At 47.7% G+C, this 69,551-nt stretch overlaps 5 protein-coding genes and 1 long non-coding RNA gene across 6 annotated transcripts; 4 read left to right on the top strand and 2 right to left on the bottom strand.

Annotated features, from left to right (window-relative positions):
• Window positions 1-11,737: 11,737 nt before the first annotated feature.
• On the bottom strand, window positions 11,738-39,311 carry CDC42 (cell division cycle 42). Its single transcript, XM_009099375.4, has 6 exons — window positions 39,153-39,311; window positions 26,383-26,524; window positions 22,030-22,102; window positions 19,039-19,148; window positions 18,746-18,943; window positions 11,738-13,140 (listed from the first exon to the last, which is right to left on the bottom strand). The coding sequence occupies exons 2-6, from the start codon at window positions 26,485-26,487 to the stop codon at window positions 13,051-13,053; spliced, it is 576 nt and encodes a 191-aa protein (XP_009097623.1). The 5' UTR covers window positions 26,488-26,524; window positions 39,153-39,311; the 3' UTR covers window positions 11,738-13,050.
• LOC108963542 (uncharacterized) lies at window positions 35,073-40,535 on the top strand. Its single transcript, XR_001992249.3, has 2 exons — window positions 35,073-39,021; window positions 40,132-40,535. It is a non-coding gene; the product is annotated as an uncharacterized LOC108963542 (long non-coding RNA).
• A 1,408-nt stretch (window positions 40,536-41,943) lies between these two features.
• C21H1orf50 (chromosome 21 C1orf50 homolog) lies at window positions 41,944-47,109 on the bottom strand. Its single transcript, XM_030231674.2, has 4 exons — window positions 46,867-47,109; window positions 45,895-45,981; window positions 43,554-43,685; window positions 41,944-42,849 (listed from the first exon to the last, which is right to left on the bottom strand). The coding sequence occupies exons 1-4, from the start codon at window positions 47,092-47,094 to the stop codon at window positions 42,658-42,660; spliced, it is 639 nt and encodes a 212-aa protein (XP_030087534.2). The 5' UTR covers window positions 47,095-47,109; the 3' UTR covers window positions 41,944-42,657.
• A 44-nt stretch (window positions 47,110-47,153) lies between these two features.
• On the top strand, window positions 47,154-55,410 carry P3H1 (prolyl 3-hydroxylase 1). The gene is made up of 15 exons (XM_030232268.2): window positions 47,154-47,699; window positions 48,083-48,235; window positions 48,403-48,592; window positions 49,051-49,182; window positions 51,009-51,148; window positions 51,850-51,939; window positions 52,050-52,102; window positions 52,465-52,586; window positions 52,753-52,880; window positions 52,986-53,081; window positions 53,196-53,346; window positions 53,807-53,924; window positions 54,113-54,188; window positions 54,354-54,494; window positions 54,572-55,410. Exons 1-15 carry the CDS (start codon window positions 47,205-47,207, stop codon window positions 54,689-54,691), a joined length of 2,205 nt encoding a protein of 734 aa, XP_030088128.2. The 5' UTR covers window positions 47,154-47,204; the 3' UTR covers window positions 54,692-55,410.
• A 960-nt stretch (window positions 55,411-56,370) lies between these two features.
• CLDN19 (claudin 19) lies at window positions 56,371-59,456 on the top strand. Its single transcript, XM_009099393.4, has 5 exons — window positions 56,371-56,593; window positions 57,520-57,684; window positions 57,917-58,004; window positions 58,429-58,575; window positions 58,712-59,456. The coding sequence occupies exons 1-5, from the start codon at window positions 56,371-56,373 to the stop codon at window positions 58,746-58,748; spliced, it is 660 nt and encodes a 219-aa protein (XP_009097641.2). The 3' UTR covers window positions 58,749-59,456.
• A 6,091-nt stretch (window positions 59,457-65,547) lies between these two features.
• On the top strand, window positions 65,548-68,013 carry LOC103824170 (claudin-16-like). Its single transcript, XM_050982563.1, has 5 exons — window positions 65,548-65,712; window positions 65,995-66,097; window positions 66,778-66,942; window positions 67,092-67,283; window positions 67,852-68,013. Exons 1-5 carry the CDS (start codon window positions 65,548-65,550, stop codon window positions 67,953-67,955), a joined length of 729 nt encoding a protein of 242 aa, XP_050838520.1. The 3' UTR covers window positions 67,956-68,013.
• The last annotated feature ends 1,538 nt before the right edge of the window (window positions 68,014-69,551 follow it).

The raw sequence follows: 69,551 nt of genomic DNA, 5'->3' as shown, positions 1-69,551 counted from the left end.
AGGGATGGACAGGACCTGAGAGGAGGGGAAAATGTAACGAAAGGGGCAGTTGGGGATCGGGGGGTAGAGACAAGGGCTTGGCAGCGTACCCAGACAGGGAGGACACCATTTGAGGGAAAGGGGGAACCAGGACTGAACCATCAACATAAGTATGGGGTTGTAACTGGGGGAAACATTACAAAAGGGGAGAACAATACAAAACAGGGGAGATAACTCAATTGGGAACCGAACACGCACCACAACAGGCAGGGACCCCAGAAAGGACTAGGACAAAATGGCTTTAAATGGAAAGACAGTAGGTTTAGATAAGGCATTAGCAAGAAATTCTTCCCCATGAGGATGGTGAGGCCCTGGCACAGGTTGCCCAGAGAAGCTGTGGCTGTCCCATCCCTGAAAATGCTCAAGGCCAGGTTGGACGGGGATTGGAGCAACCTGGTCTAGTGGAAGGTGGCCCTGCCTACGGCAGGGGAATGAAACAAGATGAGGTTTAAGGCTCCTTCCAGTCCAAATTAGTCTGGATTACTGTAAAAAAGCAGATGCCCATAGCATTATGTGAAGGCTTTTCTGCATCCACTGTCAAGTTCATCACTGAAGGGTGGCATGAGTACTATATGCACTCCACAGGTCCCACTAGCACTGTGGACACACCACATGGCCCAGACCCTTCCTCTTTCCTACCAGGGTTACAAATGTATCTGAACATACACCTCAGACAGACCAGGTCATCCCAGGCAAATTATGCCCTATTCTGTCTCCATACAGGACTGAGAAACAGGTAAGGCTTGATCAGGGCATGAGGTCAAAGCTCACACTTCTAAAGGCCTGTCATGCAACATAATCCCATCTTCAAAGTAATACTGCTCTCTAATCATGGCAGCTGAGCTCCAGCCAGACACCACAGCCAGGTTTTCAAAGGTATTTCAGTTCCTCATCATACAGATTAAAGTCAGGAGGGATTTTCAGCAGCACCTTAGTACATGTATCCATCAAGCTCCTGAATTATTCAGGCATCTCAAAAGTCTCCTGCTCTGCTGCAGCAACAGCCATGTCTCCATGTTCCCTGGCCAGTATCTGTAACTGGCAGCAGCTCTTCCATATCCCATAAAGCCTTGGCAGACTCCAGCTTCATCACTCTCAGCAGACAGAAGATGCTCCCGCTCTTTTGCTGAACCGCAAAGGAAAAGCCCCAGCCTGGAAACTCAAGTGGCACCTTCTCTTCATGCAAGAAAGGCAAAAGGCCCAGGAGCCGAAGCTGGGGAGAGCAACTGGTCTGCTGGCAGTGTACTCCCTCAGACAGGTTTGTCCTATCTAACTTATAGCAGTTTCTTTGACCAAAGTGACCCAGGTTCACCAGTGCTAATGACAACAGGGGACAGCACTGAAGGGACGTCTAAAGAGATAGGGTGTTTGGGAAGCGTTCTACCCACCCTGGACCATGGAACTCCCTAAGAAGGAAGGCATCCACAAGGATCATTGAGTTCAGCCCCTGAGACTGCACAGGACATCCGCAACAATCCTACCCCATGCCTGAAGGCATTGTTCAAACACTTCTGGACCTCTGGCAGCCTTGGGGCCATGACCATTCCCTGGCAAGCCTGTTCAGTGCGTCACCACCCTCTGGGGGAAGAATCTTTTTCTAACATCCATCCTTAACCTCCCCTGACAGAGCTTCATGCCATTCCCTCAGGACCTGTCACTGGTCACCAGAGAGCAGAAATCAGCCCTTGCCCCCCCACTGCCCCTTGTGAGGAAGCTGTGGACTGCAGTAAGATCTCGGATCAGGGTACTTGAGGGGGATGGTGCCCGTAAAGCACTCAACGGGGACAGTGTCAGGGCAGTCACCGAGGATATGCTTGCTTAGCAGCCAGGGACACTCAGGGAAACCCAAACTGCTCAGGATAGTCAGTGGAAAAACCTATCCCACTAAACCCTCAAGCCTTTGTCCTCTTCCTCCAGGTCCTCTGTTAACCAGGGCTGGGTTCATCCAGAGGAAGCCAAAACCAACACCAGCAGCAATGGGAGCACAGCTGGATGTGGCTTCCTCAGCCAATGCTGCAGCTCTGGCACAGCTGTAAACAGCTCAGCAGTCAGTGCACGCCCCAGTATTGATGTTACACAAAGGAGCTGGAAATGTAAATGACTGCACTGGACTCACAGCCGGTGGCTGCTGGTGCAGACAGCACCAGCAAAAAGAAATTCAACTCCTCTTGGCACTGGAGCCAAGGACCAGGCTGGCCAGAACGAGCAAAGCCTTTACATGTTTGCCATCTAGTGGGCTGGGAACAATCTGACATGGGCTGTCCTGAGAGAGCTGGAACTCACCTCTGCCTGAGGAACGGCGGTGGCCCAGTTCAGGCCCCTGATGCTCTGTGGTGCAGGCAAGACAGTGAGGTGGACCAGCACCTTGCAAAGCATCCTGCCGATGAGAGCCCAGCTCTGGGAGAACATGGCTGAAGACAACATCCATCAGGGAAGGGGTCTGTGCTAATGTGGTGAGAGCCAAAAATTCACCCCAGGCAGCCAGGGTGGTGGTGTCAAGCCAACACCACAAGCTGGGTGGGAGTGGGATCTGCTGAAGGGCAGGAAGGCTCTGCAGAGGTATCAGGACAGGCTGGATTGGCCAAGGCCAACTGCATGAGGCCAAGCGCCAGGTCCTGAACTCGGGTCACACCAAACCCAGGCAGTGCTCCAGGCATGCAGAAATGTCTGGAAAGCTGCTGGGCAGAAAAGGACCTGGGGGTGCCGAACATGAGCCAGTGTGTGCCCAGGTGGGCAAGAGGCCAATGGCAAAGCAGGGCCAGGACAGTGATTGTTTCTCTGTGCTGGCCACTGGTGAGCACCCACCTCAAATCTTAGGGTCAGTTCTGGGCTCCTCATGACAGGAAAGACCCTGAGGGGCTGGAGTGTGTCCAAGGAAGGGAATGGAGCTGGGAAAGGGTCTGGGACACCAGGAGCAGCTGAGGGAGCTGGGGGGGTCTCAGCCTGTAGAAAAGGAGCTCAGGGGTGGCGCAGTCATCCTGCATGTGTCAGGAAATGGAAAACTACCAACCCAAATGCTGGATTTGATCCCAGGTAAAGCCCCATGACCAGAGGAGTGGACCCCATGATGAGGTTGTCAGCACAGGCCCCAGCGATGCACGTGCTGAGTAGCAGTGAGAAATTCCAGATTATTTCCTGCAGCCAACTCCATCTCCACCTGTTCGCCCGCTGTACTAAAGTGACAAATTCCCATGTTATCCAAACACATCCCAAATCAGTGATCAGTAAATCAAACAAGGAAAGAAGATGCAGTGCAAAACATTTTCAGGTTTATTTTAAACAGGCTTTAGCTATCAGCAAGTACCTTTTTGTTTGCCCTTGTTTGCCACAGGAGACTTATTTTTCTTTAGTTTTCCCTTTTTCTTGTCATTATTTCAAAGGAAGTAAAAAAAGGCCTGCAGCCTCACAGCATCCCTGGAGTTTGGGTACCACCACCAGAATATGGGCAAGAAGCCCAGATTTATCTGCCTGAGGCAAAACATACAGCCAGCCAGCCTCACTAGGGCTTGGTGGGCTCATTTCTTTGTCCTGAAATCCAAAAAAACACCCAGCCCTACAAATACTATGCCTGTACCAATACCTACCTGGTTTACTGCTGGAGCTCTGCTCCTGGTGCAGAAGAGCTGGGAAATGCAGCTTCATGAAAAAGGCTTTTTCCTTGTGCTTCAGAGGCAGATCCCTGGAAAGCAGCAAATTACTGGTGCACACTTCTGTGAGCTGAGCTGAACAGAGGCAACACAGGACAAGACTGTCCCACCCACAGTAAACCCTGACAGCAAGTAAAAGGTCCCATGTCACACCAGTTGTGCTCTCAAATCTCTGCTTTGCTCTATAGGAGCCACTGAGCTCCAGTTCCTGTCCCATAGCAATCCTGGAAAACTGAGCCAACCTTATCTTCCACCAGGATCCAACCCCAGTCATGGCTGAATCAATATTCATTACCTCACCTTTTGCTGGCTCAAGAGACTCCAGCTCTGAAGTAGGGCTAAATGCCTCCAGGGATCTGGAGAAGCTGTGGCTGCCCCATTCCTGGAAGTGTTGAAGGCCAGGTTGGACAGGAGAAACTTAGTCTAGTGGAAGGTATTCCTGTCCCTGGCAGAGAATTGGAACTAAATTATCTTTAAGGTTTCTTCAAATCCAAGCAATTTTAGGGTTCTATGACCTGCCATAACAACCCCCCCAGTTCCTGAGTATCCCCTGCCAGTGGACAGTGGCTTCACCAGGCACCTACATATTGCAGCACTGTCACCACCAGCAATGAGCCAAGGATGCTGTGCTCCAGAGTGGGCTGCCAATGTCTCTTAAAGCCACATGCTGGATAAAAACAGAGAAAACCACACAGCCCTATCACAGACCCCCTCACCAGCCCATCACCCTGCTCTCCTGCCTCTGCCTGCTCTGCTTTCCAGAAATTGAAATGGCTTCTCCTCTGCAGCAGAACCACTCAGACATGGCCAGTTCTCAGAGCTCACCAGGTTCACAGGAACAGGATGATGCCTCAACAGTTTCTGAAAGTGATGCCTCAGTTCCAACTCTCCACAAGAGAAGGGAATAAGCTAGAGCAGGTTTCCAGGACAAGCCTTTTTCATGCTCTAAGTTCCCACATATATCCAGGCATCTCCCATGGACTCAGCACAGTCCTGCATGCTCGCAGCACACACAGGCTGGAAGGAAGAAGTTGGTTGCATTGCCAGGCCATGGTACACTCCTTGAGGTCCAAAGCAGTCACTTACCTTGCCTGGAAGACATCAGGTCTCAACTCTTGCAAGCTTCCAAGCCTTTGAGTTTTGCACCCACTAACCTCAGCTGCATTTAAAAGGAACTGCTTCTCACCATACGCTGACCCTGGGATATAAGAAAGGTCCACAGCCCAGAATGGCACAAGCAGGTGACAGACAATAACGCAGAAACTATAAAAAAGGAGCCCACCCCACTACAAGCTCTGGGAAGTGTGCAGCATAGTGCTAGCATCTCCAGTTCCCCTTGGATAGCCAACAGTGAAAAGTAGGAGGGAGGAGATTTGGGAAACACGTGATCCAAGCCAGGACTAGGTACAGATCAGGAGCATGGGGCTTTTTGATGGTTCCCACATGATGGGAAGAAGAACATCACCAAACCAGCAGGGGCAAGATACCCATGGGCTTCACCACTGCCACAGCATCTGGCAAGGGAACCTCTGCTCCAATCTTATCCTCCCAAAATATTCTGTAAGGGCCAAGAGGTGTGTTTCTCCTGGGGTAAGCTCCCTCCAGTTGTAACTGTCACTGGGAGCACAAGGAGGTTGTCACAGCTATGCATGGGACAGCAGCCTAGACCTAGGTGTATACTAAATTCAAGGAAGACGTATGCAGCACGCTGCTTCCGACACCCCCATCCTTCCAGAGCTGGGTGTTGGATTAAGTAACCAACCTTTCCCCTCTGTGGAAAGAAATCTCTCTCCTCCCCATGCAATTACAGGTAGACTTTAGTGAGCACCATCACCCCAAAATAAGCGACGCTAATCCTACACAGTACATGTCCAACTCTGGATAGATTTCCAGGGACTGCACAGACAGGACTAGTATGTCCCTTGTATTATAGGGCTTAGGCTTCTCCCTCACACACTGAAAACACCATTTACACAGCCACTTCAGGTCGAGAGTTGCAGCACAAAGAGGCACATGGGTGTCGCCACATTTCTCTTCACAGAGAAAAGCAAGGCACAATTCTTCCCAAGAATATTTCTGGGTAACACATTCTCTGAACATCAGAGAAAGGAAAAACAATTCTTATCTCATCTGCTGTGCCTGTGTTTGTGCAAAAGTAGAATGCAATATGGAAACTGTTTCCCAAAGTGATAGTGTTTTGTTTCTTGGCTTATCAGGGCCAAGCCTGTGTGTGTGTCAGGACTGTTGGCTGACAGTCACAAGATGCTGTGTAGCTGGAGTGCAGTGGAGTGCTTGGCAGATTCAGTTTAAATGTAATATAATATAGTGTAATATTGTATAGAATAATATAGTATAATAAAGTAATTAATTAGCCTTCTGATAAGATGGAGTCCTCCTCATCATTCTTCCTTCATCAGGGGCAAAAATATCCACTATATGGGTGGGTGAGCAGATGCACATACACTTCCAATATGTGCAGGCAGCCACCCCAGGCTGCCGTACACAACCCTCAGCAGGGTCCTGATTTCTTCAAAACCAAGGAAGAACTGGAAATTCAAAACTAATGAAAGTATTTTCACACATACATCAAGACTAAAGGTCAGGAACTCAGTATATATCTAGTTTAATTTTATGTAGTTTATTCCAGCACTTATACTGATGGCAAGAGATTAAAGGTGACAGCAAATCCGTGTGTCAGAGCTCACGCCTGTTTCTCACCAGAAGCCATGGAGACGCCTCCCGTAGAGATTTTAGTCTTCATTTTCCTGCTCCAGAACTCCACCCCCAAAACCTTGGAACATGAGGCCAACTCTCCCGCAGGAACCAACCTGTATGACCCTTACAGTCGATTCGTTTAGCACCTCATCAGGCTTTATTAGCAGCTGTGATCCAGGCATCACTGCAGGTCACCCAGGAGGCCTGGACAGCTGCTTGAGTTGAGCCTACCATGTCCCACCCTGCAGGCTCCCGCTCCAAGGGTCGATCAGCTCCAGAAGGTCCCATTGGCCACGGAGGCTCTCACCAGCATGTGACACCAGGAACATGGGCCAAATTCCAATCTCAGCCCTTCTGTGGCAAACCACCAGAGGGCAGCTGGAAACGCACCACAAGGTGAAATGTTCCACTGCTGAGCATTCCCCTTGCCCAGCTACTGCACCTCAGGAACTGAAAAGAGCCCAGCACACACACTGCCCTCCAGGGGCCAGGAACTACCCACCCATTCATGCCTCAAGGAAGCACTCTGCCAAGTGCCAGGGACCTGACAGAACACATTGCACAGGGCACATATTCAGCTGGGCCTTAGCTCACAGGGCTCACATTGACAATTCCAGCCAAAAACCTCCCTAGCATAAGTTAGAACATTTACTAACTTCCAGGGACCACTGCATTAGGAGGTGATAAGATAAATATACCCCCTTGCTTACTCTGACCCTCTTCAAAAGCTGAGCAGTAAGCAGAGGGTAGCAGCATCAGGATGGGTCTAAAAAAATACACAGACAGAAGTCCAGATGCAGATCAGATTTCCCCTGTCCCTCATCCAAGCTCCTCTATCTCTTCTACAGTCAATTTATTTTGCATTCAGGCTTTTTACCTAAGCCCATAAGCTGTATTTTCATCTCACCTCACTGTAGTGAGGAATTGGTCAGTCAGCACCAGCTTCCGAAGGAAAAAGAGGGAGGAGCCCTGGACTTGCCGGTGTGTTTGTGGCAAGGCAGCAGGATCTCTATCTAAGATAACCTTGTTGTTGAGCTCCAGCCTGAACAAATGCTGCCAGGTTCTTTTGCAATCCTGGACAAGTCATTTAGGGCAGAAGTTCACAGAGAGCTACAGCCAACTCCCAGATCATTGTTGCTTTATTCCCAGGCTCAATTTCAGGAATTTATTCAGCCCATGAAAGGGACAGATCACCACTAGGACCAAGGTGACAAAACTAGCAGAAATTCACGAGTGCATTTCAGTAGCTAAAACTTCTTTATTTATAGTTTAATCAATTCAGGATTATTCTTTGCAGTTTTTGAAGCAGTAATTTCCTCTGTCATGCCTGATCTTTTTAAAGAGCAACAATACTGAGGAATATTCTTCAGAGGATGCAGAGTGTGGGCAGCCAGGGGAAGCAAAGTAAGACACCTTCCAAGCACAGCACCCCAGAAGCACCCCATGGAAAAGAGTCAGACAGGAAGAGTGAGGAGGCTGGTTAACACAAGATAAGGCAGCAGGAAGGCTGGGTCAGGTCAGTGCTGACAAAGCTCTTGCAAGTAACACTCAAGAGTCTGGTTTTAAAAGGAGGCAGCCGCTGCCATCTGCAAATTGAGATCTAGATGGTGGCCAAGTACCAGAGGACACTGCTGTCTCTTGGGAACATGAGAAAATCATTGGTCTGTTTTTCAGTTGTGTGCTGCAGCAAGCAGCAGAGGTAACAGCAACAGATCCACCAAGCAAGACCAACCCAACAGCAACACTGAGATTTTGGGAGCCCTTCAAACTCCCTCCAGTCAGGCCCCAATGACCCAAATTCCATTCTCTACTGAAGGGCAATATCCACTTACATTTCACCTAGTGCAAATCTCAATAGTACACTCCAAAACCACTCTAGGATGTGAAATAGAGCACATAAAGGTCAGAAAACTCAGGAGATTTGTACATCAATCCAATGTAACACTAAAGCAGCTCCACAGCTGCACTCTAAGGTCAAATCTCCTTTTTGAGAACCCCTTAGGACAGGAATGGCAGACACATAATCAAGGCAGAGACAGTGAAGCACAAAGGGAACCATCCTGGGTCAGATAAACTAACACAATCCTCAGAAAGCCCTTCAAGGCCACAGTTAACAGCTAACTGGGGGTGTATGACAGGTTTGTGTAATGCCATGAAACCAATTGCTCAGAAGCCAGGGTGACTCAATTGTGTTGGGGTAGATGCCATTGCTCCTGAAAACTCTTCTCACAGAGGTCCTATCATATATGCCCATCTCTCCTTACTTGATATCCTCCCCATACTTTAATTGGGACCACACTATGTATAAATGCCCAGCACATTACTGGGAAGGAGAGAGAGGAGAGGAGTGAAGAACACAGCTGCCTTCTGGGAAAGTTTCAGAGCTCAGCCTGTCTCACTGATCTCCCAAACACTTCAGTAAAGATGACCCTCACTGCATCTGTTGAACAAATGTTCAACAGTAACATTTCTTCCACTGCATAACAGTTTCCCATTGCCCCACAGGGAAACAGGCAAGAGAGAGCAAGAAAAGGCTCATGACTCCAACATGACAGCAGAGCACAGGAAAGCTTGGAGAGAAAAAATGGTCACTAGTTTAATACAACACAACCAGTCAGCATTACAGCAGCCATGCAGAGTCTATGTCTGCACCAGAAGGTACAGAAACAGAAGGATTAGCTGAATCATCTTATATATAGTGGAAAATTTCCACATACCATCTAAATCAGCAAGCTAGGGACTGAGCTTAGATGGTATGCTTAAAATTATCTTCTCAGGAAAGCAACTGCTGCCCATGAGCACTCTTCCCAACAGTAATCAACCTTGGAGTCTATTGTCTTGGTTTGGATTTCAGGTGCAAGTATGTCCCCTACAAAAAGCAGGGTTTTTCTCCACATTAACTACTTCTGTATTTAGTCCTCGATTTCCATACGTCAACTCCATTGACAACAGCACAGTGTGAAAACAAACTGATTCATGCTGTTTGTCACCACAGCACACAGGAGTTTACCTGACACAGTTGTAGTGGTCACACTGTGGGCATGCTCCCACCTACTCCCTAACCCTCTACAGCAGATTTGCTCTCCTACCTTGCACTCTTTTTGGTATCAGCTTGACCCTGAAAAACAGGGTCCACTAGTTCATCTAGAAATTCTTGTGTAATATGTCAAGTTTCCATGCAATGAATGTAACTGTCTCCCTGTACAGGAGCTGATGGAACTGATGTGAAGGACATGTGGGAACACACAACCCAAACAGGGAAAAGAGATAATTCCTGCTTCAGAGACAACAACTAGCTGACCAAGTGCCACTTGCTTTGAGCAGCCAACAGAAGCAAGAACCTGATTAATATTAGGAACTAGCGGTTCACAATGAGAGCCAACCAAAACCCTCAAATCACAAACTTAATCCTTGTGCAGGAAGAAGTGGCTGTTTAGTAGAAGACTTACATGAAAAACCCAAAAATTTTAATAAGAAATTGGAGCGTCCAACCAATAAAACATAAAGCTGCTCTTCAGCCTCCATGTAGCCCTCAGCCCAAGCTTGATATAATTCTCAAGCATCCTCCCATCAGATATGTTTGGCCCTTTACACAGGACCCCATCAGCAAATACAAGGCCAAGCTGTACAGGACTTGGAGCTACCAAGTCTAGGGGAAGGTGCCCCTGCCTATGGGAGGGGTGGAACGAGATGGGCTTCCAGGTCCCTTCCAACGGAAACCAGTTTAGGATTCTGGGATTTTATGTAGCAGCTGGTTAAGCAGCCAGTCCAAACCTCATGTCTTATTTGTGCGCATGAGCTGCTGCAGGTACCTCAGTAGCCCTCACATGTAAGAGGACAAGTGCCATTAGCCACAAGTACATCTGCAGAAGCAAATCTTCTCTCAGTAACATGAGGAAATCCCAGCTCACACTAGTCTGGTTTGCCATTCTAGGACGAAAAAAGTGCCACATATTCCCACCTGCCTCCAAGCCCTGTGCTCTCAAACCCACTAGCTGAAAGTGGCAGCTCCAGAAGGAGAAGCAAAGTGGCGGATTTGCTTGCTTTTGACAGTTTTTCATGCTTTCATACGGGAAGGAAGACAGTCACCACAGAGCTCATTCGAGAACCTGGGAAGAGAGAGCACATCTCACACACCTAGCCTCAGACAAACCTCTCCACCACACTCTACAAAAAACCAGGCATAGTGCAAAACAGCATGAGAGCTGTTTGAGCTTGTTTAACCAGTCACAGGCCTGGGACAGCTATATCCTAGCAGATACAGGGAGCTATCAGACTTCTACAAAGCTAATGAACACTAGGAAGAAGGAAACAGCACCACTCCTTGAAAAGTATGTTTTTCCATCTAGCACCTCCTGGATTCCCTCCAGAGCCAAGTTTAACCTTGTGGCCTTGATTCAACAGAACAGACTTTATTGCTTGAAAGGACTGGCACAGATCACTGCCATGAAGATGTATGCAGAAGGACCACTTAAGGACATATCCAAGACAGAAAAGGCTTGACAGGGTAACCATGAAGAAGTCATAAGGGTTCTCCCTCCACTCCAACGGCAGTTTCCTGCAGGCAATCCCTTGGTCTTGCTGCTGGCTTTAGACATAGGAATTAGGATTAGGTGTTACAAGGTGAAGAAGCTGTAAGAACAGCCACCAACACATACCAGCATAACCTTTTCCAGGAAGCCCAGAGTTCCAGCCAAATCTCCCCATAGAAGGCAGCAATTAAAACTGAACTGCAAAGTTGAACAGCAGCACTAATCACTATGAAAAGTGAAAAACCACACATTTTACACTAAGATTCGGGATTAGAGTACCCAAAAATCAGCTTCTTAAAAGAAAAGTGAGGTTCTTTCTAATGTGTTTTAATAATAAATACAATTCACAGTGTAAGACTTCACTATTCTTCTCAAGCATGAACAAAAAGGTGTGATGAAGTGTGTTTAGTTTTGGGATAGGTATGACATCATTTGTCTCCCTTTAGGCTTTCTGCTATCCGCCCATGAGCAGGAACAACAGGAAATTTCTTGACAGAAGAGATTCAGGAACCCTATAAGCCCCAAAAGCCAGCTTTTACTATTTGGGAGCATGCACACGAGTACTTCTTTGTTTAAGAACTACCAAACCCTCTTCTTCACAGGGGTCTGACAGGAAAGATGCTGCTTTAAAGATTAGAGCGATTTTGACAGGACTGAAGCCAGAAGCAGACTGACAAGGATTAAACATTAAGGAAAGACCCAAGCTAGCTCACAAGGAGGAGAGAGGGGCTCACAAGGGATAAAAGCCATATTTACAAGTCCTTCACACTCAGGAGAAAGGCAAAGGAAATAACTACCCTCAGGCAGGCTTGTGAAGATACTTTAATACATCTGAAAAGAATGCATATACAAAGAACTTAGACATGAAAAAGCATTGGTTCAACACTAATGAGTCTACAAGAATTGAAATTGTGGAAGAGGGAGAAGATTCCCTAAGTCTTAAAATTATTTTAATTTGCAAACCAAAATGTATTTTTGGTAAAATTCTTATTACTGCAGATGGTCTATGTAGAGACACTGCATATGATCCTCAGGGGTTGGAGCCCCTCTTACAGGTTCAAGGTTACTCATGAGCAAAATGCAGAAAAAGGGGTTCCCTCAACTGGTCCCAGTATGGTGTCACACCAAACACCAGAAGCCCCTCCCTGCACTTCTTTTCAACTAACACAGATCTATCTTTCCACCTCTCCCTGAAGGATGCCAAGCCATCCAGCAAGAGATGCACCATCAGAGCCAGCTCCAAAACCCATTGCAGCACCTCCCAGGTCCCTTCAGGGTGTCCAAGCAGCCATCTATGTGCTGGTCATTGTAAGCATTTCTCTAATAATTAAGGACTGGCAGAAGGTAGATTTATTAAAAGCCAACTGACCCAGCTAGGCGTGCTTCCAAAGGCGCAGTTATTTCTTCAGCATGAGCCAAAAGAACATGATGGCAAAGATTAAGGAAGAGACCGGCAAGTTAGTCTCAAGTCTGATGGTGCATCCAGAGAAAATAATTCTCCTGTTCCTAAGGCTTCGTAACTTAGAGGATGGGGTATAAATTTATTACCTGCACAGTTAAAAAGCCAGGGCAAAGATACAAGGCAACTTCAGAGAAGATGTATTTTCTACAATCCTTCTTAGAGGAGCACCAGCTTGGGACATTTTGCTTTCCTGACTAAAGTCTGCTCATACCCAGGCTGCTGGCTGGCTGCAGAACAGCCCTACAAGGTCTAGAAACCAGAACTAAGTCTTGCCACACCAGCGTAAGGGGCAAGACTTCAGTTAAACAGCCTAAAATTAGTCTGTTATAGAAAAAGTCATTGAGCATGCCTTGATGTTAAACAAAAAAAAAAAGAATTAGAAAAACAAAACAAAAAACAAACTAGTAATGATCAGTGTCTTCTGATAATACACAATTACTCATAATTAACTAGTTTAAGTGAATTGAGGGGGCACTGGGGAATAAACACTAACATTCTCATCTCACACAGGGATCATGTCGGGGAGATGGGAGTGCAGGGCATTTGTCATTATTGCAAAAACAAATTTTAAAATTTGTATCTTTAGTTTGATTTTAACATTGCTTTTAGTATGACATCAAACACCAGCTTTGCAGAAGGGGCTGTGGAGGGACGTTCATAGCAGCACACACCTGCGAGTCTTCTTCGGCTCCGGGGGCTCCAGGGCAGCCAATATCGCTTCGTCAAATACATTCTTTAGGCCTTTCTGAAAAGGGGCAAAGAGAGAAAGGGGCAGTTTCATTTTTGATTTTTCACACAAACAAAACCCCAGAAAGCCAAGTGGCAGCCACACCCCTCTAAGGACATGGAGATTTGCCATCCCTAAAGCCTGCCTGCCCAGCGAAGCTCTGTACCACTGCTCTCAGCAGCTTCTGAGCAGAGCATCTCATTTTCAGAACATGAAAACTAATCCTCAGAGAGCAGACCAGTGCGCTTCACAAGCAGCAGAACACATGCACCAAAGTAATTTCCTTAAGGCAAATTTTATGAGTAACTGGCTACTCATATTTTACGTGCTAATAGCAAAGTAGAAAGTGCTGCATTCAGAAGGAAGAACTTAACCTGGAGCACACCTGCGACAACACACCCCCGTGTGTCCGTGGAGGAGAGGCAAGGTAAGTATGCAATTATAACCTTGTCCAGTACATGCTCTGGTCGGGCATCCAGCCCTAAACACCCCAGGGTTAGAAGCAGCCAGGCAGAGCCCACAAAGCTGCCATGGTAACAGAGAAGTCAAGCTGGGAGGAGTACAGAGGGGTACCATACACTCTGTTAAGGATTAAACTGGAGCCAGGAAATGCAACTTCAATAAAGTTTCATCAGTCATTTATACAAACAACTGCAATTTTTAATTTCAAAATTTAAGGACAAGCTACAATTGATGTTTTTTCCTTAAAACAATAAAAATCAGAAGCACAATAGTAAGCAGCAGCTTTACATCTTACAGTAAAAGGCTTTAAGGATCTATTATTTAGGAGCTCTACCATGTTAGGGAAAGCAAAAATTTTAACAGTTCATAAAGCAGTAGCAAGTACATCAATATTTCCTTCCCCCCAAGGACTGACAGATACTCCACACTAAAGCACAGACAGCCAAAGCAACAGCAAACATCTCACTGCACACAGGAGAACCAGAAAACTCTTCACTTTACATCATCATTTGCAGATTACCAGTTCAGGTACTTTTGTCATGCAAATACAGTTAAGAGTCACAAGTAGAAATGGAAAACACATCCACCGTTTCTTCCAGTTGGATTCAGGAAGATCAAACATCATCGCTCTTTTGTTTTGGTCGTTCTTTAAATAACAATGTAACCAAATCCTTTCCCCCAACAGCCTGAATTATAAAGCTAGCCACACCTGGCAACCCAAGCAGCAGGGAGTTAAGCGAGTCCAGTTCATGTTCCACAGTCACAACGTTTTACTAAAGATCTCAAGCACTGTTTTCAGTCCAAGAGCTAATACAGAGGTTGCTCTAAGATGGCAAGCAGGCACAACAGCTTTCAATCAAGGTGGTTTGATTCATTTTTAACCGGGTTTCTACAGTAGTGGGACAGAGGAAGCAGCAGCAAGAGGGGAAGAAGAAAGTTTAGAATATACAGCACTTCCTTTTGGGCTGAGTTTCCGGAGGCTCGAGGGCAGCTAGGATAGCCTCATCAAACACATTCTTCAGACCTCTCTACAAGACAGAGGGGAGGAGAAAAAACAGCAGCCAGGTTAGAGGATTAGAGAAAAACAAGCAGATACAAAGAGCATTCAGGAGCAGGCTGAATTCACAGAGGCAGTAAACAGATTTACTTTGCAAAAAAACAAAGTAGATCCCAGGAGAAAATCTCATTTAGATAACCCAGAAGTCAATGACAGAGACAGAACATGTGACAGGCCAAGTCAGACAAAATCAACACTCAGAAGGGCAGAGGCACAAACACAGCAAGAACATGGGGGAGGGTGCCACACAAATAGTGACGGTTTCCACTACGCTGAAGGAGTTTACAGGGGGATAAATCAAGTGCACAGCAGCTTGCCCCAGCAGGGGGACCCAAAAGGTCAGCTAAACCTTTTGTCATCACCCACTGTGGATAAGTGAATACCTCGGATGCACAGTATTGCTCACAACTCCCCAGGTCCAGAGCAAAGGCTCCAAACAACTCCTCTGCTTTGTGAATTCAGCCCCTGAATAACTGAAGGTCTCCAAATGGCTGGGAACACACATTCTGGGATGGAAGCAGGACCACCCTGGTAAGCCATCATCACTGGCAGTCACTAACTCCCAGTCTTTAGAAGTGATGCAATACCTTACCAGTGCTACTCTGACACTGGGAGCCAGCATGGAAATGGTGCATTTCAGTTATTCAGTTTAGTTGCCAAAGCAAGTGTAACCACATAAAGACAGGAACAGCTTTATGAGTGCAACAATTGGGATCCAACACCAGAAAAGCAGTCACAGAGCTGCAGGACTCTGCAGGGGTTACACTGGAGCACGGAGTACGCGCTGCATTTGCTGGAAGCACAAGAGGAACAGTGCAGGGCATTACCACTCCCACCCAAGTCTGCCAAGTTACATAGCACACCAGAAGTGAAACCTGGCTCAGTTTAGGCTAACTGGACTCGCCTAAATCTACTGTCATGAGTGCACCCTTCAAAAATTCAGGAGAACTGCTTTATGACAGCTGAAAGCAAACAGAAAAGCTTCAATTACATCCTGTAAACAATTGCAATCTATGCAAAAATAGTTTATTTTCAGATCATTCAAATATAACTGCTTTCTCCCTTACAGGTTATACTGGATATATCCCTTTCAGAAGGTCTTTAATCTTATTTTACTTAAGCACATATATAGGAGACCTCTAAGGCATTTAAGGAAGCTTTTAAGGCCATCACATAACATGCAAGATTACACTTGAAAGAACAACAGTTTAAGGAAACTACAATGTACATTCTGTACATTCTCCCCAGCAATTTTTCTTTTTCTTTAAGTGAGTTGCAGCTCAGGCTCACAAAAGAGCTAAAGACTTCCAATAAATAATGCCTCTGAAATCCAAATAGTAATTAGATTTAATTTCTCAGTGAGAATAAGGCTGCAGCATAAAATCAATTATGTACTGTTAAACAGATTAAGAACCCACGCAGGGCAAGAGTCAAGAAAACAATTTTACTTAAATTCTCCTATTCAGGGATTCCTCTTATTTTTGTATCGCCTGCAAGAAATTTGTTCAGCAGTGCAGAATTTGGGATCTGTGATACAAAAAAGGACTGGGACAAAATTGTTGTGAAAATGAACCAGGGTTAAAAGCCTGGATGACCAAGAGTAACAACATGAAGGGAAGAAATTGTGTTCAATTCCACAGGCACACAGGCCTGTTAAAATAATGACTTTTGTGTTACACTGGAAACAGGCTGAGATCAGGCTTCCTCTGTTTATGGACAGCTTAAAGCACTTTATGTATTTGTGTCAAAACTGGCAACCCACCATCAGGAGGAAAAAAGAAACCAAATTCAGCATTCTCTCTGGTGTGAGGTACTAGAATTGGGCTTCAGAAAGTGCAGACACTTGTACCCAAAAGTAACAGAAGTAACAATCACTGTGGTTGCAATCTGTCAGTCACCCTTTCCTAACAGCAAAGCCTCACCTACTTGGCACAGTAGCACTGGGCGATTTTGTAAAGCAAGGCTGGAGACAGACACTGAAAATGCCTTCATCGCAAAAAGGGATTCCACAATCTGAGGAAAGGGGGATAGAACTGGGTCTCCAATAGAGCAGTTATCAAAACCTGGGGAGAGGATACTCTGTCTTTACAGAAAAAACTCAACTTCTCATGACTCACAAAATACAGAAAGAAATAATGTCAGCTCCACGATTCTATGAGTATTAGCTACTGCGGTGTCAAAGTAATTTGTAAATTAGTTGGGAAGAAACAAAACACCCTGCACTGCTGAAGTGAACTGCACAGACAGCATCCAAGGCAAAGAGAGACTGAATACCCAGTTGAGTCTCACTTCAGCTAAAATCAGCTACTATAGCATCACCTTGCAGGTAAGAAAATAACCCTCCAGGCCAGGGAAGCAGCTGCCTTCTGTGTTCAGCAAGCTGCCAGTGAGATCATTGCAGGAGCTCCACACAACCCTTTGCAGATCAGTTACGCTGCTGTTCACCAGCTACTGACGACAGACCCAGGAAAAAAGTTTGGTGAGTCAACAACAAATGAAGGGAGAAAAATGGAGCATATGCAAACTGACTAGTTGTCCAGGTGAGAAGGCTTCTGAATCCTCCTCCCAGGTCACTCTTGACCACTAAAATGATCACTTGGTATACAAGCACTAACGCTCTGGAAGAAAATTCAGGCTGAGCTTCCAAGTGTATAAAGTTGTTCACTGCAACAGATACAGATTAGTCTATTGGGAAATAGAAAGAATAGACAAACACCAACATTTTTTGTCATATCAGCTCTTGCTCTGGTAATTCTAAATGATTCCATGCAATTTGAGCAGACACAAGCTCAAGACCAAAGCAAGTCCAAAGCTACAGAGGAAAGGGTCCCAGAGAGCAATACAGGACAAAGGTCCTGGCAGGTATTTACCCAACTAGCAGGTTCTACAACCTAGTTAGCAGCAGCATTCAGGCTGTGCCAGACACCATCTAAAACAGTATTTTAGGGCTGAACAGATCCAAGAAAAACTACAGCTCAAGCATAAAAGGCCCTCAGCTTGCCTGTGGGCAGTTAGAAAGCACGGCCAAGACCACCTTTTGATCAGGGATTCTCAGGATGAACAGCAGCATGCCTCACCACACCACCTCCAGTGCCAGTGTCCTGCACAACTCCAGCAAAGCCACTTCCTTCACAGGAGACACCCAGGCAAATCTTTGTTACAAAAAAAGCCTGAGAATTTTAAATGGAAGAGTAAACATGCAATCTGGGAAAAAGGGGCAAGTAAATAGAACTTCAGGATTTGTGAAGTTTGGTAATACCTTTGTGCTCAAGGAGATGAATGAACAACATAACTGGAAAGAGTGACGGGCTTGATACTGTGCACCCCTGGTTCCACGCACATCAGAGACGCACAAATTCTTTACAGACCAGCATTAAGGAAGCTGTTCAGAGTGTTACAGTCAATTCTGCATGAGTAAGAACCTAGGATTACGTTCCCAGAGCATCCAAAGTCAAGGCAACAGGTCAGTTAGCCAGAAAATGGCTCCCATGCTAGTATTCCTAACTGAAAGGGAAAAGATAATTGAGTTTCTTGCTCTCAAATCAGCTACTTTAGTTGGCTGTTGACTCACATTCACAAGTTATAAACATGATGTAAGAACTGTCTTAAGAACTATTTAACTGTTACTTTCTGTTTTAACAGAACTTCTATCTGGAGGAAGGACTCAGGAAACAGCTCACCACCAGCTGCACAGGAAGAGAAGGCAGCTCTCAACTATGAAGGATTCCAGGCTTCAAAGTACCAGCACTAACTTTAATGAGAGGCATTTTTTTCTTTGCCTGCTTGTTTCAGCAGTGTCACTCTGTGTCCCAACCCAATTATTGTCCATAATGTACCTTCTAAGTTATCAACAGTTATTCTTCTCCAGCACAGAAGCAAACACAGTAAGTACACCCTCCTCCATCACCCACACTAGGCTTAAACCACACAGGCTGATTTTCTTTGTACCACTGCCAACTCTCTGCGCCTTAGAACAACACGACAAAGAGAAAGCTACACTGTAAATAGCAGAAACAGAGCTTACATCCTTTCACATCCACACTGAGTTGTTTTTCCCTGGAACTGAAAAAAAGCAAGCAAAAATGGTCAAAGACCAACCCTTACCTGCGTAAGTGCAGAGCATTCCACGTATTTTACAGCCTTCAGGTCCCGGGCCAGCTTTTCAGCAGTCTCTGGAGTTATGGGCTTCTGCTTGTTCTTGGCAAGTTTCTCAATTGTTGAGGGATCATCTCTTAAATCAATCTGGGTCCCAACAAGCAGAAAAGGAGTCTTTGGACAGTGGTGAGTAATTTCAGGTACCCACTAAAGACAGAAGAGACACAGCACTTGTTACTAACCACCTAAGATAACTCCTGACATACTTCAGCAGCTCCGTTTTCATGCAGAGTTCAACCAACCTTTTCTTTCACATTTTCAAATGAAGAAGGAGAGACCACTGAGAAACAGACCAGAAATACATCTGTCTGTGGATAGCTGAGGGGTCGTAATCTATCATAGTCTTCCTGACCTAGAGAGGAGGAAATTAACACTATATTAGACCCAGACAACAAAATCCTGCCCTTTACAGGGAGTCAGAATGCACATTTCATCACAATAACATGGCTGCGATTAATCCTAACTCTTAAGCAAAGAGCCAAGCACATAGTGAACTCAAACATTTGAAAAAAATCTATGTTTCAAATCCAGAATTCATTCAGTTTCTATGTAACAGTGAGCTGCTGAAAGTCACAGGAAAGCTGGGAAGCCTCCAATACATTTTGAGATCAAACACCCTTGGATTGCATAATACTCTCTTCAGTTATGAAGGAAAGTTGCAGAACATCGATCCAGTTATAGATGATCATTCATTACAAGTATTATGCCATCAAATTTCACTATCCTGCAAAAAATTCCCTCCTCTTAGGCAGGGAGAAAAAAATAGTTTTGTTCTGACTTACACTGTGAGCACTCAGTGAAGTGTCTCCAGGCATGAGGAGGAGAATGTTGCTGGTACACATAACTGCGGCCAGGCCACCCAGCAGTATACCCCTAAAACTTCACCAAAGTCCGAGCATGGAATGTGTTTTGGAAGAAGCCAGCCTCCTCCCTTTGAGTCCCTATGGGCATGCAGTCTCTGCAAGGCACCATTAGCACTGATCCACCAGCCTGACTGTTCAATTTCATTCTTAAACCTCCTCCTGCCCAACTCAGCAGCACTGCTTTTAGAAACCAAATTTGGCACTGAAGCTGCTGCACTTACCGGCAACAAAATCCAAAACACTTGTTTTAAGATGTCTCAGAGTCCAACTAATGCTGTCTCACTCATCATACAGGACAAAGACCTACAAGATCTTGAAGAAGCTGACACAACAGCTAGGACACCTCAATGGAGAAGACCTATAGTTTGAAGATGGAAATCTAGACATCCCATCCTGTCTACTGTGCTTGGCTGGACAGAGAAGAGTGAGCACTGACCAGAATCATAGTCTCAGTATGGTTTGAGGTGGAAAGAATTTTGAAGCTCATCTCATTCCAACCACCTGCTATGGGCAGGGACACCTTCCACTAGGATCAGGTTGCTCCAAGCCCTGGTCAACCTGGCCTTGGACACTTCCAGGGATCCAGGGACAGCCACAGCTTCTCTGGGCAACCTGTGCCATGGCCTCACCATCCTCACAGGGAAGAATTTCTTCCTAGCATCTAATCTAAATCTAAAATATCATGTTGCAATTAACAGACTACAAAAAGTCCGTATTCCAAGTACAAGCTCAAAACAAAGACCTGGGTTTTAATCTGAGAACTATCAATAGGGGCTTCATACATCGCTAAATTTTGTCACCTATGCTGGCTGCTATTTAGAAAAAGCAGGCAACCACTAAGAACACATACTTTCCCCTCAACAGTCCAGCTCTGGAAAGAAAGCCTTTACATTCACAAGTGCACAGAGTCACCAACATGCATTAAAGTCATTCTCAAAATTACTAGCTGGATCACTGCTCATGTTGATAATAGAAAATGTGTGTAACTACACACACAACACTTCTCAGAGGTCTGAGCCCTCAGCCAGAAAAGAGGCAAAGAAGGACCAACACAACTCCCCATCCAGGGACCATGTAATGCTAGAACTGCTGTAGGACCACCAAGATCCCTACAGCAGACCACACAACATGCGTCAGGAAGGAGTCTCTTTTCCACCTAACTTCTCATCCATGAACTAGGGAGCTTGCAATAATGGAAACACAAATCCACATTTGGTTGGAGAACACGGAGAGCTAAGTAAAACCATGCTGAAGAATATGTTCAGTACAGACAGCTCAAGATACAGACGCAGTGCCAGCTGCAGGTTGAGCTCTGGGTATCCAGAAGCTCCAGAGGAGCTGTCACTGACCCTCTGCACAACAAAGGGCCCAGGAACCTATGGCACAGCCAGCTGATGCACATTCAGAGATACAGCAGGAGCCAAGGACTCAGCTGGAAGCTCCCAGACTTTCAAACACACATTGTGAGGGATATAAAAGCCCATGGTTTGCTTTGTTCAGGGTCTCTTCCCAGAGGCACTAGCTCAAGCTGTTATTTTGGTTTTGCACCACAATTAAATTTTAAGGCTCTGGATGCCTGAGACATCTATGGGAAACCTGGGGCTGAGGCAGTAAGGAGACCTCATCTGACTGCAGAGTGTGGTGCACACTGAGAATCAAGTGAGGCCCCACTGGGTCACTGGAGCTGACACTACGAACAGGTGGTGTCCACCTGTCCCAGCTCAGGTGGTGAAGTGCGACCGGATGGCCAAAAAGGAAAGTTTCTTTAACAGCTATAGGGTTTAACTGGAAACTTAAGATTGTTTCGTTAATCAAATTAGACACTAATGATGCATGTAAGAACACAGCTGGAAGCAGATTGTATCAGACAATTTTAGATTAAAGCTTATGAACTAAGCTCTCCCGAAGGGCTCTTTTGAAGAAGAGTTCACAATACCTGTTGCTGCCACATCACTTCAGTATTATTAGGCAGTAGGGACTGAGTATCCAGCAGCTGAACCATTTCTTGTACCATTTCTTTTCACACATGCAAAGCAATGTTTAGCTGTTTCACCACTGCACGTTTCTCCAGCCTAAAACTGAGATGCAGCTTAAACAAAAGGCCAGCAGATTTTTAATTTTTAAAAGCAAGCAGTGAGAGGGCTTATGAAATACACAGCCTGACTGCATCCACATTAAGGATGCAGAGACGTACAATGCATTTAAGAGGTTCTATTATTAGTCATTCTATCTTGACAGAATCCAGAGAGATTTTCCCCTTCTATTAAAAGAAAATCTCAACAAAAAAACCCCAACTGTATGTCTTCATGTTCAACATGACCTCAGGTAAATCCTGGTAAAGTACAATGACACAAGCACTTGGTTTCTCACCTGCAGTATCAAAGAGGCCAAGGGTGTAAGGCTCTCCTCCAATCATCACTGTTACAGCATAGTTATCGAAAACCTGGCAAGAAAAGAGACACATGTTTCAAGGAGACATGACTCTTAAACCATCATCCTGCCCACTTTGCCAGAGCACACCTGATTTGAATAAGAGACACCTCTACAGGAAAATAGAACCATGAGGCTTACAGTGCTATCACCACTAATACCATTAACAGAACAATTGCACATGTAATAGTGATACTCCAGCTGTTTCCATGACATAGTCAAGCAAAGGCATATAAGGTACACTACTGAATAGCACATGGTAAAAACCACTGAGCAAAACACCTACAACAGTGTTTGCCTGTTACTGCAAAGGAGGTTTCCCATGCTGCCACAAAAATTCCAAACTTCAACCTTAGTCTTAGACACAGTAAACACATCCTCACAAGGACAGAACAGGTAAAGTCAGCCCTGCCATTCAAAGGCACACAGTGATGGGGCTGCATCTCACAGTACCTAAATCCTCTGAAGTACATATTTCTGAGTATCCAGGGAACTCTATTATAGAGTTCCATCCTTTCAATAAAGATTTATCCTCCATCTTTGAAGGAAGCAGTATCTGGTAAAAAAATCAGGCTGTGTCAAATCCAATCTAAAAGGAGACTGACTCCAGCTACCAAGTTCTACTGCCTCTGCAACAGCACCTGGTACAATAGCACTGCCGTCCAGGACATTACACAGATTAAAACCAGCCCTACCCAGTGTTTCACCCACTAAGTGGTTTACAGTAAAACTGAGCACAAGGGCCTACCCAAAAGCTCAACTCCTACAGCCACCCACTCAAGAGAGCACTGTCTGAGGTCAGCATCCTTCATTTTTATAATGATGTTATCTTCGGAACCACAACAGACAGTACTGCAGAAACTACCTGTGGCAAAAGATCCTCCCCACTGCAAAAAAAAACCGAAACCCACCACCTGCCCCGGCAAGCTGCAGCATGGTCACTTGGGGCCAGTCAGGATCTCAAAGAATGGTGAGGAAATTCTGCTTCCTCACAGAACTTCAGCCTGAGCAGGTCTCACAGCTGAAGTAAATCCCAAAAGGAAAGATGTCAGCAGCCACCTGACTGCTTTTCATAGAAGTGAGCAGGGAGGGATGTGGAAAACAAGTAGTCACATGCATCTGTTGTTAATACAGTAAGAGCTTAGGTCCTTGGAAAAAGAAAAAACAACAAAAATTTAAGTAAGAGCAGTGAGACTGCACTTCAAAGCTGTACTCCCCAGAGTTCAGATGTCTCCTTCCCCAGAGTTCAGATATCTCCTGATTAAAGACTATCCTAATTTTTTCAGCTTTTCACAATTTACAATGACTGAGAAAGCAACTATGGCCACCACACACTGCATATCCCCAAAACATCATCCAGAAGCAGAAATCCACTTCTCACGCTATTCTGAATTAGCACATTCAAGATTTTAAAGCACTGCAAGAGACATCATCACTCGTCCCCACTACCTGCAATCCACCACACACTGCACTGGGATTGCCTTACTGAACACACAAGAAAGGGTCTAGCTCCAAATCACACCTTGAGGCTGAGGGATGATTCAAAGTATTTTCACAGGGCACATTCAACGTCCCATGACTGTACTGCTTCAAGACCCCAAAAGACTTATCAGAATGAGGACTCCTCTGTTCCTAGGAACAGAACAAGGAACCAGAGTGATGAAGGTGAGAGCATTTCCTCTTCCACATGTCAGAAGATGGCCGGCAGCTCAATCCCCCAGCAATATCCCCCAGTTTTTGTTCAGCTACCACCTGTAGCTACCCTTTCAGGTCAATTATCAGGTCTCCTTTCTCATCTTTTTGTTTTGTTTTGTTTTTAAAGCTCCCTACCTGCAAAATGGGATTGTTTTAATTTAAATTTTTGTATTAAGGTACAGCTTCTATTGAAATGTTTGGGGTAGAGCCCTAAGAAGGCCAAGGTTACAAGGCTGGCCTTCACAGAAACCAGGCAACTATAGACTCATAGTACAATTCACAGCCAATTTCATCCTCAGTTGTGCCAAAATGGCTAAAAAACAGAGCCAAAGCAGTTCCTGCCAATGCCAGACAGCCCACTGCAGCAACTGGCATGAGCTCCCATGGAAAACGACTCACACTTGAGCCGTCACAACCCAAATATTGCCAGTGCCTTTCCAAAGATGTGCCCCTCACTGCCTTGATTTTTGAGAATGGCAACATCAAAAACATACAGGTAACAAACTACATGCAGTACCACCACGAAACCCATCTTCTACTAGGAAATATCCTTCATGAAGAGAAAGGATAGCAAAATACAGTGCCAACTGAACAGAACTATCTACTGGACTTAAATAGTGTGCTCTCCATCTGTACTGTGGCCAGGCCACTGCACAAGAACAGAAGTATCCATTCTATTTCTCTGTACATTTATTACTAGAAGCATTAGCTGGAATATCGGAGGTGACGTACCAGTTTCCAGAGTCTGAAGTATGCCTCTAGGCAGACTATGTTCACAGAATTAGGAATGGGCCTCTGATATCTCCAGAACAGCGAGTTCCTCAAGCGATGAAGTTCAGAGGTAAACAACATTTTGGAAACATGAGGTAGATTTAAAAGGCACTACAGAGAAGACTTAGCACACCTTGAACACACTTCACTGGCAACTAACTTTTTGGCACATTTTCCACATTCCTTGCTAGCAGAAATTTACAGCTAGTACTACTGTGTGCAGGACAGGAGACCAACTTGAACGCTTTCAAAACATATATTTTAAGATTTTAACATTTCAGCTTAATCACTTCCCTTAAGGGATAACTATAGAAACACTCACTGCTGAACTCACTGATCAATTTCATTTTGCCTTGACTATAAAGAACAGCTTAAATAGGACAAGCAGCCTTTCACAGGTTCAGCACAGAACGTAGCTGCCCTACAAGCACCACATCAAGGTATCTGACACCACTGAAAAACCTGAGAATGGCAAAACAGTTTCAAATGCCACTTCTCTACCAATCCATAACAGAGCCCATGAGAGAGGCTGGTCCCGGGTCTCTGCGCCTACAGCACAATCCACAAGTCCCTACTAAAGGCCACTGCCTCTACCCTGAACACTATGAGGTTTGGGAGTCCTTTCACATTCAGCTCCTGATCTACAACTAAAGATAAACATTTTTATTTTGTGGAAGTCTGTCCTACCCAGGACAAACCTCCTATCTGGCAAGCTGAAAAATTCTGGATAGCCTATAAAGCCAGTATCTGAAAAAGACTGATTATGTTTACTGCAACTTCTTTCCCACAAAAAGAAGACATTTTTGTCATGTCCTATTCTGAAAGCGCTATCAGGCAGAGCTACCTGGTCTTCTGAATTACTTTGTAACACAGAGAATATTACCAACCCTTTCACTGGCAGATGTTCTCTATGATGCATTTCCACATCCAAATTTGTTTGGGATACATACATAAACTCTTCAAATTGTCTATTAATAGAAAATGGCCTTTTTGATCCATAACGGAGAAAATTAGTAAAAAGAGCATCCAGCTGCCAGTCTCTTGCAGCAACCTCACTAAAAACTGACCCACCTCAGCGGCAGTACACTGATCTTGCATATGCAATAGTAAGTAGAAAAGCACTTTTCTAACAGGAAGACTGTGCACATGCCTCACAGGCAAACTCTTCTCAATTTGAACTTTGGATAAGTCAAGGGACTCAGTATTTCAGAAAACTGAGCCTGTGAAACTTAAAACGGTTACTTCAACATAGTTAAGGACTATGCATACATTTGGAAGTACAAAAGAATGTGACTGCATCCTAACACACTCCTCACACTTAGCTCAAGTTGACCAATCACCCTCCATAATGAGGGTGAGAAAAATGAGTGAGAAAAATGAGCCTCAGAAAATGTTAACTGTAGTCACTGACTATTCTAGCAATATGAAACACTCCCTTCCCTAAAAACAAAGATGTAGCAGGAAGTGAGAGCACAATGAGGAGAGCAGGTGCTCCTACTGCTTACTCTCCACTGATCTGCAGTTGTTCGCACTGCTTATCCCACTCACAGAATCCATCCACAAAGAAAATGCAGATTCTGCACAGCAGTCAAGTAGCAAGAACTGACCATATACAGGTGAACTGACTAGCACTACCAAGTAACATATGGAAGGCAGCAGCATGGTATCAGACTGATTCTCACTTTTCCATGCTGTATTAGTCAGTCTCCAGGAGGCTATAAGAACACGTATTAGGGCATGCATGCCATCAAGGTTAGTTCGAAAGAAAACTCATGCTACCCCGCCCCACCAAGCCCAAAGAACAGTTTGAGCTATTCTCACACTTACCGTTGGTACGTATTCCGATGGGAATTTATTTGTTGTATAAGAAATTAAGAGACAGGTTTTACCAACAGCACCATCACCCACTACTACACACTTGATCGTCTGCATTGCTGAAATCTACTAGAATATCAACTCCAAAGAGAACCTAGAAGAAAAAAAAAAAGATACATATATTTAGATGTTTCCCACATGCACTAGATAGCCATGCACATCACCTTTGACAGGAGCCCAAACCACTAATAGCACATGTGAGATATGAAAACGTGACATTTCTAAATGAGTAAATCCTTTTCCTCCACCACACACACAAAGCAGCTCACATTCATAAGCGGAAGAATTTTTGCCTAGTTACATAGAGGTGGGCAAAAACATCTTTTGGCTTCTCCAGACTCGATTTTTATGCATGGAAGTATCTAGCCTCAGATGCACTGGAAGCGTAAGCTCAGGTCTTGAGAGCTGCTCAGGAACACACCTGCCTTCCAGAGAGTTCCCTCTGAAGAGCAGCTCAGCGTGAGCCACACCAGAAGTGTTTATGGAATAGAAATTAACATGTACAGACAGAAACAAACATGATTATTTTCTTCTCTCCCTGCCTTTTTTAAGACCTAAGCATCATTTTACAATTTTCTGCTTAAAGTTGCTAGTTAACACATACCTTTATGCCCACTGTGAAGTGTTAACAGCACTGAGTGCATTCAGATCCCAAGGAGACGGGATTACTCTTCAGACATCACAAAATCCAAATGCACCCAGTTACTCCAACACAGTCTCAGCAAAAACTTTCGTACATGAACTACACCAGTATGCATCACCAATACCTCCTCCAAACACTTGCTGGCTATCTCCAGTGTTGCACAGCTGTCTTTCTTTTGTGTATTACTTTAATTAGAGGTGTACCAGGCCTCTGGTCATGCCTTCACACAGATGTGTGAAATCCTGACCCCAGGAAATTAGTGGCAAAGCTCTCACTGACTGTCAGCATAATATCATCCAAAACACTTTAATTTACAGCAACAAAGACTTGCTGCAAAGTCTCTGTAAAGTCCTGAGGGGGAGCAGGAGGTATTGCAAGCAGCAAATTTGCCATCACAGGAACAGCAAAGCTTTAGCAAGCAAGGATGCTGCCATGGCTTTCAGGTCTGGGTGACTGCAAGTCAGGGTAACTGTATTAAAAATCTAAATCAATCCCTCCTGAACTATGCATTTGGTCACTTCCTGGAGATTTCACTTCTTTCAGTAATGAAAATAAAGTACAGCGCAAATCCAGATTTTTGAGCCTTTAGTCACAGCCAGCAACATGATTTGATACTGTATATCGCGCCATCATGCCTGCAAGGAATGGAAATTGCTAGGGACTCAAAAGAAACATACCACCCCCAGCTCTTCTTTAGATACCACAGGGCTGCTCTAAGATTTCAAGACAGCTATCTTCATAATAAACATCCTCAAAAGTCCTTAAGAACAGTACTTGCAGGGGAATACTAGCTACAAGCATTCCACAACACCTGGACAAAACCACAAGCAGTTTTAGGAAATGGCAGTAAAGATTCTCAGGGCAGGCCATCAGCGAGCACCTGGTACACCAGGCACTCACACTGCCATCTTCATCTATAAATCTTCTTTCAGCAAGCAGAGAGATAGTAAATTATGTGTGTAAGCATCAGGTGTTGCCACCAGTGCCCCATTTCAATATCAACAGAATCTACTGATTAATGCAGATCTCAGTTTCCCAGCAGACATCTAGAAGGATGCACTGTGCAGACGTATCAACAGGCCCTTCATTAATACAAGAAAAAGCTCTGCAATTTGGCCCTGAAGCAAACACATATTTACTCAGAAGGAAAAAGCAACTATTTACATTTCAAAAAACATCTTCTGTATTCAGGCCAGTTCAACTGTTTACGTCCAAGTACTATTATTCAATATTGCCTCAGTTGCAAAGAGCTCCCACAGTTCTGCCTTGCCATGCTGTCAGCACTGACTGATCCCAGAGAAAGTCCCATTTCAGAAGACAAAAAAAAAAACAACCAGACAGAAAGCGGGCAGTGGAGCAGCACAGCTCAGGCCCATATTAAGAAAGCCTTCATGCTCAGAGAAAAGGTGCAAAGGGATGAGCCACTCATTACGGTGATTTCAAAAGGAAAACATGCCAAAACTCAGGCAGAGTAAATGAATCCAAGTGCATTCCAGCTAATCCCAGACACAGTCAGCAGTATGCCCCACTCACATAGGCAATACAATTCCACCATCTACCTTTCAGTTTGGGCAAAGCCCAAAGCAATCGGGTCTGCCACTGCTCAATGCAGGTAAGTTGCTGCCTCCAAGTATTCCTCTCAGAGTCAGTAAATGAAGTACAAAACAAATCTCCAGACTGGGTTTCCCAGCCACTTCTCGTATGTTTTTCTGATTTCCACTCGAATTTGTTACACTACCTAGCCAGTCCCTAGAACCACTGCTCCAGCTGTCCTTGCTTACCCCAGGGCTGGCACAAGTGGATAAACACCCCTCTCATGCAACAGCACTTACAGTCAAACCTTTAGAGAAGCACTCTTTCCACGCAGCTCTCTCCTTGGCAGACCAGAATTCCTCCATGCTGTAATCCTCCCTTCCTGTTCTACCTGTAATTTGCAGGTTACACACCTGCTTCAGACCACCTGTCCAGAGCCCAGAAAGTACACTAGAGATAAAATCCTGGCTCTGAAGCATTCCCTGTGCTCACTGCAACAGACCAATCCATGACTCTCCATAAACCCAGATTTTGTGTATTACCAAAACAACTCACATACACCTTTGTAAAAAGAAAAAACATTTAAAGCTCATTACTCCAGAGAGTATCAAGCAAGCCACAGTACTAGAAAGTGTCTCAGGTCACAGAGTGTGCTGCAAGCCTTTGCTTCCTCCCTATCCTTGGACACAGGCAAATCCCCACACTGACACTGGGAGAGAAGATGTTGTTCTCTGGCAAGGGCTCAGGTCAGGGTCTATGGCTGACACAGCACCAGCTGCCCACATCTCATATTATGCCTACCACAGCTCCAACTCTGGCAGTGAGCTATCAGCCCTATCCACACAGTTTCTCTTGAAGAAACACCAGCACTGTAAATCAAAAGCATCTACAGGAGCACTGTTCATTTATTCTCTCTGCACCTCCAATTCCCTCCTGAAGCAAAGCACTGGAGTGGTGCAGATAAATGACTCAAACACACAACTCAAACACACACACCACTGCATGGGGTGAGGCAGCACGCACTACCATCTTCTACCAGGTGACCTGATCCTTTCAGTTTTCTGGCAGTGCGAACAAAACAGAGAGCAAATAACCCAAAGCCTTGTCTGGAGCCTAAAGTAGAATCTGAATGGCGCAACAGGGGTCTAGAAAAGCCCAGGCAGGGCTGTTTTCTTTCTTTTTTGTTTTTTTCCTTCTTTCTAACAAAACTAACAGCATTTACCATGAAAACAATTGAATTGGATCACTAGAAATTCTCTATGAAACAAGCAAGTACCACTGCTCTCACAGGAGTTGTTCAGTTCTGGTTGCCCCCACCAAAATTAGACACTTCAAAATTACACATTAAAAGAAACAAAAATTTGAGCACATTCCTTAGGTAAAGAGATCCCCCCACATTTTTTAAATGGATGTATAACTTTATGCTTAAATACTGAAATAAGATGGTGTAAGTTTTAAATAGTGTTCAGCACAGGCCTCCAAAGTCTTAGCAGTGGCAAACTAGCTGGATGAGCTAATGTTTTGCACTTATAAGGAGTCCACAGATCACAGCTGAAAACAAGCTCATTTCTAAGGAGCTTAGATTCACTATCCCAGGACCTCCTCTTCCATAGGAATAGCTTTAATGATACAAGCATCATTGACTTGTGGTTTAAAAGTAATTTAATTCAATTTGAGATTAACCACAGAATAACTCATCCCCAGAGTGCAACGACAAGGGAAAAAGAAACAAAGAAGTTACAGAGGCTTTAGGCTTGTTGCCCCCCAGAAGTCACCACCTACTAAAAGGGAGTCTGTACTTACAACACCCAGCAGAGAGAGCACTCCGAGCAGTTTTAAATATCCGAAGGAATTGAAAGAGACTAGAAAGCACTGAAGTCATCCCAGCCTGAGGGCAGTGAGTGGATTTTGAGCCATGTAATTGTGTGCCATCAGGCCAAGCCCAGACAGGAGAGCTGATAAAGACTAGGAATACAATGCAGGTCAATATGACTTTGTTCTGTTCAAGGAGCTCTGAAGACTTCTTAAAAACATATATAAAAAATAAAAAAAAAAATTAAAAAAAAAAACAACAACAACAAAAAAAAAAACAGAGCATTGCACTGATTTGATCCCTTCAAGCCTCCCTGTAGTGTAATCAAAACTTTCAGCAATTCAGTAAAGTACATGTTAACTACTTGCAGTAGTTAACTGCAGTTAAATACCTGCAGTATTTGCTGGATTTTAACCTGTTCAGCATGTGACCGCAACAGCAGGATTTCAGAGAACTCAACACTGTCCTAGAGAACTGGGATCTGGCATCTGGAAACTCTGGATTACACAGCCATGTAAACTCTGTCAAATTCATAGGCCCATTCCACAGAATTTTGCTTTAAAGCTCAATTACATTTTTGTGGAAGACAGCTGATATGCATTTAGGATTAATTCCAGAAGTGTTAACAGAGATGTGAGTGATAAACAAGGAACAGAAGTCTCCAGAGGGACATTCTGGAGCTTGGTAATCCTTCCTGGAGCAAAGGAAATTCAGGAAGGATGTTCTTTGGTGACACAGGCCTGTTCAAGCACCAAGACACTGACCGATCAAAAGAGGCTGAAGAAAACCACAGTACCTATGGCAGGTTCCCACTGACTAAGAACTAGCCATACCATCCCAAACACACTTGCACCTCCTGTGCAAGTCTGACTTCTCCATCCTAAAGGCAAGCATATGAAACATGGTGGTACTATGGGAGCACTTGGCTTTCACAAACTTTCTGTAACTTAAGAGTAGCTCCAATCAGTTCCAGTAGCCATGTGCACTATTAACTGGAGAATTAAGTGAAATATTATGGGGTTTTGTACATAATCAGTGCTCCTTACTAAACCCAGAGTTAAGAATCTGCATGATCTCACCTTCACTCCTGCTTCACGTGTAATCTGAAGAAGAAATCACAAGCCTTCAATCTTGTCAAAATTTCTCTAATTTTTAAGCTACTGAAGTTTGTTTTCAGGTTAAAATGTGCACATTCTCCCAGCTAAAGGAAACTGTGCTGTCAGATCTGTCTGCGTGTACTGAATTCACTTCCTGCCTCGGCAGCACCACCACTTCCTCTATCAGGCAGGACTGAAACTGCTGCCATTTCATCGACTGGCTACTTTGGCTCACTGCAAGGAACTGCCAACTAAGAACCAATTTTTGGTGCTCTCTGGGATACACCGTTAGCATAAGAGTTGAACCTAAACCACTCCATCACAGCTTCCAAATCCTGTTTGGGCACCTGCTCCTCATTCAAAGAAAACAAGCAGCGATTTCTGAAAACTAAGATTTTTTTTTTTCCCCCCCATCCAATGTCATCTTACTGTTAACAGTTTATTCATCCAACTCAAAACACTCAGGTGTCCACACTGACAGGAACAATATTCCAAAGATTTTATTCATGATCTCAAGTAACTGCTTCCACACAGCTCTAAATAAAGTCCTCCTTTGTATTTGATAATTTCTTCCCAAATTAATCTAATCCATTTCAAGGTCCTTACCCTCAGCCACCTCTTCTAGCCCTACTACAAACACTTTTGCTCTTCAAAGTGACAAATCTCTCCAGTCACGGGGGCACCAAGGAGAGGTACTTGGCTGCTACAATCCCAGCAACCTGATTTGCCTCACCAGAGATACCTACCAGCATTACATGGAGGAGGCACTCTATGCCTATATTACAAACACTACATGACAAAGGTCACCACATGCAACACACTGTTTCTCTGCAGAGATCCCAAGCCACTAAGGAAGGGACCACATGAGCTCAGATGCCAACCACACAGAGAGAAGACCTTGGACCTCTTGGTACAGTCACAAACCTATGATGTAAAACACAAACAGAAGCCACTCTCTGATTAAGAGTTAACTACAGAAGGACAAACTGGCACAGAAAGCAAAACTGGTTTTAAGAGTAGTATCATCGTGGTCAGAATTCTCCTCTGCACATGTGCACAGCAACCATCTACAAACACAAAATCCTCCAGCCCAAAGCTCACCTTCCAGCTTGCTAGGAATCATCTTTTTCATGAAGATCTCACCCCAGAACTAAACACATCTGCCACTTCTATGCTAGTAAGGTGGTAAATGACACATAAAAGAATATATTAGGTTCTAAACTACCTGCCCAAGTGCAACTGCCCATCCTGCCCAGAGCTTAGGCTGATGCAGACAATCTCTATACACAAACACACTTGTTCCCAGAGGTTCCAGGACAAGCTTATCACCTGGGTCTTTAGTTTCTTAGGTGAGGCTTAAAGCAGCTGTTGAACTACAAACCAGCACAGTATTGGTGTTCCACTCCTCTAGAACAAGGCAAATCATGAAGTCCAAGCTAAAAAGGGACAAACTTCAGACACAATCTCGTACTCCATCAGTTCAGGATCTTGAAAAGGCTATCCTGCTTTAAGCATTGTTTTGGGCTTAATTGTCACTAACAGATCAGACACAATCCTTTAAATACTAGCAGTTCTCCCTGCAGAGTACAAATTCTGTCTCCAAAAACCAGTGCTGCTGTTTACTTTATACGCATGTCTAATTGTAAGACAGAGGCACAAAACTTCAGTTGCACTAGAAGCTTTGTCAAGATAAACACAAGAATTCAGGGAAAGACCTGGATCTGCAGTGGGTGGGTTTTTATCTGAAGCTGAAGAGACCAACAGCAGCAGAGCATACTGCTGGGCTCCATCCTACACGCCTGCTCACATCAACAGTCTCAATCTGATGTAGGATGTCAGCATGAGAAATTTGTGGGCAGGCACACAAAAACAAGCATGGGAAGAGCCACAGGATCACCATCACCAACCAAGCTGGATCAATACCATGACAGCCCTGATTTATCTCACAGGTTCCTGTTGTTCTTGAAACCCACAAAGTTTGCGATCATCACGGGAATCCCTGTTGGGAGATAAAGCATGTGTCTGAGGTCCTCGAGCATCCATTAATCTGCAGATTAAGGGACTCAACAGAGCCTGTATACCCCAGCACCCCTGCAGGTTTGAAGTCCCATTTCTGGATAAATTACTATGAACTGCCAAAGAAGCAATAAGAGATCTCATCTCAAAATGCAATTATCATAGAGCTATCACAGAACAGAAAAGAATATGCTGAGTTGGAAGGGACCCTGCTGTTTGAGGTCAACTGATATTTTCAATACTTAATGCAATTTTCTCTCTCTAATTCTATAATATTTGAGAGCTACTTTGCACATCTTCCTGTGTACAAACACAAAAAACAGGAAGTGAAAACAGCTGGGCAGGGGAATTTGAATAGCCTGAGCTCAAACTACCAGCAGCACCATAACACATTCCAAGTTTTGCAATTTCGAAAAAAAAGAAGAGGAAAAACATGCCATCCCATTTTAGCCCTAAATTCAAAACAAGAAAGCTGACCAGCTAGATAGTGTGACTCAGCAGGCTCTGCTGCCATATCAGTTACACTGCGGAGCAGCTGTGTCTGCACCTCCTTAGCCACAGGTGCTGCCCACTATGCCACTTCAAGGCTCCAACCAACCACCTTCAACTAAACACAAACTCCACAGAAAAAAGTGACAACTTTCCCATTATCACTCTGGTTAAGGTTACACTGTCAAAAGTAGCATCACCACTGGAAAAACCTGCCCCAGATGAAGCACTGGGAAGTGTGTGGGGTTACATTAAGTCCTTTTCTGCCAAAGGCATTTTAATCTTCTTACTCTTCACTTTCACCCTCCACAGGAGGTGGTATTCCTCAACCATGCAACAAAATCCTGTTCAATATTTTGCTACCACTTAAAAAACCCTATTTTCACTAACTTAATTGCATACTGATAATATTTAAAAATACAAGCTGCACCTACACTCCTATTTGAACACAGCATCCAACCAAGGCCCACATGGCCCTGATGGTTCTCCCCATTTTCCCCTGGCCAGCTACATTCAGCAGAGGTAGAAAAGATATTAGGAGAAATTCCTCTATTTTGAGGCATGTTTTCCTTCATGAGAAGCACCCTGTCTTGCACACTGCAGCACATCCTGCTTACCCCTGTTATGCTCAGGGAACAGGACAGCTGCAGGTCCTCCATTCACACAAACAGAAAGTTTCCAGGAAGACGTGCTGTGTTCAGGGAGAATAGCTCAGGCTGTGTACCAACATGCTGTTTGAAGACTCCAAAGATAAAGCCTGGTTAAAAAACACTGCAAAAGCAACTTTTTCCAGATTCTGAGCTATCCTGGATCACTGTTAAAGTAGCTGGAAGGCTCACCAATGCCATGACAGCAGCAGGGGAGCTGCCCTTCATTCACCTAAGCAACACAAGGAACCAGAGCAGCTGGAACCACCCCACTTCACCCAGCCCAAGACGAGCCCCAGCAGCCCTCTCCTCAAGACCAAGTGCCTGCTGGGCAGCTGGCAGTTGTTCAGCCATTGCCAAATGCACAAGAGGCTCACAAAAAAGTAACAGAATTCCAGGACACGGGAGACTCAGCAACACCTCACATGCACTAAACCCCAAAGTACCACTGAACTCAAGGTAACTGCTCAAACACACCGATGCTGTCAGATCCAGGCCCCATACAAGCTACTCAGCATTCAGCTGTTCTCCAGCCACTCTTTGTTGCACACAGTCATCCAGCTCATGGAGTGGCAGAGGCCTTCCTGACTTGCATGCAAAGCTGCAGGACCATTCTTGTCATTATTTCCCCAAACAGAACACTCATCATTGGCCAGAAACACAGCACAGCATCCTTCAACTTGAGAAGAGCTGAGCAATTCAAACCAGCTTGTTCCAAAGCAAGACAATTCTGGCAGTCTCAGCTACTGCTGTGAGTCTAGCAACACATGGCACATCAATCCTTTACAGCTTCCCCAGGGTCTCTACCGATCCCAATCCACAGCAGCCTAAGGCTTGCTCTAACACCACCTCAGCTTGGTGAAAACCTTCACCTGCCAGAGTTTGGTCTATGCTGGAAAACGCGTGCGGATGCCACACAATCTCATCACAGGCATGGACAATCTGGCAAAAATGTAGCTGGAAGTACCTACAGGAGACAGGTAGTACCTCTCCAGACAAAGGCCCCAAGGAAGCCCCCATGTTACTTTATTAAAAAAGCTTCTGTATTTTTTCATGAGACAAGAAAATGGGGCATGGGCCAACTCACCTGGTTGGAATTATGCCATAACACTCTAAAGTAATGGGTGAACTGGCAGCACAAGAGCTTAAAACAGAATAATAGCTTTTAAAAGCTTTTCAAAACAAATTCTTTGTTTTGTGTTTATAAAATATCCCTTGTTTGGAAGAAAAATCAACACTCTCAAGGAAAGAACAGCTGCTCTACTGAAAACAGGCCAATTAATATTTTGAAGTTTTACAACTCTTTAGGTCAGAGTCATTCTCTGAAACTCCAAGGGGAGATTTCAAAGATTAATTACATAAACTCTGCTTCTTGCTCTCACAGTTTGCAGTTTTTTGCACACTCAGGGTTAGGTAACCAAACCCAATTCATCCACTCAAAAGCAACCTAAAGGATCCCCCACAAGAAACTGGGAATTACCTGCCTTAATGCAATTCGGATCACTCACCTCAAGTATTGACATACAACACCATGGGCTGCAAGAGGCGGCTGACCACTTTGTTGGGGTGGCCAGACATCCTCAGGGAGGGAGAACTTTTGTGCCAGGCTTCAACCCTTGCAGAAACTCTGGAGAAAGGGATTTCTTTACCTACCACTCCTAATGGCAGTCCTTCCTGATGGATATACACTTAACTTGTATAGTGTACAACCATAATTAAGTGTAAAGTGCAGGGTCTGGAGGAAGCCAGACAATTAAATGGTGAAAGGCTGCAGAAATGTAAAGATACTTTAAATTTCTTCTAAAATTTTGCATAAAATCTTATCTGGTCAATAAGTTGCTTTATTTGTCATGTATTAACAAGGGTGCTTTCACCTACATTTAATGTAAGGGAATGAATGGAGCCAAGGAAGAAGACTAAGCAGTTAAAGAGGGTTTCTTGCTACCTGAAACATCAGAAACCAATTTTACTTCCATTTGATTTGACAGAACTTTCATCTTCTGAAACGAAAAAGATGTCATACTTTCATTCCTCAGCAAAGAATCTTTTCCTAAAGGACAAGGATAACTACACCCCCTACAATTCCTCCTAACTGTCTATTGCTCCAGAAACTTGTATCATAAATTCATGGTGGAGTCAAAGGACAGCAGGAGAGCTCAGCTGACCACAAAGAGCAGGCAGAGGAATGAGCAGGATAAAACACACAAGCCCACAGACAATTTTCAAAAGCTGAGAGCACTCACACGGGCATCAAGCAGATTACATACACCTCACCTGCAACATCTTACATAAACCTCAGCTGTAGTGATGCATGTTTGTTTATTGTCCAAGTCTTCCGGAGCTAACAGCAGAGTTGGAACCCAGCTACACCAACCCCACATGGTAACAAGAGAGCGACTGAAAAGGTTTTAATTGAAAGGTCCAGCTATCTATGCTCATAAGACATGGAAAATTATTTTAGTACTACTGCTGCATTTTAACCAAAAAGAAACTTTACATCAAGATTAGTGGCCAGCTTCATGCTGCACTTTTCATCAGCCTCGCACACGGTTTACAGCAAGGAAAGCCCACAGCACACTTTTAAGAGAAATCCCTGGGAGTTTCACAGGGGCTCCATTTCTGTTTTACTGTTGTTTTTAGGTACTTCACACTCTAGAGCTTCCAGAGCTTTTCTATTTAAACAGTAAAAACATCACGAACTCCCCTGCCTGACCATCAGTTTTAGGCAAACAAACAATTCTAAAGCAGAGCACTTAATGAATTCAGAGCATCAGTTGCAGGTCATGAATAACCAAGCTCAAAGTATGCAAATCTAGTGATTAAAATTCCTGCCTAGGATATGTTACCGAAGTGAAAACATGTTTTATCTTGCACCACAGTAATTTTTTATTCCTCGCCAAGACTTAAAAATCCTTTTTTTTGTTACTGAAGCATAAATGAGAACTGTTTAAACCCCAAACTATTTTTACAGTCAGCAATACACTCATTCAAACCTTACATGCATGTCTAAGACCTGACTCAAATACACACTTGCCTATACTATCTTCCTCAGAACCTTACATTGACAACAAGAGTTTACAAACCAGAAGTTTACAACAGCTTCCTCACATACAACCAACCGAATATAATTTGCTTACTGAAAAAGAGAAGCTGTAATGCTTTACTGAGTTATCCCAATCAGCAATACAAAGAGCTTGATCCAGGTTTTAAATGCCCCTTCCAAAAAAAAAAAAAAAAAGTGTTTGGGGCACTGCAACGCAATACTTTGAACAACCCACACCTCCTTCCCTGGGACAGAAGCACAGATGAATACAAGACAAAGACAATTACAGATGGCCAGACCAAGCAAGCCATTTCTGATCACCCAGTTGCCATCTAACATGGCCTCTTCGCCAGAGCTTTTCTTCCTCATGCTGCTGTCAAGAAGGGATCTCTGGCTGCCCTGGTCACAGAATCCACACAGAAAGGACACCAGGAATCCTGAGCATGAGGATGTACTTTGTTAAGCACAGGTTTCCAGTGTTGGCTGTTATGTTCACAGCTACCTGGCCCTGTGACTGTCTCCTACTGCTGTCACCAGCTGCAAGTTCTATCTTGCAGACAGAACTTACAGATACACAAATGAAGTCTAGATCACTAAAACAGACCTTTAAAACACAGGCAAGCATTATGTCGCTGCAGTATATACATTTTATAAGATTTCCAAGGAGAATGAAAAATAAATATCAACACCAACCCTGGAAGTAGTTTTAGCTGCTGCCCCAGCTACAGCCAGGGGCATTACGCTGTAATGAGAGCTGTGAGACAGCACTGGAGATCGTGAGGCAGATGCCCAGAAGGGTCTGCGACTTCTCGACTAAGCGCGCCTGTGCAGGGCACATAGCTGAAGCTCAATCCCTCACCATGCCCGCACCCCGCTGCGGTTCAGGGCTCCTGTGGCACGGCACACCTCTCCCAGGCCGTAGCCCCTTGGGGCTCCTTCCACAGACCCGGGCGTAGCCAGGCTGCACCGAGCGGAGGGCCGCGGCTGGAGCCGGGACGGGCAGGGCGGGGCTGGAGCCGGGCAGGGCCAAGGGAGTACGGGCGGGCCCCGCCATGGCCGCGGGAACGCTTCCTGCGCTGCTCCGAGGGTCCCGTCCGTCCGCCGCCCGGAAAGGGGGGAAGGGTGGGCAGGAGAAGCGGCGGCCATGCCCACCGTCTCAACAGACCAGGCCCACAAAGCTAAACGCCCGCCAGCAGCCACCAGGAGCCACCGGGAAGAGGCCGCCCTTCCCCCCGGCAGACGGCTGCCGGGGCGGCCCCGCACAGCGAGCCCGGCAGGGCGGCTCCCGCACAGCAGGCGCTCCCACGGAGGTGAACGCTAGGGGTCCATTGATGGGTGCTGCGCGGAGATCAGGACCAGTCGGGGGTCCCGGGGGTCCCAGTGCTCGGCCGGGGGTCCCGGTCCCGTCTCCGCCCCCCTCCCCCCCCCCCCCCACTCTCACCTCGGACGCTCCGCCGGGCGTTGGCAGCTCACTGCGGGGTCTCCTCCGCGAAGGCACAGGGGCAGCCGATTGACGTCACCGCGCAGCGTGCTGGCGAGGGGCGTGCCGGCTACAGCGCCCCCTGCTGGCCATGCGCCGCTGCTCGCAGCGCGCTGCACGGACCGGCAGGGGGCGCGCGCGGGCACGGCCACGGCCTGCCCCATGTGGGGCTCGCCTAGGCAGCGCCCAAACTCCCTCTAGGTTTTTTTTTTTGGGGTGGGGGGTTTGGGGTTTTTTGTTTGTTTGTTTGTTTTTGTTGTTGCTGGATTTGTGGGTTTGGTTTGTCTTTTTGTTTTGTTTTGGTTTGTTTTTTATTTTTGTCTTTTCTCCCTGGACCTGAGGCTGACATAAGAAGGGCCAAAGACCCACAGTTCCTCCTACTGGGACACTCCTCATGGCTGAGAGATGACACCCCAGAGCAGTGGGCACTTATGGCAGGTCAAATCCCCCTAACCACCCACATTGTTCAGGAACAAGAGGCTAGAAAGAAAATCTCCAGGCACGGCTACTTTGAGAAGCAAACCAAAAATCTGGCCTGAAACAGAAAACTCCAGGATGATTCAAATTTTAAAAGCTGGAGAGAGCTGCAAGTACAAGTGCCAGCAGCCTCAAGTCACCAAACACTGGCTCTGAGGAGCACCTGGAATGGGTCAAACCCTCACAGCATCTTTGTGTTGGACCTCTTAAATGAGCCCTGGTTCATCTGCATGGCCAAAGACAGAACAAAACCCACTCTGCCCAGTGTAATGGTGTCAAAAGCACATCTGTGCCTTTTGCAAATATTGGACATCCCTGGGGATTTTGGAAAGAGCCACTGCCTTCCGAATATGCTCACTGCTGCCCTGAGCACTCACAAAAGACCAAAGGAAAAGGAATATTTTCAAAAGAATTTTCAAGATGAAATCATGATTAGGCATCAGTGTCTCACTGTCTCTTCCAGATGAATTTCGATGAAATCCCTGCCCTGTCAAGCATAAAGGCACCAGGTGGTAGAGGCTGAGCCAAGTGGATGAGATCAAGAAGACCGAAAAAACCCTGGAGTCTCCCACAGGGCACCATCTCATCGTTCCTCCAGAAACTCATCCTTGCCACAAGCATCACAGGAGGCTCCACCTCAACCAGCTTCATCCTTGTCTGTGTTTGAGATTATGTGTTGCTTTGGCTCTAGAGCACCTTCCAGTATTTCTGATGATGCCTCAGTTCTTTGGCTTTAATTAGATCCCAACAATACATATACTGGGGGAATGGTTCCCCCTTTCCATCAACCCCTCTCTGTACCAGCCTCATTCCCCTCTTCCCACAGTGCCAAGAACACTGAGCATGACTATGGGCTCATCACCTCCACGTCCTGTCTCTTGACACCTCCTTTGTCTTTTCATACAAAGCCATAGTGGTTTTGCTTTTTGGGGACAAATCCAAGAGAAAGAGTCGGTCAAGAGAAAGACTTGACAGTGCCTAGAGAAACTGCAGAACACCGGTAATTTGTGGAGGGCCAGGGGTGTCTGCTGGACACTTATGACATCCCAGCAAAGGCTACAGAGGCCCACAGCCTCCATCCCCCAGTCCTCTTGTGCATGCCATGGTACAGATATTAATGATGGGAACAGATAAGACCAAGGCAGGAATCCCCACTTCCCAGAGGAGCATTAATCAACACATGTGAAGATCTGGTGTTGCTGTAATTAGCAACACACAAAGTCCATGCAGTAATTAACTTTCTCCCTTTCAAATTAAGATATAATAGCATGCAATAAAATCAAGCTCAAGGCAATGAAACAAGCAAAGAAAAACCCTGTCAAATTTGGCACCTTTAACTTGATAAGGAATTAATTATAGCCTGGTCTAATACTACTACTAGTAATAAATTGCTGTTAATATGCCCTTGTTCTCCAAGTGAGGAAAGATATTGAGAAAAATATCCCATATGGAATCCAAGGAACAGGTTTCTGCCAGAGTCTCTGCCATGCTGGGATGTAGGTGAGCTATAGCACTGGACAGAGCTAGAAGAAAATTGGGGACAAAAAAAAAATCCTGGGCTGCTAGGGAGCTTTTCCAAACCTCCCAATCCTCTGTAACAGCAGCAGGAAACAGCTCTTTCCATGAGGAACTGTCACTGCCAGCAGCCTTAAGCATCTCCCAGTGCGTGGGGATGAGGACAGAGGGACGCTTGAGGCGAGGCTGTGTCCTGCAAAGGGGGAATAAACTCCAGCAATGGTAAAACACAGTGACGGTGCTGGTCCCCAAGGGTCTCATTTTTGCAGATGCCCTCACAGCTGGGCTCCACCAAGAAGCACCAACTCCATCCATAGCCAGCCCAGACCCCAGGGTCAGAATTCAGCTCCTACAAGTGGTCCCTAACCCTTCCATGTTACCTATGGAGATGGCAAGACGGTTGTGTACATGCAATGCCTGGAGCAGCATATAGGATCATCTTGTAATGTCAGGAAAGTGAGCAAGTCATGGGAGAATCCAACCAGATCTAATGTTACACACCAGGATCCAACCTGGACATCCTCTCTGTCAATAAATTCCAACTTTGGCTCTTCACAGAAAAGCAGGCAAGCTCCTGAAGAAGCCCCATGTGGCTGGGCAGAGAGAGGATATCTCCTCAGCAGCTCTGATCTTTACTTCTCCTGAGTTTTCCTAGGTGGAAAAAACATGCTGGAAGTGTCCTACCAGCTCCACATGCCACTAAGTCTTCCTGGCAAAGCTAAAGGTATTTTTGCCACGCAGGAAGAACACAGGGCCTGTCTTGGTGGTACATGTGAGATAACGGTTGATTTATTTTACTCTCCCCAATGCTGATGCATAAAGTCATCCAGTATCCTGCCTCTACCTGGCAGCTCATGCACTCACATCCAAGGGGGAATGCATGAGGATGTGAAACACACATCATCTGAAGAGCATCTGAAGCCTGCATGGCACTTTTGAGGATGCTCTTTCCAGAGAAAAGAGCTTCAGGTCACCCTATGTTCCCAGCTCAGGGATTCAGACTAGCTAGCACAGAGACCAGAAGACTCATCACAACAGACCCTTTGCACAGGCTTTTGACTACTCTTCCCAGGCCACATCTCTTTAAACATGTGGATTTCAATAAGGGGGAAAATCCAGCCCTGAGATCATTACCTGACACACTCACAGTGAGGTTCACCAGAGCCAGGCAGATAGAAGATATTATTTTACAGCATTAGCACATCTGCCCTAAGCATTTCTGCTTTTTGCTCCAAGCACTCTTGGAAATCACACCTCTTGGTATCACCTGCCTCTTGCTACAGATTGGCATAGGTCATTAAAGTAAATTATTCAATTACTAGAAAATCCAGTAAGACTGAATGCGGAATTAGTCTCCTTAAAGCACAAAAACAATCAGCATTTTTGTTTCTTGGTCTCTTTCCACCTCGCCTTTGGCAGCATACAGGCACTGTGTCCCCTCACTCAGGGACTCTGCTCAGGGGGTCCTGTGTGGTCACTTGTGTGACTTGGTCAGGCCCTGGAAGTTGGGCTCCATGCACAGGGGCAGTGCTGCCTGCTGGTTCAGCAGCTTCTCCAGGACAGTTATTTCAGCATCTCGTCTCTCTATGTCCTCAAATGGAGTCCAGGACATGTCATGCTGGAGCTTATAGGCACCAAGAAATTCATGGGGAGTGGTACGCCATTCCTGGTGGAGAAAAGAGAGATTCCATCAGTGTTCAGTTTCCCTTGGAGCTGGGCTGTGCTGTCTCTAAGCCCAACTACCTTTGAAGCAGTCCCAGCTACATGATCATACCATTTCCTAACCTAAAAATAGGCTCGGCTACCCCAAGTCCAAGATAAGGGGGAGCTCCAGCACTGCTGACAGAGGAAGGCTTGTGGATACAAGATCTCCCTGACCTGCCCTGAAGCCTTCACCCTGCATGTAAGAAAATAGGTAGTCTGGAAGGAGGAGATCTCTAAGACCATCCCCTCAGCTGCAGGAAAACTCAGTTCCTGGGCTGAAGTACCTAAGAGACTGTCCTGCCAGGCAGCCACACCAGCCAATGAAGGCTCAGGGCACGTTGGCAGTTCTTTACTTCCAGACAAAGGATCACAGGTACCAAAAGACAAAATTCAGATCCATGCCCCAAAGGGCTTCTTGCCATTCTCCATCAAGACCCAGAGAACTCCCTAAGATGGCTCTGGCCCCAGGAGACTAACCAAGAGCAAGGGCAAACACCAAACCTGAGTAGGGACAAACAAATGCCCCATCAGGCTGGTGCTTTTGCCTGAGCTCTATATTCCCAAGCACCAGAAACATTATTTTTTTTCCCATCCCTGCTTATTCCCAAGCACCAGAAACATTACTTTTTTCCCATCCCTGCTTCTTCATGGCCTGTAACCACCCACCTGAGGAGACAGGATAGAGAAATACCGCTGCCCACTCTCCCGCCTGTACATGTAGTAAACATTTCCTGGCTTCTTCACAAGGTTGCAGGCCACGTGGTTCAGATCAGCATCCCTGTTAGCTTCATCTAAGACCTGGAATAACAAAACATCTTTGCACTTGAAATAAAATGAAAACATGCTATTGCCTCTCAGCTATAGCCCAAGACACATCACTTGACCTATGGGTCACAAGGCCTTGATCTCCCTGGCACACAGGAAGGAGATGCTTTCCAGAGTGATAAAGTTTTTTCCAATTCTTCCATGTCAGAAGCACTTCAGAGAACCTCTCCACAGAGGTGGAGATACCTCTGCATTTCACCCCAGATTCATCTCTATACTTGATGCTACCACATGCTGGGCTTATTCCTCACCTCCACCCGCAGCTGCTGGACTGGGGCCTTGTCTTGGTTTGAAAAGACAGTTGTCTGCTAAGGAAGGCAGTAGCCTCTCTTGAAATGGAAAATGTAAACATCCTCCCTCTGAACTGTTATAATTTTGAAATTAACGGGGCTCTCAGGCAAAGATACGGGAGTAGGAATAACAGTTCTTTATTAGGGAAAAAAAAAATGCAGTAATACAAAACAACACTGACAGAGTCAGAAATATGACCTCACACCCTGTCGGTCAGGCTGTTGGTAGCAGTCTGATTAAATAATGGCTGCAGTCCTCCTGCAGTACCAGCTGTGGTTCTGTTAAAGCAGTGATCCTGTAGAAGGGTGGAGTTTTCCCCTTGAAGGTCCAGGGGTGGCGTAAACGAGCCTGGTACTTCTCGGGGAATCCAGTGGGAAAAGGCTGACTGTAGTGTTCCAAATCTCAGATTATATTCAGGTAGGAATGCTTGGCTCCTCCCTCTGGGCAGAGCATCTCCCAATGGGATGATGTAACTTTATCAGTCATGCAGTGATACTCAATGGCACATTGACAGAAGATATCTCCCCAGAAAGAGGAAGGGTCATGGAAGAGATAAGGAAAACTGCCCCATCTGGTTTTAACAGGTGGCCCAATTAACAGAAGATAACTGCCCCACCTCTAACAGATGGTACACACTCCCAGCCACAACTTGCATTTGCAACCTAAGACAGGCCTTCCCACTGTGCCCCAAAAGGGAAGGGGCAGCAAACAAAGGAGAATTCATCTCCCCCATTCCACCACCTGACTGCTCCAGCTCCAACAGTTAATGATTACATGATGTAATGGCATCAATTGCAGTGCGCCAGTTGCAATGACAGGCAGATCCTCCCCCACTCTGGCTCCTGATTTTACTCGGAAAAATGGAAAACTAGATTGATGAACACAGCCAAGACCTGTTGTGTACTCCTGGGACTGCCCACTCCAGCAAACACATGCAAATAAACATGACAAGAAGCTTATCATTAAAAAGAGAACTCATCTTTCCCAGTGTGAACATTTGAGAGGCAACTAGGACTAACACCCTCTAAATCCGAGGAAGCAGAAGCAGCCAAGGAGAAACACCCCTCTTAGGTTAGGGTGAGAAGTGTCTCACTCCCATAGGCCTTTGCAGGCACATGTTAATATCCTAAGTTCCATTGGTTCGTACAGTTGCTCCACCCCAGTTCAGCCCCTATTCCCCATATTTGTATATTCCCTAGAATGATCTTGCCTCTCCCCATCCCCATTGGTCTCAGTTCCATGCAGTGTTCCACCCTTGTTACCCTATTGGTTCCCCTGGTTGGCTGCCCCTCCTCTGCACCATTTTCACTTGTTCCCATTGGACCTTGACCCTCAGAGCTCCCCTTTTTCTTTTCACTATATAAAACCCTGTGCACAATAAACCATCCCTAGATTTCCATACAAAGACCTGTCCTTTCCCCTCTGTTGTCAGCTGTCATTGTGAGCGTGCTCCAGGCCCTGAAAGCGCTAGCTGCTCACGGAGGAATCCATTGAAGTGCACCACTTTATCCCAGGGCCTCAGATCCAGCTAGGGCCACATCATCAGATCCTTCAAAGAGCACAGTGCACACACAAGTCACCTGTCCCAAAACCAGAGTCATCTCTTTCTGTCCTGATACCTGCAAGCTGTTTTGGACCACCCACCCTTGCTCCCCTACTTTATTCATAAAGTCCTTCCTGGTTTGCTGAGGATGCAGGGAAAGCACAAAAATCAACCCTCCCCTATCCCCCTTGACACTGGACAATAAACCTCCTTATTTTTCCACTAAATCTTCTCTGCTCAGCTCCTGGCCCCAATTCACATGTAGGCCACGGCCCTCCCCAAATGCCCAGCAGCAGCAGCAGATGTTGATCTCCCAAGGCAATGAGCCTTCTGCCCGTCCTTACTCACCTTCCGCGCCTGCTCCTGCAGGTGCCGGATCTGCTCAGCGATGACTGTCAGTTTGCTGCAGGCATTTGCTCGGACAAAGTCATTGGCCTGGGAGAGAAAATCAGGGCTGGTCAGAACAGGAAGAACTGCAGCCGTCTGGACTGTGCTGAGCCAGCTGTGGTCAAGCTCAAGGCATCCACAGAGTTGGGGGGTGCAGGAGCTGTCCTGGCACCCCTAGGAAGGAGCAAGGACCAGGAGCTGTCTGGACAGGCTGAGGGGCAGTGAGAGGGAGCAGCAGGACATACTGCAAGGCAATGGGTTGGACTGGGAGGTAGTGGGCTACACAGGGAGCAGGCAGCAAGACATACACTGAGCTTTTAGGTGAACTGAGAAGCTCTGGGGGACATCACTGGAGATCAGTAAGATGTACTATGAGGCACTGGGGGAATGGTATAACACACCAAAGTGCACTGGGAGGACCAGTAGAACATATCAGGAAAAACTGGGGAGGACTGAGAGGCAAGATGGACTGAGAATCACTGAAGCAGTCATAGAACATATCAGGGGTGCTAGGATGGACTGGCAGTATGGTAATGGGAGGCATCTGTACATGCTGCTGTGAACTATATATAGTGGGACATACTGGGAGGCAGTAGGGCATACTGGAATGGGACTTCAGTGGGATGCTCTAACAGTCACTGTGGGGCAGCAAGGCACAGTGGGAAGCACTGAAGTCCAATGAGAGGTTCTGAAGACAGCAACAACGTGGGAACTCGGAAAGATACTGGCGGGGCACTGCGACATACTGGGAGGGGACAGTGGGAGATTGGGGAAAACAGCACAGGACACACCAGGAGGCCGCCGGGGCCACCGGAACGTGCTGGGAGGCACCAAGGCCGCCGCCGACTGAGACGGCACCGGAGACGTCCGGAGGCAGCGGACAGGGAGTCCAGCCCTGCCCCCGCAGCCCCGCCGCTAGGACCTAGCCCTCACCTGCTGCACCTGCTGGGCCAGGGCCACTAGGTCACCGGGGTCCCCGACGCGACTGGCGCGGCTGGTGCTGCCCTCGACCAGGGCCAGCCCGGGACCGGGACCGGGGCCGTCACCGTCATCCCCAGGCTCCGAGCCACCCTCCGCCATGCTCAGCCACGACCCACCGCTTCCGCCCAGTGCAAAGGCTTCCGCTGAGGCGTCAGCACGCACCGTGAGGGGTGCGGCCATGGCGGGGCTCTGCAGTCGCTGATTGGTCGGCAGGCGGGGCGGAGGGGGCGGAGTCAATATCGCTCCTGTGCCCGGAGTGGGTGGTGCTGCGTTTTGGCTGGCGGTCGGACATGGCGCTGTCGCCGCCGCTTCTTCTGCTGTTGCTGCTGCTGGCGTTGCTGATGGTGCTGCTGGCGCGGGCGGCCACGCCACCGGAATCGGTCCCGGTCTCGGTCCCGACCCTAGTACCGGGCGACCCGCCGTTGCCCCCCCAGTCCCCGGACGCGCTGTTTGCCGCCGGTGCCGAGGCGTACGCGCGGGGGGACTGGCCCACCGTAGTGCTGCAGATGGAGCGGGCGCTGCGGGCGCGGGCCGCCGTACGCTCCCGTCTGATGCGGTGTCGCCTGCGCTGCGCCAACGCCACAGTGGGGCCGGCGGAGGGGACCGAGTCCCAACCCGACCCGGTGCTCCGGGACTTGTGGTTCTTTCGGGCGCTGCTTCGCCGCGCCGCCTGCCTGCGGGGCTGCGGCCCCGCTGCGCCCTCCCGGTACCGCCTGGGCGAGGAGCTGGACCGGGAGTTCAACCGGCGCAGCCCCTACAACTACCTCCAGGTCGCCTATTTCAAGGTGCGGCACCGGCGGCCGGGAATGAAAGGGAAAGGGGGAAGGGCTGTCCCGCTACGACGGGTTTTGGGACGGACGGGATGCACGGAGGATCGCGGAATCAGGCGGGAGCATGGATGGGTGGGACCGGGTGAACCGGCCGGTGGCGATCCCGGTACCGGGACGCCGGGAGGGTTCGGTGTCTGCCCCGGCGGAGTGGGGTTGCCGGCCGGCAGTCTCGGCCTTGCCCCCCGGCCTTCGCGCCCCCCCCCCCCCCCCTCCAGTGCCACGTCGGAGCTCGCTGGAGCCGCCCCTATTACCGCCCTCCTCCTCGGCTGCCGGGACGCCCCGGGGACGGGTGTCCCCTCCGCTCTGCATGGGATCTGTCTTACCCCCATCCCACCCAGATGAACCGACCAGCACAGGCGGCGGCGGCCGCTCACACTTTCTTCGTCGCCAACCCGGGGCACCAGGAGATGAGGCAAAACATGGAGTACTACCAGGGCATGGTAGGAGTCCACGAGGATGACTTCACTGACCTGGAGGCCAAACCCCACCTGGTGAGAACCTCCCCTCCCAAAGTCCCTGTCCGCTGTGCAACCCAGGGCAATCACACCACAGCTGCTGGCTCAAAGAGCTCGTGAGATGCTATTGTGGTGGGTATGAGGTGGTCCATCATGGGGAGTGAAGCATTGAGATCCCCTCATCGTTTCTCATCCTTCCGCAGGGTGAATTTCAGCTGGGCATCCAGTTTTACACAGAGGAGCAGCCAGCTGCTGCCATCCTGCACCTGGAGAAGGCGCTGAAGGAGTATTTTGTGGCAGACACTGAGTGCCGTGCTCTCTGCGAGGGACCCTATGACTATGAGGGCTACAACTACCTTGAGTACAATGCAGACCTTTTCCAGGCCATTACAGGTGGGAGCCATGCCTTCTATGTCCTGTCACAAGAGTTGAGTATGATTCTCAGGGGGTTGGTCCACAAAGACCTGGGGTGGGGGTAGGGGGTCCCTGAAGAGTGGAAACCCCATCCTAGCTTTCACTAGGGAAGGTGTGGCCAATAAATGGCAGGAGGTATTTACCTGCACTTAGCACCAGGGCTGATGCCCAGGAATTCTCCAAATTCCAAAGGAACATGGAAAGACAGAAGAGAGACCAGTAGAGGGTCACTAGGATGTGATGGGAGGCTGTCCTGAGAGAGCACCACAACCACACACCAGTCAACTCTGAGGTGGACGACTCCCATCCCCAAGGGTTTTCCACTACTAAAAAGCTTGCAACAACCCCAGTATGAACAGGAGATGGATACTCCTCAGGGTCCTGCCCATCAGCCCGTGGGTGACTGTGAGAAGTGACATGGCGTTTTTCTCCGCCAGATCACTCCATGCAAGTGCTAAGCTGCAAGCAGGGCTGTGTCACAGAGCTGGCCTCCCAGCCTGGCCAGGAGAAGCCTCTGGAGGATTTCCTGCCCTCGCACTTCAACTATCTGCAGTTTGCCTACTACAATAGTAAGCAGCTCCTCACCTCATCCTCTGTGGTTGTCAGCACTCTGCCTGAAACTATAGATCCTTAGAGTGGTTTGGGTGGGGAAAGGACCTTCAAAGATAATCTCATCAGTATAACCAAAGATGAAGGGACATCTAGCACTGGTCACTCAGATCTCCCAGAGACCCATCCAACCTGGTCTCTAACACTCTGGGCAGTCTGTGCCAGGGCCTCACCACTCTCATCAGAGAAAATTCCTTCCTTATGGTCAACCTAATGCTGCCCTTCTTTAGTTTAAGACAATTCCCCTTGACCAGTCACTATAAACCTTATAAACTACAAAAAGTTGCCTTCATCTCTCTTGTGGTCACTCTTGGTATGGGAAGGCCATCAAGATCTCTCAGGAGCCTTCTCATGTCCAGGTTCAACAAGCCCAATTCTCTCAGCCTTTCTTCATAGGGAGGCTCCAGTCCTCTGACCATTTTTGTGGCCTCCTCTGGACCCACACTAATGAGTCCATATCCTTATGCTGGCGAACCCAGAGCTGGATGCAGCACTGCAAGTGGCATGTCACCAGAGTGGAGCAGAGGGGCAGAATCCCTCCCTTATCTGTTGCCCATGCTGCCAGGGATCAGCCTGGGGAGGGGGGGTTTCTGAGCTGCTAGTGGACATGGATGGGTCCTGTGCAATTTTTCATCCACTGTTATCTCCATATCCTTCTCCACTGGGTGCTCTAATCCCATCCATCCCCTATCTTCACTGATACTGCTGGAGAGTCTTCCACTAGGCCTTGTACTTCATGAGGTTCATACAGGCATGTTCCTCCTGCCTGAAACATTCTCCAGGAGATTAGATCTCTCTGTGCTTGGCTGCAGTCACTGTCCACGTTGCTTTATTACTTGGCAGCTTCACTTTTCAAGTGAAACAACAGCCAAGAGAAGCATTTTTTTTCCTGCTTGCCAGCTGTCTACCTCTTGCCTCAAATCACAGCAGCACACTCCCACTGCAGAAGAGTTACAATCCAGGAAAATACATCTGATTTGATTTCATTTTTTATTTACTTCTTTAGAAAAGTATAAAATCTTTCTGTGTGAATTTCTTCAAAAGTAGGGGGGAAAAAAATGAAGTCCAAGAGGATGGAAATCCTCAAGAAGAGACAGCTGTGAAAGGACCTCATCAATGTCAGTATCTTCAGGGTAGTGCTGGAGGATGTGATCAGGCTCTGCTATGTGATGCTGAGCAATAGGACAAGAGGCAGAAACTTATGGCTAGAAAGTTCCATCTGGATATGAGGATGTTTGCAGCAACTGAGCACTGAAGAGGTTGTCCAGAGAGGGTGTCACATCTCTCTCACTGGGGATATTCCAGGCAATCTGGACACAGTCCTGTGTTGTGTTCTCTCAGAGGACCCTGCTTGAGCAGAGGGGTTGGGCCAGATGACCCACTGTGGTCCCTTCCAATCTGACTCATTCTGTGATTGTGTGATTCTGTGAAATACCACATGAAAGTGGGGTAGGATGTTTCAGTGGTGGGGAACTGCAGGTTCGCCAGTAAATGCTTGGGTCTGGCTACCTCTAAATAGGCTTTGTAATGTTTTTCAAGTGAGAAAAGTACTCAAGCTGTACAAGTACCCCTGGTTTCTGTTGTGATGGTTTCTGGAGATAGGAGAGCACCACAGAGTCTGAATTTTGCCTTTGTGGCAGCAGTTATCCTTGCCCCAGGAGATCTGCCCTACTCGTGACACAGTATGGAACACAAGGACTATGTCTTTCATCTTTCCTCCATATCTGTCTTTGTTCTGCCTCCAGTGTCCTTGGACATGTCATTAACAGCCCATTTCTCATTGCAGATGGGAATTATGAAAAAGCTATTGAATGCGCCAAAACCTATTTGCTCTTCTTCCCACATGACGAGGTGATGAACCAAAATTTGGCCTATTACACTGCTGTCCTGGGGGAAAACCTGGCCAGACCCATCCAACCACGAGAGGTGAGCAGTCAGAAGGATGAATGATTGCAGGGAAATCTTCTCTTCTCATTGGGGACCTTTGCAAAAGCTGTAGGGTCTCCTCCGTGCCAGCTACCGAAGGTGGACAGGAATGCATGGATTTAAGGTCAGACAAACTGGAAAGCAGATGAAAAGCTGAAAAACATCACTGAAAAAATGTCTTAGGCCAAGTGAAGCTGGATGACGGGCACACATGGACCCTTTCTTGATAGAAGGGGCTGAGAGAGGCAGGTGGACAATCTTTTTAGTAGGATCTGAGGCCACCTCTGTTGCACTTTTCCACAGCTGAAGTGAAATTGCTTAAAAAGGAGAGAATTTGGCTTCAAAATAGCCAAATCTGGATGGCCAGGTCCTGCCTGGGATGTGATAGGCATGGATGGGACTTTCTGCCCCACACCAGTTGGAGTAGGGGAAGGGAAGCTGCTCCTAAAGAGCTTCCTGCAGAAGGGACACACATGTGCCTCTGCTCAACTGTCATCCCCCCAGGGCTTGTCCACAGGGAAGTTCAGACAGGATGGGGAATGCTACTTGTTTCCCAGCTGCCAGGTGGAGCAAGAAACAAGGCTGTGGCTCTGGAGCAAGGACCACAGGAATGGTGTAAACCTGCATCTTCCTGCCCACACTCAGGGTTTTTCAGAATCCTCCTGCTGTACCTCACTCCATCCCTCTGCCCCTTGCCACAGGAGATCCAGGTATATTACCAGCAGAGCCTGATGGAGAAGGAGCTGCTCTTCTTCAGCTATGACGTCTTTGGCATCCCTTTTGTGGACCCGGTGGGTGATGTGAGACCAGGGTGATGCAGTGGCCAGATGGAATGCATATGAGGGGTCTGTGTCCTGGCCAGATCTTTGTCCAGCTCCTGATGTTGTTCTTCTGGTGGCAGGACACATGGACACCTGAAGAGGTGATACCAAAAAGACTGCGAGAGAAACAGAAGTGAGTGTTGTCCCCAGCCAAGCTCACCCAATGGGGGTCTGACAGGACAAACCCTTCTTCCAGTATGGGCTTTGGGCCAAAGGACATGGCATAGAGCTTCTGCCAGGGCATGTTTTGATGTTGGGACTGGAAGAGGCTGCTGGGGGCCAGAACTTTATTTCAGATCAGCCCATGGGATGATGGGCATGTGTAGGTCATCCCAACACCTCAGAGTGAGGGATGCATTGAGGTGACTCTCTCCAGTCTAGGTGTGAGCTTTGTTACCGGCACCTGAGACAGCTTGTCCTGCCCTTGTCTTAGTGGCCCTCATTTCTGATGTGGGGACAGTGGGGTGGTGGTGCTGATGGCTGCCGCATGCCCAGGGTGGAGCGGGAGACAGCAGCACGCATCTCTGAGGAAATCGGCAACCTCATGAAGGAGATTGAGACACTGGTGGAGGAGAAGGCCAAAGAGTCTGCCGACATGAGCAAGTTCATCCGAGAAGGTGGAGAAGGCCAGGAGGGGAGGTGGGATGGAGACCTTTGTGACCCCTGCTGCCAGTTCGCAGTCCCTCTACACATGGTTGGCAGCAGGAGGAGGTGGAGGGACCATAGCCACACCAGAGTTGGTGGTGTCTCTCCCCACGTCCACCAATCCCATTTGTGCCACAGGTGGCCCTTTGGTGTACGAAGGAGCCAGTGTCACCATGAACTCCAAGGCCCTGAATGGCACCCAGCGTGTCGTGGTGGATGGAGTCCTTTCTGCTGAGGAGTGCCGAGAACTGCAGAGACTTACTAATGTGAGTGCAAAGATGGGTGGAGCAGGCAGGGATGGATAGAGGATGCCAAGGAGTCTCATCCTGCAGCTCACACATCAGACCAGTAACACAAATCGGGTTTTGCAGGCGGCTGCCTCGGCTGGAGATGGCTATCGGGGGAAGACCTCTCCTCACACTCCCAGCGAGACCTTCTATGGAGTGACTGTCCTCAAGGCCCTCAAGGTTGGGGTGGCTGTGTGGAGAAACAGGCTGTGGGGACAAGGGAGGGTAGTTCTGGGGGAGATGGTTGCCCGTGCCCATCTGGCGCTGAGTCCCTGTCCTGTCTGTCCTCCATAGTTGGGGCAGGAGGGGAAGGTGCCCCTGCACAGTGCCTATTTGTACTACAACGTGACAGAGAAGGTGCGGCACATGATTGAGTCCTACTTCCGCCTGGAGGTCCCACTCCACTTCTCCTACTCCCACCTAGTATGCCGCACAGCCATTGATGGTGAGTGTGGCCCAGAGGAGCAAGTCTTTTCCTGTCTGGATTTTCTTTAACAGCTGGAGTGGTGCTGTCTTGAACCTTTCTTTGGAGACCTCCTTGCTGCTCCCTAACCCACTCCTCTTCCCAGGAGGGTGTAGGAAGCTTGTCCCTAAGCCCAGTTTGGGAAGATGAGCAGCAGCTCTGCTGGTTGCCTCTAACAGGGCAGATGGCTTCATTCCATACAGGATTTCATCACTGATGGGATGGGTGCTGAGAGAGGTTGTACCTGGAGGGCCATAGAAATGCCATGGGAGAAGTCAACAGTGTTTTATGCCACCCAAATGGCCTTGCACAATCCACACTCCAGCAAGTGGAAGTGCTTTAGGCTAACACATGATTTTCTTGTCATCTGCAAGCACAGGATACTTGGGGATGGACCCTGTTCTTGCACAGAGGGGTCCTGACATGCCCTATTCTACCCTAGAGAAGCAAGATGGCCGGAATGACAACAGCCATGAGGTGCATGTGGACAACTGCATTCTCAATGCAGAAGCACTGTTGTGCGTGAAGGAACCCCCAGCCTACACTTTCCGGGATTACAGGTACCAGTGTGGCTGTCAGCTGCAGCTTCCCCAGCTAAGGTGACCATGATTTGGTGGCACCTGAGTTGGGAAGAGCAAGGTAGGAGGTATACCATACCTGGGCTTTCTTGCCTCTGGCTCTTGCCATGGTGTTGGAGAGCTCTGGTGATGGTTACTTATCACCTCCACTTGTCCCCTGCTCCCTTTAGTGCAATCCTCTACCTCAATGGGGACTTTGAAGGAGGAGCTTTCTACTTCACTGAGCTGGATGCCAAGACTGAGACCGTGAGTAGCTCAGCTCCAAGGATCCATGTGCAGCACCAAATCTAGCTCCTGCCTGTTGGCCCTTTGCCCTGGGAACATTCCCTGAGGCACTGCAAAAGATGAACTTGGGTTGAGGGGAACCAACTCACCCCTGACTGGGGTCTCCTGGTCTCCCACCCTTGACAGGCAGAGGTCCAGCCGCAGTGTGGCCGTGCTGTGGGCTTCTCCTCCGGCTCAGAGAACCCCCATGGGGTGAAAGCTGTGACCAAGGGTCAGCGCTGCGCTATTGCCCTCTGGTTCACCCTGGACCCTCGGCACAGTGAGCGGGTAAGCTCCCTCCCAGCAGCACGTAGGGGTTTTGGTTGGGACGGTGGCTATGCTTACTACTATGGGTCTGCCCACAGGAGCGTGTGCAGGCAGATGACCTAGTGAAGATGCTTTTTGGTATGGAAGAGGGGGATTTGGAGCCAGAGACAGAGAAGGAATCACCAGCTGCCATTGTGGTCAGGAAGGATGAGCTGTGACATCCTACAGGGACCAGGATGTCTCTGCTGGGACTAGTCATGTCAGCATTGTGGCTTTGGGCTGCATAGTCATAAGGGTAACATATGGGATCCCCTCTGCCCCCAGTCCAGTTGGAACGGGGTTTTGGGGAATGCTGTGTACTACCCCTGCAGCATCCAGTATCCCCCTGCGGAGCTGACCTGGGGTGTGTGATAGAGGCTCAGGGGTGGGTGACATGGGGACAAGGGATGAATGCTCTGTTAGGGGTGGGGCTCTGGTGCCAATGGGTGCAGATGTGTGCCTTTCCTGAACTTGGAGCTATTTAAGTGCCTTCTGCAGAAAATGGGTGAATAAAGGTATTTTTTTTCTAAGCTGTTGCTTTCCAAGTGGGGACTGAAGGCTGGTGTCATCAGTGTTGGGGTGCAACCTTCCCCCCTGGCAAACATCTACCCAGGAGTATTGTAGCCCTGTAAGCCTCACAAAAGTGTTTATGGGAGACAAGGTGCCCCAGGGGCAGTAGCAGCAATGCAGTCTCTGGCTGAGCATCCCCTGGACCCCACTCCCATAACGTGGGAAGGAACTCACCATTCCAGCAAGGAGGGAACTGTCCTTGAATAAGAAGGACATTGAGCACCCTGGCACCCCCAAACAGGGCATTGAATTGTTCCTGCAGATGTCTGGCCATTACCGTAACCATCCCGGGAATGCGGGCAAATAAATCCTGGCCCATGTGCAGCCACCCAGCACCCCTATTTCACTTGGAGGGCCATTCAGCATTGGGGTGGGCAAGGGGGAATCTGGAGGATGTTTTCTCCAGGATGAACGTACAGTCCCAGTGGAGGCTGCCCACCATCCCAGCATCCACCCCCAGCTGCCTGAGTGCGTGAGCAGACTGCTGATGAGGCCATGGCAGTTAACGATTGCCAGGTCCTGGGGCTGCAATGGGCTTGGTGTCACCAGGGTGGTGACACATGTTCCCCACACCCCCGCAGGCATACACCACTGACAATGGCTTCTCTTGTTGGTGCCATGGTGGCATGGTGTGCCTGAATTCCCTCACTGAATGAACCGTTTCCCTGCTCCCTGCTGAATTCGTGGAGTGACCTCTGGGGGCTCCCAGCCCACGGCAGGGGGTCAAGGATGGTAATTTCCCACTAATCCCCTCCCTCCTCCTGTCGAGGAGCCCCATTTTCACATATCCCTCCACTGTCATTTAGGGGTTTCCATCTCTCTCAAGACCCAAATCTCTCTTGTAGGACCCAATTACCCTCCATGCCCCAAATCTTTACCCTAAGACCCCATTCTTCATCTAGGATTCAAATCCCTTGCCTCCAACCCCAAATCGCTCTCCTCAGCTTCAAATCTCTCACCCTCAGACCTAATGCTCTTCCCTAGGCCCCAGTGCCCCCCCTCCAAGCCTCTAATTCCCACCTGCCGGTATCCAATTCCACCTAAGCTCCAGGTAACCCACCCCCTTGGCCCCAGCTCTCCCACTCGAGACTCAAAAATTCCCCCCCTGGGACCTAAATGTCCCCGCGCAAGACCCATGTCTCTCCCTTCACCTTAAATCTTCCCCCGACATTGCCCTCCTCTCCCCGCCCCGACCCGTCTACCCCCTGAGAGCCCCCCCCTCCGGCCTTTTCCCTCCTCCCACGGCCGCTCGCCGTCCGCCGGGGCGGGCCCGGGCGCGGAGGCAGCGATGGGCGGCGGGGCGCGGGAGCTGGCCGGGTACCTGGCGGCGCTGGCCGGCTGGGTGGCAGGGCTGGCGGCCGCCGTGCTGCCGCAGTGGCGGCAGAGCTCGTACGCCGGGGACGCCATCATCACGGCCGTGGGGCTCCACGAGGGTCTGTGGATGAGTTGCGCCGCCCAGAGCACCGGGCAGGTGCAGTGCCGCCTGCACGACTCGCTGCTCTCCCTCGAAGGTAGGTACGGGGGCCCGGGGCCCCATAGAATGAGCCCCGCTTCCTTTCCTGGATGCAGTCCCCCCTCCTTATCTCCGCCTTAGTCTGAGCTCCCCTGGGATCCTGAGATGCCCTTGCCCCTTTGTTAGTCTGAGTCCCGCTGTGGGTTTGACCCTCCCCCATATGGCTCTGAGCCTTTCTCTATGTTTGAACCCACTGTATGAGTTTGAACAGACATCCCCAACAGGTCTGTACCCTCTTCACGTCTGGATGCCCCCTTCCCCTATGCATATGAGTTCCCCTGGCTCTTCCTGGAGCCTGAGTCACCTTCAGGTCCAAGTCCTTCTTGCCCCCACCCCTATTGTAGATCTGACCCCCCCTCAGAAGGGTCTGAGTCCACTCATCCACTGAGCTGAGCCTTGATGTGGGTCCAAGCTTCCCTCTCCATCTGGGAATCTTGGGCCCCCATCCCAGGACTGAGTCTCTCTTGGCCCTGTGGGTTTGAGCCCATTTGTGTGGCTGGGATGCTCCTAGGCCCAGCATGTTTGAGCTCCAATGTGGGCATCACATTAAGATACCAACAGTGCCCCACGGGAACATCAAACAGCCCCCCCCCGCCCCCCCCCGCCACCCCTGCTCCATGACTGTGCATCACCCTTTTGGCATTTGGTGACTGTGGTGCCACTCTTGGCAAGGTGTTTCCTAGCCCAGCACAGTCATGACCAGGATGAGTGTGATAGGGAGTAAGGTCAGGGAAGGCATTGGGAGCACTGTGCTGAGCTGAGGTCCCCATATTTGCGAAGTGGAGAAAATACGACATGGGAGCTACACAGCAAGGACATGGTTAAGGACAGATCCATCACCAGCATGGAACGCAGTGACCTTGCTTCCAGTGTGGCTGTGGTCAAAGGCACCTGCTGGGAGCAGTTTTTCTTCCCCCCTTGCAGTTCACATCCAGACATGCCGGGCTCTCATGGTCATTTCTCTCCTCCTGGGCTTCTTTGGCATCATCATGAGCGTGGTGGGCATGAAATGCACTAAAGTTGGGGAGGAGGATCCGGTCACCAAAAGCCGCGTAGCTGTTGCTGGAGGTATTCTCTTCGTTCTCTCTGGTAAGGCAGCTCTAGCCTTAATACATCACTGGTGCAGGAATCCTCAAACACCTTTCAACACTGATAGAGGAAGGGGAGCAGTTTGGTGAGAGTGGGATGTCACCGACAGTCAACGTTTGATGTGTTGTGGAACAGCTAGGCAGCCCTCTCACTGCAGGAGCTTTGGACTTGGTGATCTTTAAAGGTCCCTTCCAACCCAAAACATTCTGTGATTTCATGATTCTGTGCCCAGGTCTGTGCACACTGGCTGCTGTGTCGTTGTATGCAACACAGGTGACCCATGAGTTCTTCAGCGAGAGCACCATCCCCATCAACGCTAGGTAAGAGCCTGGCTCAGGGGGTGCCCTTCTGAATCCTGTCTTGTCCCTGCACTTCCCATTGGACCTTTCCTTGCTGGTTTTGGTGAGGCACAGCATTGTGGGCCAATGTGCCCCACGGGTAGGACCTCTGCCAGCCCTCACTGCCACCTTGCAGAAGATGTCCCTTATGCTAAAGCTTTAGCTGTTACCAGCTGGGACTGGGTGCACATATGGAATTTCAGCCCAGGGGAGGATTAAAAGATGGGGACATGTGGTAGCTGGGTACAGCCAACAGGAAAGATGAGGATGGAGAGGGAAGAACTAAAATCTGTCTTGTCATCACCTTGATCACCTCATCAGGGCTTCAAGCATCCTGTTGCCCATCTCAGTTTGCACCTGTGCCTCTCTGCCCGTCCCTGATGCTCCCTTACCCCTTTCATCACAGGTATGAATTCGGCTCTGCTCTCTTCGTGGGCTGGGGGGCCGCCAGCCTCTCCATGTTGGGGGGGTCTCTCCTGTGCTGCTCCTGCCCTGCCAAGGAGCGCCGAGGACAGCAGTACCATCAGCAGTCACAGCCCTCCACAGCCCGGGAGTATGTCTGAGCCCTAACCCTGCACTCCTGCTGCCCAGTGCCTCCCTTCTCTCTCAAAAAGAGGCAAGATCCTGGTGTTCCCACCCTGCCTGGACCCTGAATGTCCCGTGATACTTTTCTCCTTCTTACCTTCCAGGTTTCAACACCATTTTCAGTGCCAGCCTCTAAAGTAAAGGTTTCAAGTGTCACACCTCTCATATCCATCATTGCCGTGTTCTCCTCAGCTGAGCGGGGTGGTACTCCCAGCCCCACATTGAGGCCACGCCATGTTTGTCTGTCTGTCACAGTGATTCTGTGTGGGTGATGCAGGGAGGCTGATGCCAGTGGCACAGGGGCACAGAGCCAATTGGCCAATCCCACAGGGGTGTGCTGCACAGAAGTGCTTTGTACCATGGCCCCTCTCTCACGTCATGTTTTCAGGAGCAAGTGAGGAGGAAAGCCAGTGTTTGGTTTTCCTTGGGTGAAGTTTTTACTTCTAACAGCACCAGCCCAACTCGGGGTTCAAGCATCCCCACACCCCATTCTTGGCAGAGGGATGCTTTTAGGGTGCAGCATTACCCTGCCTCATTGCTACTGAAAAGCAACCCTTTAAAATTATTATTAATTATTATTGATTTCTGCCTGGAGGCCAGTTGCTCCAGCTGAGCTCTGCCAGCCCAAACCTGCCTTGGACTCATTCCTGTCCAGGACCAGGCTATGCCTTGTTAAACAATAAATGAGTTTGGGCAAATTAAAGCAGCAAAAAGGAGGTCTGAACATAAATTATTTCGTTTTAGTTTTGGTGTCCAACACAACCACAACTATTTTGAGTAGCAGATGGACAGAGCCCTGAATTTTGGTGCCTCCCTGCTGGGTCCAAATCCCTCTGACACCCCTCTTCCCCCCCCCCCCCCCACCCCCTGCAAAGATCCCTTAGAGCAGACAGTGAAGGTTCCAAATATAACCTGCTAATTGCCTCCACCACTTTGTACCTCTACTGCTACTAATTGCTTTGCAAATGCCAAAGCTCTAATTTCATCTGTAAATCCTCTAAACTCTGTACTCCATCACTCCAGCCCTGCTGCAGGTGTTGCGCCAACCAACCCCCCAGGGAAGGACACTGGAAATTATCCAAACAGCTTCATTATCTATTTTTTAATTTTATTTTTAAACCCAAATATGAAGAGAAAGCTGATTTTTTAAAATTTTGGGTTGCTTTATTTTATTTTATTTTATTTTATTTTATTTTATTTTATTTTATTTTATTTTATTTTATTTTATTTTAATTTATTTTAATTTATATTTTATATTTTATTTTGCTCTATTTTATTTTACTCTTGTTTTCTCATTTTTATTTTCTTTCCCTCTGTTTTATTTTCTTTCCCTCTATTTGATGTTATGCCCATCCCCGGGTCTGGGTCCGTGGCTGTGCTGGAGGAGAAACAATGCTATTTTTTTACCCGAGGTGGGGCATGATTTCTCTCTTTCTCCCTGGTATGAACTGCCTTTATCTCTTTTAAGTTGCAGTCCCCCTGTAAAACTGTCCTGCACACCACAGGGGAGAGCAGTGCTTGTAGGCTGGCATCACCCATCAGGTGCTGAACCCAGATTTTGAGGTTTGAAAAACACCAACCAAAGCCACTGCAGTAAGGATTAAAAAGGAACCTTGTGCTTTAAAACAAACAAACAAAAACACCCTCCCCCCCCCCAAAAAAAACCCAAAAAACCACAAAAAAAAAAAAAAACCCTACACACTAAAAAGGCCTTTTTATTTCAGTGTAAAGAATGTTTTTTATTCTATTAATGTAAATTTCATTAACTTTTCCTTGGGATGCATGGCCTTGGAATTTTTTGTACTTAAAATTGTGACTTGGTGGTATTAAAATATTTTAAATCATAGGCATCTTTCTGGAGCTGTCTCTTTGATCTCCCTTCAATCCCCATCTGGACCAGTCCAGTCCAGTGCTGGTTCAGAGCCACTTCTGCAGTGTGGCAGGAGCCTCTCTCCCATCCTCAACAGTTCTTGCCATCCTGGCTAAATATATTGCATCTTTTGCCACATGTTGGTCTCAAAGGTGGGGATGTGGTCTTAGAAATTTCTTAACTTCAGATTAAATCCTTGGGAATCCAGCTTGGACCCTCCACAAGTCTCTTCCCAAGGCTGAAATGCCAACAGCATCTTCCACTTATGGGTCCTCTTATGAACCCTCATAGCTGAAGTCTCCCTGTTTTCTCCCATTTCCCATGAATTCAGCGCTGACTTGTGCCTAATTGGGTATTTAACTAATTTAAGCTGATTTTTACTCCACTATGCAGGGACGTGAACCCCTGCTGTGCATGTTTTTCTTCAGAGGTCATGTTTTCCATCCAGGTTTTTGCATGGCTGCTGTGTCGTCTTAGCATTCTCGTCTTGCCTACTGCACCTAGTCCAGAAATACATCCCGTCCCACCTCAAACCCAGGGATTTGCTGTCCCTAGTGGCTGCTGTGACATCTCCAATAGTCACCTGAAGGCTCTCTGGGGATGGACACTCAGGCTGGAAGCACATCAAAGAGGTGGATCTGCCTTTGTTCACAGCACCACAGGCAGGCTGAAATAGTTCCCCCCCCCCCCCGCCAAAAACACATCTTTTGGTCATTAAACCAGTTGTCGGGGGTTGGGTTTTTTCCCCTTTTACTTACAGATATTCTTTTTTCCCCATAAATTGCTAGGAAACTAACTACTGGTAGTTATGCATACTTGTGGGTACTTAAGAAAGACAAAAGACTGTGTCTGAAGTCGGGAGAGGAATGGAGCATCTGGCTATACTTTTTTTCCCTCGGGTAGTTTCTCTCCGGGGAACGGAGATTCCACGAGAATGGGGGCAGGTAAAAAAGACGGGGTTGGAGGCGGCTGGGGGCTCTCGCTCCTTGGCATTGGAGAAGGACGGCCAGGCTGTCGCTGACTGCAAGGGAGAGTTCACCGCCGCCTCAGGGTTCAGCCGATCACCATCTGCTCGTGTGCCCTGGGAGTCCTGAACCTCTCCTCTCGCTGCCCTGCTCGGAGCCGGGTCCCCGCGGCCCCGGCCCCGCTGTTTTTTCGATCCGGCTTTGGGTTTCTCCACGCTGTGGCCGGAACCGTCCCTGAGTTCCAGCTACCACTGTGGAACTTCTAATGTATCTAATCCACCACCCCGGGATTTTTTTTTGCTCATTTTTGCCAGCTGTGACGGTAACTGCACCAAAGGGAAAAGTGCCAGCAACCCAAAAGGCTTTTACTGGGTCCCTGATTCTGTTTATTGTTAATGTCATAGTTATTGTTTTGTTTGCCTTGATATACATACTAGTAAAGAATTGTTATTCCTATCCTCATATCTTTGCCTGAGAGCCCCTTGGTTTAAAAATTATCATAATCCGGTGGGAGGTGGTTTACATTCTCCATTCCAAAGCAGGCTCCTGCCTTCCCTGGTAGACACCTGTCTTTCTAACACACCAGATTAATGAGCAGTATTGAGGTTTTGGGTCATACCTCTTGCTTTCAGCCAAACTCCTGTGAAATAACAGTCATTTTTTTAATAGGCAGAAATGAGGAAAAAGGGAAAATTACCCCCACACATAGGCATGCAGAAGGGCTTTTCTCACACATCTGAGACATGGCTGTTTGAATTTGGTGGTGATTTTAATAATTCTTATTCACTGTCCTGCCCCTACAGCATCTGCTGAGTTCTCTCTAGTTGTCTGAGATGATCCCATCTCAGAAAAAAATCTTTATTTCCCCTTCCAGCCACAGCAGGTTTTTTTAGTAAAATATTTGCTGAAGTTCAAGGTTTGGGTCTTGTCAGCACTTTTTAAACACATGGTTGTGACAAACCTCATAGTTTTGACAAACCAAAATTTTTTTACAAACCCAAGATCTGATTTTCACTGTCATTAACCCATGAAAGGAGCTTAATCATTTGACCACTGTTATGTGGAGTCGTGGGTGGGAGACGGACACACAACACAACACAGAGTCACCAGCAAAGAGCACTGAGCTGAATATGGCTGCCCTTTTTATAGGGCATTTGAATCTCCCAGCTTAGATAGCTGACTGGATGGGACCTCTCTCCCCCAGCTTTCTGGCCAGTGGTGTGTCTGCATCTAATCCTGAACAGAGTTGGCTGAGGTCTTTGTTACCTCTTTTCTAGAATGAGCCAGGTCAGATGAAGTGGATTTGTTATGGCCAGATTTACCTTGTTCAGCTACAGACTAACTGTGCTGTGACAGATTGCTCCTAGTTCTGCTTCTCTACCTGCCCCAAAAAGGTTTCAGTTGGGGATTAACAAGGCAGATTAGTTTGATATATCATAAACTGAGTGTTTAGACAGAGCAGAAAATATAAATACACCTATTTTATAGGTGTTGCCGAGACCATGGAGTTACAGTTTTGTATCACTTGGGGTCCCACAGTATTTCTTGTCCAAGAACCATAAATTCTTGATCTGTAAAGGTTGGAAAGTGAAGGTTCCCAAACCCTTCTGAACATTTTTGGCCTTAATTCACTGCTACATTCCAAAGCATTAGACTTGACATGTGCCAGAATTCTGGTAAAATAGAATAACTCAGAGCCCCAGGAATCTCACATATCAGGCACCTGGGCGTCTCTGCAAGGCTGAAGGATTTGCCAAGATTGGTGTCTTGCCAAAATGTCCACAGTAAAATGCTGCAGAGGATTATCTAGAGGAAAAACAAACAAACAAAAAACAAAACAAAACAAAACAAAAAAAAAACAAAAACAAACAAACAAAAAAACACCCCAAAGCACAACAAAAACCAAACCCACCCTAAAAACCAAGTGCACCTCAGCTATGACCCTTGAATGAAAATGAGAAATGAGGGTGAGCGGTGGCAGAGCCATGAGGAGCTCCTGAGCCCAGAGGTGCTCAGAGGATGCTGTAACACAGATGCTGTGTAATGCCCAAACAGCAGAGGATTAGAAAACACACTTGAAGCTTTTAGGGTAGCTCCAAGTGCCAGACAGCTGGAGTGCTGCTACTCAGGTTCAGAGGCACCTCCTTGGGGGCTGACCAAACCCTGAGCCATTACCGCTGCAGGAGTTTTCACTTGTTTTCTGCTTAATGGGAAAAAAAGAAAGGTCTTAATTACCATTCAAAGACGTTCATTATCACCCTGGCATTCCAGCTCCTTTCTTTGACCCCCTTCCAACCCTCTGAATTCAGGTATCGCTCCTGGATCTTACGCTATTCCAGTGTCTTAGGCCACTCATTCTTAGGCAGTAATTGCAAGGTCTAATAAAAAAACGATTATTTTTCCCCCACCTGGGGAGAGTTCCCAGCAGGTTTCCACTGGTTTCCTCATGTGACATATTTGGGGAGGTTCCATTCCCAGCCTATGACTGCTCTAACTGCAGGGATGCCCATCATGTCTCAGAGCACAAAACCCAGCTGACATACCTTGGACAAACCTTAAATAGCCCAGCACAAGCTCCAGCTGGTGCTGCGTATCCCTGACTCCATTAGATGAGTCAGGATCCAATCCCATCAGCGCTTAAAAGCCTTCCAGGCTTACATTCCTTATCCCAAATCATCAGCAACAAAGAGATTCTGTCATCACCCCTCTGCAACAAGGATGAGCCTGCAGTGAAGGTAATGCTCTCCATGAACACCTTTTATTATTAACAAGGTTTAGAGCTGATTTTCCCCAGCATTAAGAATTTCTTTCTCTTCCTTTTCCTTGATTATATAACTGAAGTGGTTGAACAGATTTTCTTCAAAGGATCCAAAACAGCTGGGCTCTAGCAGAAACAAATAATGCTCTGGGGAATTAGCTCAGAAGGGAGCCTGGGGAATTAAAAAAACATTGTAAATTGGGGTCGAAGAGACTGCCCACTTGGACTGAAGCTGATGGAAATTCTCAGAGATGATGGGAGAGTGATGCCTTTACTACCAGTGACATCCCAAGAGGGGATGTGGGGGGAGATGGGGCACATTGCGTGTGGGGACAACACTCCTTCCCACCTTTGTCCCACAGGGAGCATGCGCCATTCCAGGGTGGGCAGCCTCTGGCTGGAGGTACTAAACCTGGTGATGATGAGTAATGATAATTAATTCATGTAGCTCAGAAAGTTGTCTGGTGTTTCTAATGAACACATTTGTATGAATCCCTGTCCAAAGGGTTGTTGCAGTGGTTGCAACTTCAGGCAGTAAAATATTTGGCTTTTTGGGTTGCAAAACATGACAATGTAGGATTCTTGCACAGAGTTTGCAGACACAATGTCCCCTGCTCATACCTTGGGCACAGCTCCCCTCTCTGCAGAGTCCCGTCATCTAGGAATGGAAAACATCCATCCAGTATGGAAAACAAATGGTGCCCTCCCTTTTCCTCTGTGGAAAGCCTTGGCAGCTCCTCAGGGCACCCACATCATGCCCTAGCAGCCTTTGTCCCCCTTGGAATGGGAGATATGTCTTTGGGCTTGTGTTTAAGATTAGGACACCTCCATGGGACACTTGCTTGTACTCCAACCTGGACGTCCAACACTTCATAGCTTTTCTTGGAGTGAAAAGCAAAAGCAAGAGAGGGCAGAGGATGTACCCACCAAGTCATGTGGCAGGGATGGAGATCTCTAGAGGTTCTCTGGAGACATGCTTAGGTCACAGGTTTTCCTAGCAGCAGTTATTTGACAGTGGTTTCCAGCAGCTCTTGATTTCCAAAGGGCAAGTACTGATGGTTGGCATCTTCTGTTTGGAAGAGAGGGAGCCTATGTGGGAATGTATCCACTACAAAATTACTGTGTAGAGTCTAAAAGCTCTCTCTACATTAAACCTGGTGGCCCAACCTTGGCTGAGGATATTATAGCATTTTGACTGCAAGCGAGCATTGTGAGACAGGACCCAGATAACTCCTAGGTATCCAGAGGATGCCTGGCCTCAGTGGCAATTTGTCCTTGTAAGACTGGGTGTCTAGAAGTAGCCAGAGCAGAGTTGGTGAACATCTCTGTACTCTTGCAGGTCTCCCCATGAGTACAGCCCTGCAGGTGACAGCATTTGGGCTTGCTCTTCTCTCAGCACTCTTCCTACTCCTGGCCACGTGCACGGACTGCTGGATGGTCAATGCTGATGACAGCTTGGAGGTGAGCAGAGTAGCCACCTTTAAGGTGAGCAAAGCAACTATCATCCTCAAGGTGAGCAGCTGAGAGCAAGGTGGGTGCCTTGCCATCCATGAGGTTGCGCAATGGCTCCACAGGCTTGGAAAAGGGCCATGGTGGGGCAAAGCCACTGCTATTTAAGTTGAAGGATTAGACTATTATAGAGGTGGAGCAGGAGAAAACAGAGAGCAGGTATGGGCAGGGAATCTCCTGGTGTAGTGGTGAGAGCCTGGAATCTGCCCTGCTGGGCTGGGAGTTCCATGGGAAGCTGGGCAGACCCTGGTGCTTTTTGAATGAGTGCCTTTCTCCTCCTTCCAGGTAAGTCACAAATGCCGGGGCCTTTGGAGGGAGTGTGTCACCAACATGCAGGATGGGGTCAGGACCTGCGACCAATATGACTCAATTCTGGCTGACCACCCAGGTGAGCTGACCTGTCCTGGAGGCGTTTGTTAAGTTCACAGCTCAGAGTCTTCTTGAAAGGCAAGAGGGAAAGTGATTTTAATTGCACCAAGCTGCCCTTTGTCAGTCAGCCACACCAGCATACCAAGCCCCGCAGAGATATTCTTTATGTTGGGTCATGACATGGAACAACACAGGCAGTGGAGAAGGAACGTAGTTGGTGTGGACTAAGGGGGACTGCCACCTTGCTCTGTGGAGAAGCGAGCTTTGCAGGGCACAGTCCCATCACAGCTAGTGATATGATCCATGCCAGTTCTAGTTTTTCACTGGTTTATTGACATTTGCTGTTAAAAATATCTGCTACACAACTTGGAGGAAAAAACAGTGTGAGCAGCAGTGTCTTCTGCTCAAGAATGGCTTGAGCAGGCAACTACATACCAGGTGTTAATGGGTATACCTTGAGTTGTTTGGTTTCTTGAGCTGGTCTAATCATGGGTTTAAGTCCTTATTAAGTTTCTGATGAACTTTTTGAGTACCTTCTCTTGGCCCATGGCAGGGATGGAGTTGGTGGATTCCAGTGTGATGGCCACTGGTGAGCTGGGTGACTCAAAAAGGACATGGGCATAAATCTGAAGTGGAGACCCATGTTCCTCTGATAATTCCTCATTCCTGTTTCTGGTTGTTTTTAACTTCCCTGCCCAGTGAAGATTGTGGTGACACGGACCCTGATGATCACGGCAGATCTCCTGGCTGGCCTGGCTTTGGCTACGTTGGTCCTTGGGCTTGACTGCATCACCTTCCTCAAGGAAGATCCTTGTGTCAAACTGAAGATGTGCTATGGAGCTGGAGTCATGCTCTGCGCTGGGAGTGCGTGACTGGGAGAGCTTTGGAGCAGACAGACTTCATGTTCCACAGGAAGCTGGGGAGCATGCTGGGAGCTAGTGGCAGCCCCTCAGTGGGGCTTGGGGAGCATGGGGGGTTGTATGGTTCTTTTTAACAAGCCCCATTCCTTCTAGGCATCCTGGGTCTTATAGGTTCCGTGTGGTATGCAGTGGACGTCTACGTGGAGAGGGCCATGCTGGTGTCACACAATATATTCCTGGGAGTCCACTATGACTTTGGATGGTCGTGTTGGCTGGGGATGGCTGGCTCCATGGGCTGCTTTGTGGCATCTGTCCTGCTGACCTGCTGCCTCTACGCCTGCACAGGTCGGTCTGTCTCATTCCACCCAATCCTATCTCAAGTAGCTTTTTGCCCTGCAGGTGTAAGGGGTAAAGGACCAGCTCAGAGGGCACAGAGGCTTCTTGCAGGGCCCAGCCTAACCAAGGGGGACCCCTCTGTGCCCAACATGTACCCCTTGGCTGGGAAGGCTACACAAGGCAGAACAGGGCTGAGTGAGGGGCCCCATAAACCCTATAGGGGCATGAAGAGGGTGCAGGGATCCATGCACATCTGTGAGCCTCCAGGTCCTGGTGAAGGTGTGCTGATGTTTACTCAAAGCATCAGCTGCGCTGGAGTTCAATCTCTGTCATCAGCCAAACCCTGAGACAGTGGCTGCAGGGATGTGCTGGTTGAAATACAGCCCTCCCACCAGGGACATTGGGCAGATACCTCCTCAGACATCATCTCTAATCTTTATGCCTGGTCCCACAGAGTGGAAGTTAACCCTGCTGGCTGCCTAAATTAATTTCTCCTGCCGTGTCCCCATGCTGTGGCAGTCATGCATGGCACCCTGCAACTGCCAGCCATGACACAACCCCAACTCTTTTCTGGTAGCCCCCAGAAGCTGCTGTCAATCCCAGAGGCATGCTCAGCTCCGGGGCCAAACAGCCATCTGGACAGCCACCAGCAAGATGTACGCCATGGATTCCCGTGTGTGATGGCCACAGCACCTCCTGCACCCCGCCCCCATATGGGACACTCTCCCTGCCAGTCCGACACCATTAAAGCACTAGCACCTGTCCTGAGACATTTCTGCAGCTACTTCCAGGCTCTGATGCAGCCAGCTGACTGCTAAAAGCAAAGGTACTGTAGCAGTCAGCCAGGGAAAGGTTTTTTCCCCACTTCCAGCCAGGTTTCATGAAAATAAATCCCAGAAAAGTATTGCTTTAAGGAAAAATGCCCCTGTTCCCCGGGAAAGCTGTCAGGACACTGAAGGCAGAGTAGCTCCTCTGACATTGCTCAGCCCATGCTTTGGGAGAATTCAGTGGGAAGTCTTTTCCACACGAAGCAGCACTGACTCCATGTGGCTGGTAGCCCTCTCACATCAGCCCCACTGGAAACCTTCCCTGGGCTTGGACTCAGGGAGCTATGAAGCTTGTGCTCAAAAACTGGGTAAAACCAAGAGTCTGGAATACTTATTTATCCATGTTTTCATGGGGGATCATAAAGGAACACTGAAGCCATACACACAAGGGGTTGAGTCAGTCTGAAGCCTGATGGAGATGCTCTACCAACAGATTGTGGTTTTTAAGTTCACACAAAATGGGAATTCTGTTTTCCGAATGAATTATCATCTTTCAGCATTTGTAAACCATAATGAAAACAAACCAGAACCTGAAACCACCAACTCAATCCCCACCACCCTCAATTACTGAATGCTGGTTGTGGCCTCATTCCCTTACTTCTCACCCCAAGCTAAGCACACAGACACCATTGCAGCACAGGGAAACCAAGCAGAATCTCCTCGGCACTGTCACCCTGAGAGGAGGAAAGTCAAGCTTCAGGCCCAAGCAGATGATACTGCAGGGGCACAGTCAGTCCCCAAAACAGACAGGTGTGAAGACTTGCAGTCCCACTTCTGCAGCCCAGCCAGGCTGCAAAGCACCTGCATCCAAAACCTAGAGAAGCTGTAAGGGTCTTCTTGAGCCATCTGCCCCCTCACATGAAGTCAAAAGGCAGCAAAGATGTTTTTTAGTGCCACTTCTCACACTTCTGCAAGATGGAATGACTGGGGCAAGTCTGACCCTGTTTCCCAGGACCCCAGGGACCTGGGAAAGGAAAAAATCCAAACACTGAGCGATAGGAAGGAGCAGAGATGAGATTGTGCTGTCAAACAGTAGTCTGGAGGGCAGGATGCTCACAGATGGCACAACCAGGGGATGAGCACGTGTGAGCATTAGCAGGTGGAGAGAGCAAGTCCTGGAGCACTAGGATTGTTGGGACACCTGGGACGATTGGGACACTGGAGCCCTCAGGAAAATTATTAAGAGAACAGAGCTCACTAGTATGCAGAGGGGTCCCAAAAGCTGCCATTGGACATTGACCCCCTCCTGAAGGTGCTCTGCAGTGGTTCTAACGGGTGTTGTCAGGCCATGGCACAACTGTGAGCTCCATGCTGAGGGAGCAGCCCCCACTCAGCAGGTTCTCACCATGGCAGTGGGGTGCAGCCTAAGCCAGTTTTGTCATAAGGCACAGCTCCATCTCCATGCTTCTGCACCCAGCTGGCTCTGCAGTGCACTCATGGAGCAATTGTG

The sequence above is a fragment of the Serinus canaria genome, chromosome 21 (genome assembly GCF_022539315.1).
Source record: "Serinus canaria isolate serCan28SL12 chromosome 21, serCan2020, whole genome shotgun sequence".
NCBI lineage: Eukaryota > Metazoa > Chordata > Aves > Passeriformes > Fringillidae > Serinus > Serinus canaria.
This window is presented reverse-complemented; position numbering and strand designations above follow the sequence as displayed.

Bases quoted from the DNA above. Each gene is read 5' to 3' on its own strand.
- CLDN19 (XM_009099393.4), top strand. From the start codon at position 56,371: ATGGGCGGCGGGGCGCGGGAGCTGGCCGGGTACCTGGCGGCGCTGGCC. The intron at 57,685-57,916 runs GTAAGGCAGCTC...TTCTGTGCCCAG, and splicing joins TATTCTCTTCGTTCTCTCTG to GTCTGTGCACACTGGCTGCT. The intron at 58,576-58,711 runs GTATGTCTGAGC...CTTACCTTCCAG, and splicing joins CAGCCCTCCACAGCCCGGGA to GTTTCAACACCATTTTCAGT.
- P3H1 (XM_030232268.2), top strand. From the start codon at position 47,205: ATGGCGCTGTCGCCGCCGCTTCTTCTGCTGTTGCTGCTGCTGGCGTTG. The intron at 49,183-51,008 runs GTAAGCAGCTCC...TTCTCATTGCAG, and splicing joins GCAGTTTGCCTACTACAATA to ATGGGAATTATGAAAAAGCT. The intron at 52,881-52,985 runs GTGAGTGCAAAG...CGGGTTTTGCAG, and splicing joins AACTGCAGAGACTTACTAAT to GCGGCTGCCTCGGCTGGAGA.
- LOC103824170 (XM_050982563.1), top strand. From the start codon at position 65,548: ATGAGTACAGCCCTGCAGGTGACAGCATTTGGGCTTGCTCTTCTCTCA. The intron at 65,713-65,994 runs GTGAGCAGCTGA...TCCTCCTTCCAG, and splicing joins AAGCAACTATCATCCTCAAG to GTAAGTCACAAATGCCGGGG. The intron at 66,943-67,091 runs GTGCGTGACTGG...CATTCCTTCTAG, and splicing joins AGTCATGCTCTGCGCTGGGA to GCATCCTGGGTCTTATAGGT.
- C21H1orf50 (XM_030231674.2), bottom strand. From the start codon at position 47,094: ATGGCCGCACCCCTCACGGTGCGTGCTGACGCCTCAGCGGAAGCCTTT. The intron at 43,686-45,894 runs GTGAGTAAGGAC...TTGTTATTCCAG, and splicing joins TGCAGGAGCAGGCGCGGAAG to GTCTTAGATGAAGCTAACAG. The intron at 42,850-43,553 runs GTGGGTGGTTAC...TTTCTCCACCAG, and splicing joins TCTCTATCCTGTCTCCTCAG to GAATGGCGTACCACTCCCCA.
- CDC42 (XM_009099375.4), bottom strand. From the start codon at position 26,487: ATGCAGACGATCAAGTGTGTAGTAGTGGGTGATGGTGCTGTTGGTAAA. The intron at 22,103-26,382 runs GTAAGTGTGAGA...TTTTCTTGCCAG, and splicing joins CATCGGAATACGTACCAACG to GTTTTCGATAACTATGCTGT. The intron at 19,149-22,029 runs GTGAGAAACCAA...CCTCCTCTCTAG, and splicing joins TGGCCTCTTTGATACTGCAG to GTCAGGAAGACTATGATAGA.